Here is a 70,486-nt window from a genome sequence, read left to right as displayed (position 1 = left end):
TTATTTGGTCCTTAGTGAGTGTTAATAGAGTTTTTCCATCTATCTTACGTTTACTAAAATTATCGCAATATGTTGCACAATCATTAACACGAAGGAATTGTGCAACATCAAACACATTCCACTCAGATGGCACTAAATCACCAGATTCAGAACTTTTTTGAACACCATCTGCTAGCCTTGGGATATATTTGCTAGAGGCAGACGTTACCTGTAAAATATCACGTACTTTAACCATTCATGTTTAAAATTCAATATCTAAAACCTACTTTTTCTTATTTTTAATTTCTATAAAGGAGAAAGCAAGTAACAGTTTAATACGGTATAAATTTATAGGTATCATTCACTAATATAAATTTACTATATAAAATATTATAAAACAATATAAAAATATTAAATTGTACTTACATTAATGTACGACGTCGCAGTTCGTTCTTTTGGTGGTGGAGGGCTTTGTATTTCACTTTGAGTATCATTTAATGCTTGACCTTGTCCAGTGGTAGGGCTAGGTAAAGTTTGATCGGGTCCAGCTGGTTCTTCTGCTGGCTCTGGTTCCCTATTTCTTTGTTCTGGTAGGCTTTCCAAGTCACGCTCTCTTTCAATTTTTATTCCTTGGGCTGGCTCTACTTCTCGTTCACGTTCACGAGCCATGCTAATACGTTCACTGTGCCGAGGTAGAATGTTTTTCGCGCAAAATACTTTGCTGCTTTTTTTCAATTTTCTCTTAGTTTTACGTTTAAGGCCTCTTGGTGATTTTACTAAGAAAAGAAATGAATATATGCATTTGTGATGTTTAGAAATGGAAACTGACACACAAGAATAGTAAAAAATATATTAGTAATGCTGAAACAATTTTAGAATGTGAAATTAGGTAGGAATGTGTATTTACCAGTAGGACTAGTGTTTTTATTGAGTGCACGGGGCCCTTCTAATTTATGATCAACCAGATCACACCATCCAACTGGATAAATGTCAGGACTCTGACAATCTAACCACTGATCATATTCGTCCTCCCAACCATCAAAGTGTACTCTTAATAACCTCCCAATCACCCTAGTAATAGTAGCAACACAAACTAATCTAGGATCCATTAAATCAGCAGCTTCAAGTCTCATTCCTTCAATAAATCCATGCTGAGGTATTTCCTGTAATCCAAATTACTATTTGTTGAAAAGTAATGAATAAAGCATATAAATCATATAAAATATAATAAATAATACAAATCCTTCCTTCAGTATTCCTAGAATTTACCATCACTATAAAAAATATCAAAATTATTTCGGTAGTTACCCTATTAAATAACTGCACAGGAGCAGGTGTAGTATTTGTCTCTACTAAATATGTATCCCATGTAAATGTAGTAGGATCATAACCCTTTGGTGGTGTAAGTGGTAAACCATGTTGAGAACAAAATCCAATTGGAAAAATACAAGGTGAACATGAATGATAGCAAAACCAATCAGCACCACTTGCATCTTCATCGTAACTATCAATGCGGATCATTATATAATCCTCTTTTAAAACTTGCATAACTGTTGCTGCACATATGGCAGAGAGATTAAGAGGATCAATGGCTTCTACTTTCATTCCTTCTCGAAATGCGTATCCAATGTGTACATGATGGTTCTTTGGCACATAAAAAAGATCTTCAGTTGCATCGTCTTCGCATAGTTTCGATTTTGATACACGTTCCAAATATTCCGGATACGCATCCAACGTTTGCCCCACTCGTTTAGCCCAGCCAACAGGATGTATCAGAGGAGAATCTTCATGACACCAAAAACCATTGTCTTCCGGCGGCGAATCGTAATATCGTACGTGTAACCGTTTACCCACAATTTTTTGTATCGTTGCTACCTTTACTTGCGAAATTCTATTTTTATCTACAACTTCCAAGTGAAGTCCACATCTAAAACGCGACTTCATACTATCATTAACTTTATTATAAAAATTAGTTGGCAGTGTTCTTGCACCTGTTAATCGTCTCATTAGAAAATCCTTCCAGTCTTTGTACTTGTTAGCAATTGCTGTAAAATATTATTGTGACACCATTGTTAAAAATTTCATACCAGAATAACAAGAGCTATTAAGGAACAACAATGCGTATCATAAATTTTTACTTACTATTAGGTGGAATAAGAGGTTTTCCAATAGTTGCACACCAACCTACGGGGTGTATATCATTCGAGCACAAAGACACCCAAAAATCTTTGTCAGCATTGAGTCCAAAGCCCTCATACCTTAACAAGGCTCTATATCCAGATATACGCAATACTGTAGCGACCCAGAAAGAGTCCGGAAAAGCTTCGCATACTTCATCACAATCAGTATTTTCTACCTCTACTTTCATGCCAACTGTTATATTATCCCAAATTTCTGATATAGGTGCCTGAAGCATTAAAATTTATGTAAAATTGAGAATATAACAGTAAAAGTATTGAAGTATAGATTATATGGAAGACCCACGTGTTTAAAACAAGATACTGGAGCAGCACAAAATCCTGGTTCAATTAATTGCGGTGTCCAATCATAAGAGCCTGCCATTTCAGCAGTTCTTTTTCTTCTTACAGGTAAATCCTCTGGCATTACTGGTTCTGATATAACTTTTTCTTTCTCTACTTCAAAAGGTTTTATGTCTGTTTCTTCTTTCACCGAGATCTAAGGCATTTGCAAAAATATTGTATAATCCTCTTAAACATACATTTTTCAACGAAACTTACATTTTTTATTAATTTGGACTCATTTGGGGAAGTCGAGTTTACAGATGTGGGTGTTTCTATTGAATGTGATGGACTATATGTAGAATCAGCAGTAGGAGCTGTGTGCTCTGAAGATCTTGCACACGCTCTACTGCAAAATCGACGTTCCTTTGTATAAAATGCATGTTTCACACCAATAGCACCACATTTTTCACAAACAGCTGTCAAAAATAAACGTTTGTAATCATGCATTAATAAATTTGTAATTTGTTATTGTGTTCTTAAATTCTGCAGCTTACCTATGCCATCCTTACGAATGGGAATAAAATTTAAATCTGTATGTGGTTGATATGCAATTGGTGTCTTTAAAACTAGTCCAGGATGCTTTATAGGTTTTATTTTTCTATTACGATTGTCCTGAGTAGTTTGCGTTGCTGCATTGTTTACAACTTGCTCTCTTTCCTCATCGCCCATGTAATCTTCTAATGTTAAATATTCAGTCATTTCTTGTCTTTCAGACTGTGAATCGTATTCCTAAAAAAATGCCAATAGTAACAACAAACGTTACTTACAGATTCAATATAAAATGACAATGTGACGATTGAAGAAATAAATTTACCTGTTGCATTTCTTGGGCATCAACAGCTTCCATGGCTTCATCAGGCTCCGAACATTCGTTAGAAAACTGAGGTGGTAAATACCGTACCATAGTTGTAGGTGCAATTTGATGATTTCTAATATCTTCATATGGATTAGAACCATGAGAGAAAAATGGGCTTTCACCTTGACGTGGATCCAACATAAGTTCATGTGTAGGTTCTCCATGTACCATCATATCTCCCATCCATACCATCCCTAGTTCCGGTAATCCAGGGATGGAAGCATACACTGAATTCATACAAATATCCATTCCTACATTCACATAATGATTGAAATATTATTCTTAGACAAATTATGTACGTTAATATCTTTTAGCATCGAATAACAGGATATTTCGATTGTACAAACAATATTCAATAACGAGATAAATCATTTCTAACGAATAGTGCGATTCTGATTAAATTAAAATGCTTAATAGGACGAACGACTCTATGCATGCAAAGAAAATCCATTGGACGAACTATTATGCAGAATGTGATTCGTAACGCGAGAACGGTTTTTCGAATTGATGCTGCTGTATCTGAATTCTATTCTATGTCGTATAAAATGCGCAAAAAAAACTCAATAAAATTTATTTCTCAAAGCGACGCCGAAGCTTTGAAAATCAACATTTATTCAACCTTTTCCACTGGGAAACATATTTCGAATGAAGAAGTTTCTCTTCGATGATACACCATATCCTGCGTGAAATATTCAATTCCAGAATCATAAATTACGATGTAATTTAACGCGCCAACATATCACATAACGTAGGAAAACACGTACGAACCATTAGAAGCTTGCATGTCCATGACAAAGCAGGGCCAGAAACTCCTGTGTATTCAAATAGTGTACAAATTATTACGCCACCTGATATCAATCATTGTTATTACACAAAGTTGGCGGTATATACGAAATTTTAATCCTTCGCTTTCTGTTACATCAGACAATAACAAAAGCCCAAATAACAAATGATTTCTTTTCATAAAATATAATTGTCGTAGACATAACCTCCTTTTGGAAAATAGATAAATAAAAATTTGTGTTCGTTGTTGTCTATTCCTTTTTCTTACACTTTCATTTTCTTGATACAAATTTTATACTTTGTCATTGATAGTCTTACTGTTAAATTAACAATTAATTATTAAAAATTAAAATATAATTAATTTTTACTTATTTTCATTATTAACTATAAATTTATGTAACATCAAATAAAATTGTTAAATAAAAATGTGATATGTATTTGTTTGATATATTTAATGTACAATGCATGAAATTCAATTATAGTAAACAAAGACAACAGTGCTTTTCATAGCAATCAAATTACGATTTTTTACAAATTAAAATTTCTGAATGAGATAATAACTTTTTTCTAAATACGTTACGCCATCTTAGTTTAGTTACTAAATGGTTGCATATAGTAATCGTATATATGTGTATATGTACGTATACATATATACGATTATTTATATATATATATACACATTAATGTTTCAACAAAGTAATTCAACTATACTAATATTGAACTGTGTTGATGACTTGTGAAATTACTTTTTTAATTTTTGAACTTTGAACTTAATATTTTTATTGCAAGCATTCCAAGTAAGTAGCTTTTGAAAATCATTTATTTTACATAAAGTATTTTTTAAATAAGAACTTTTACAGAATGTACAAAAATATAAAGTAACAAGTTGATTGATTATAATATGTCTATTTTAGTGAAATTAACATGAATCAAAAAAGGATGTCAACAGAAGTGAAATTTCCAGTACCATGGGGATACATTACAGGCAAAATATATGGATCGTCAAAAAAAAAAAGAATTCTAATGGTGCATGGTATATTGGACAATGCTGGAGTATTTGACAGATTAATGGAATATCTGCCAGAAGAATACCAATACGTAAATATAGATTTGCCAGGACATGGATTCTCATCTCCAATGCCAGCTGGATTACCACTACATTTTTTTGATTATGTTTATTCAATATTGCTTGTTTTGACTGCATTAAAATGGCAAACTTGTACATATATCGGACACAGCCTTGGAGCTCATATCGGAACATACTTTAGCATTTTATATCCTGGAAAACTTGAAAAGATTGTAGCGATTGATGGACTTCTACCTTTCTTCATTTCAGATACTGTTAGCTTTATTCGTGAGTTGTATAATATAAATATTGATGTCAAACATAGCGAGAGACTTTATACCAAAGAACAAATTTTGTACTCTTTGCAATTTAGACGATATGAAACATTAAACACAGAAGCTGCGGAAGCTGTGTTTAAACGTGCAGTCACTAAAGTCGGCAATCTGTACAAATATAATCGTGATAAAAGATTAGGACTTATTTTAAAACCATATTTTACAATAGAACAACACAGAAATTTTTTCAGTAAATATTCGACTAAAACACTATTAATTATAGCAAATAATTCTAAACGGACATCTATGCTGTCAAAAATAATAGAAGCATTACCAGATGTTATTGATATTAGTCACCTTTTCACTATAATTACTGTAACAGGTAATCATGATGTGCATAATAATTATCCTGAAAGAATAGCACCTCATATATGTAAATTTCTGAACGATAATTTACAAAGTAAATTATAAGATATTATTTTTAATGGGAATTTTCGATGTATAACACTTTATCAAAATGCAATTAATGTTAAATTTATTTTTTTTATTTTACATTGTTTATATGCATAGGTTGTATTTTTTGTACTATTTGTATGAAATTGTATGTACTTAAATTACTGGAATATGTGAAACAAATATATATTTTAAAGTGAATAATAATTATAGAAAACTGTAAAGGATTAATATCACTTGATTTTTACTCGTATTATGTTTTCAGTTTGCTGAACTTTTATACATATTTCATTACCTTGTAAAATGGAATTCTTTAATTCATCTTCTAATAATATTGCCGTATGATTCATAAACGATCCATTTCTTTTTGTGTCATAACTATGATTTAATGTCAATCTGACTTTGTACCAACATACTAAAGCATTTGGCAATAATTTATTATTAGGTGCACTTATTTTTCCAAAATTTATCACACGTTCAGCAACTTCATTCTCTCCCATTTCTATCAATACATTTACATTGGACAAAGGTTCATATAAATACAAACTTGAATTCAAATCGAAAATTTGGTTTATCTGTAATATATATAATAAAGAAAAGTTTATAGTTGTATTATTTTCATTGTAACATCTTATATCTCACCTTAAATTCATTAATGTATTGTGCAATACCATAAGAAGTTGTATTATTAAAAGTATTATGTGTTCCCTATAAAGGAATATAATAATTCAGTATTTTTTTTATACGTGAATGAATTATATAAAAAAAATTATATACCTTTTCAATATTTGATGCATCAAATGCAAATGTCGAAGTATCTTGTAAATTTTTATCTTCTACATAAACCATATTTGGTAAATCATCCGAAAACACAAGCTGACCTACAAAAAATATCTGTTCGGGCAACAAAATGCCATTTGGTTTAAGTAAACATCTGTAAAAGCCTCAAAATTTTTATTGTGTCACGATCAAAACGCAATAACATACTTAATTTATTCTTACCGAAAATATTCGTGATTATGTTCATCACTGCAATCTTTCAATTCTCCTTTAATATCGAAATCATGAATAAATATAGTATCTAAAGAATCATTAATATGATTGTACTTTGATACAATACGTAATTTATCTTCGAAACCATTTTGTTCTACTATTTGTTTGATAAAACGTTGAAACATCACATTTTCATTTTTGTAGTATAAAATCTTGCTATGTTTGTTTTCCTTCAGTAATATTAATCCGTAAATAGGAAACGGGGAAGTATCCAAAATACTGTGTATTTCTCTATTAATGAATGATTTGCTAACTTCAGTAAGTAATTTTATGTACTCTACATCATTTAGAAACGTTATAACTTCTTTTGGTAAACGATATAAAAGCTTATGATTATAATCATCGTATTCAGAATTATTAGATGAGTACGAACATTTAAGTTTACCCTTCAACATTTCTCCCTTAATTGAAATTACATCATCTTTCTTCAATGATTTTGGTGTTGTAGGGAAAATGGCAGCTTGCCAACATGATTTCTTTTCTGAAGTATCTATTGTTATTTCCTCATCGAGATGTAACTTAAACCAAGTTATTAAACCATCTATTGTACCACTGTGTTTACATGTTATATTTATAATATTTTTTATTCCATCTGTGTTAAATTGTTGTAAATCAGACAAATCATTGAAATTAATGGTAAAAAATGCTGTGGGTTCTACTATATAATTAACTTGCACGTTTTTTAAATTTTCTGTATCATAGTATTCCTCGTCCAACAATACAGATATGTTATCAAAATTTAGAGGACAAAAATGTTTTATTTTATCAAACATTACAGCTGATTTATTTCTTATATATTCACACTCAATAGCAGCTATATAAAGTGTAGCTCCCATTGGTACCACTATACCATTCTTATCCAAAACATTTGAATGCACACTTATCATAGAAGGTATCACATGTTCTCCAAATAAACCAGCATCAAAAGTTTCTGTAACTACCAATTTCACTCTAAAACAAGATTTCATAATTGAAATTGTAGTTTATTAATCTAAAGCAAATTTCACTCTGTATAAATTTTTATATTGTTATAAGAGAACTGACCTTTCTGCAATATCTGTAGGAATTACAAGATCTGAAGAGAGTTTGGGTAATAATATTATATCCTTAGCATCATTGGTTTCAAATACCTTTTTTGCAATTTTTAGCATCACTGGTGAACATTCGCATGCATAAATTTTCTTAGCACCTGCATGTTGTGCATATAGGCTTAACAATCCTGTACCAGTTCCTACATCCAACACAGTATTGTATCCTTGAGATATCCTTTTATAAATTACATGTTGGAATGCCATGTTTCTGTGCTTGTCGTTCAACATTGGAAAATGCCATCTATCTACAGCCATACTGTACGCATTCTGCAAATTCCTTTCTGCTGGTAAAAAATTAGGATTTGCTCGCAGGGCTCTCTTTAAGTATTTTATTGCTTCTAGTGGATCATTATTCCTTTAACAATATAGTTTTTTTCCTCATTATAAGGAACTTTAGTGGTCATGATATCTGTCATGTCAAAAAATCAATTTTAAACCCGACTGATAATACTTTTATCCAAGCAGTGAGTTAATTTACCTTAAGAGATGTGCTGCAAAATTATTTAACATACGAGGATTGTTCGGATAGATATCTAATGAACGTTTGTAACACAAAGCAACATCTTCGAACCTGTTCTCACCTGCTAGCTGTATTCCCCATTGACCTGAAAAATAAATATATGTAAGTCTTTGGATCTTAAATGATATTAGTGATGCAAAATAACAACATACAGAGGACATCGACAAACGCTTCTTCGATTTCTGGTCTTTTTCGAGAACATAACTCTGCAACAACTGTATAATACGCATATGCTTTTCCTACGTTCCCAGTTCTATCGTGATCGTAGGCTTTTTGTAATGATTTCTCAATTATTTCGTTTAATTCTTTCTGCATTTTTGACAATGTTGACTTGTATTTATCATGAGGAAGTGTACACTTGTTTATTATTTAAAATTAAGTAAACGTATTTATTTATTTTTATAAACGTATCTGTCTCTATCATAATGCGATACAAAGTTAATACGGATTTTTTTCTAACTTAATTTAAAGTTTTTCATATACATGCTTCATGGTGTAAAAACAAGTTAGTACAATTTATCTTAGAATCAGAGCGGCATTCACCAATAAGTCACGGATAAAGAATTTACATAGATGTTGTTCCCTGATTTGAATTTCAAAAATTTGACCATAGATAAAGTATAGAATATGTCATCTGAGATGAGGTTTCCTTCATTATTTATATATTATTTACTGATTGAAAATAAAATAAGAAGATAGAAAATTTTTTGCAACTAACAGACGTGGGTGGAACAGACGTGATATTACGTGAAATATTGACTTCGAAAAAAACAGAGTGTGTTGCGCGATTTGCTACCGCTAAAATAGGAATTATATTTAGTACAATTATTGAGAACGAAAAAATTTAGAAAAGAAAGTTTTTTCTTTTTTATTTAAAATTACACAATGTAATTTCGTACAAAATGCGCACGTAGCGATCTTAAGTTAGGTAAAGATCACAGCGCCAACGGAGAAATTTCGCAGTTAGTTATTGCGATACTTTCTAATGACATAAATCGATATAATCGATTTATAATGTTAGACCGGAAACGTACAAGTTAGTGCTTACGGAAAGTGCGGCGAGGGAAAACGTGATGCAGGAATTCTTAGGTAAAATTACAGTCAATACCTTTGCATTGTTAGATATTTAAAAGAATTATTACGTACATACATTCGATTTAATCACTTACGTCGATTAGAAGTGGATATTTGTATTCGTATTAAGTGTATATGAAAATACATACAATTATGTTCCACACCAAAAGATTATCATTCTCACTTACATTCTACATCAATTAATTTAATTATTCGAAAAAATTGCGCAAGCAAATATTCATGTATAAATAAATATCTAATTCCAAATAAATCTTCTATGCATTCATTTGAAAGTTTTGGCTTTCTTTTGCAGAGAACATCAATTGACTGCGAGAAAAATTTCGGAGTATTTGAAAGATGATGATAACAAAGGCTAAGTCCAACAGTTTTTCGCACAAGTATGACAATATTTCATTTATTCTAATAAAGGCAAATTTTATTTTATTAAATAACTGATGCATCACTTGGTATTCAATCGATATACATTCTTAGTAATCACGAATGAATTACATATCGTTTGAATACAATTTTAACGGACGAAGTAGCACGCCATGTTTGATTTGTTCAAAGAATATGTATTTGAAATGACAGAATGGCGGACATTTGGATTACTCTTAAATTAATTATGAATAATATTATAATATTATTATAAATATAAATTTTACATTAGAGCTTCAGTTTTTATAGTAACTTCAATTTTTAGAATTTTTAAAAATTTCAATTTTTTTAATTGTTGAAGTTGTTAAATTTTTATAAAGATTTCTTTTTTAATAATTATTTGTACAATTGTTCACATTAATGTATAATTTTCACTGTATCACTTTTAGGAATTATTACTTTTCAACAAATATCATTGTATTTTACAAAATAAATATATTAATTCGTATTTTGTTAAAGATATTTATATTAATTCATATTTTATTAAAGATATTTATATTAATTCATTTTGTTAAAGATATATCTTGTGACTATATTATACTTTATATTAGTAATGATATTGATGATATTAATGATTATATTTACTTTTTTTTTCAACCCACAATTGAAAATAACAAGCGATTTTTAGTAAACAGGCATTGTTTAAAGTTTAACTTACAGCTAGACTACATGAGATTACGTGAGACTACATGAATGTATCTCACTCAGTTAAATTAGATTTATGTTTAGATGGAATATCTAAATTAGCATACAAATGAATATATATTTAATAGGAATCAGATATGTACATATATACTTTAGAATAACTTATAGCATTTTTATAGTCCATCTAGAGTAACTTACAGTTACATCTCAAAAGGTGGCGCCACGAGTTTCAATAAATTTTGTCAATTTAGTAGATACCCAATATTATTTTCAAGCTCTTGTCTAAAATGATTCATTTCCATGAAGTATGTCTTGTCTGACTCATCTCCATGAAGTTTTCAATATGTTAAGACGAGAAGGTCAGTATGACAATTCATTTCTGAACGCAACGAAAATCGAAAACATGTGACGGTGGTGCAATTAATCCATTCGTAAAAATGTCAACAAAAAGATGTAGCTAGTTCAAACGACAATTACCCTGTTCCAAAATTCCAAGTGATGTGCTCAAAATCAAGCGGATTCATGAAGAACAAAATCCTGTGATATTCTGACGTGAAATTTTGAATCAGAAAATGTGATTTCTACGAACGGACACGTTTCACGGCTATACAATTGTCGTCTACATAGTTTCAAATATGAATTCTTTTGCGGACAATCCATTATTTTTCTTCATGGACAATATATCGCCTATAATTTCTATGAAAGCTAACAAAGATATACGGAAAATCGTTGAATTATCGGACACAGGCTGTGACGCCAGATTACCGGCATTCAAAGCTTCGCGAAACACCGATAGCTCTCACTCTCCAAAACTGTCCAGGATGAAACAGAACGAAAATTGGAAATCTCATTACGACGAGAAGATTGAGAAGAAATCTTACGGAGAAAGATCTCGAGCATCAAATGGACTTGATGCAGTGGATACTGAAGAATATTTGTTTACTCTTAAAGAAGATGAAACTAATCAAGTATAGTTGTAATTTTGTATGATTGTATCAGAAATTTTATTGAAATTTTTAGGAATTTCCTTTGTAATGTTACACTAAGAATAACCTTTCCTTTTTGTTTTGATTAATTCTACAGTACTATTGGCAAAGCTATTCTCCACAAGAAGATCTTATGGAGAATATAGAATTTAAAAGGAAACCAAAGTGCAGAGATTTTAGAAGCAAATTAAGAACATCACCGGATAGATCAAGACCAAATTCCTACAAACAAGATAACAGTTTCTGCGAAATGTCAAATACTGTTCGAAATAATCCCAAAATAGTACGTCAGAATCTTTTAAATGATATAAAAAAGGAGACTCTCTCGCAATCCAATCCAACGAGACCAAAAAATGCTGGTGCTAAATTAAAATTTGTTCATTCCAATTGCCCCAGCAAAAGCCTGGATCCTAACATTAATGATCAAATAATTATCAACAGGGAAAGAATAGTTTCCACGAAACAAGATTTTCCTGAAGGCTTCGTATCCAAAGACATTCCACGAAATTCATCGAGAAATCAGAAATCACATTGGCAAAGAGTGAACGATGTCGAAAATCATATCGACGAAATATCGCAAAGAGATCACAGATTTTCCAGATACAATTCGATAAACGAGAATGCAGCGAATTCGAATGAAGTGTCCAGAGACTGGATCGAACCGACTCCCAGCAGAATTCGATCCAGAACATGTTCACCGCCTGTAGAACGACAAAAGAAGACGCGATCTTTCTTGAAGAATCTCTACGAGAATTTAGATCAAACTGAGACTCGGCAGGACAATGAAAATGAAAATGACGAATATTTTAACTTTTCTAGATTAAGAGACGTGAAAGATAATCGTTCTGTGGATAGACAATTTGTTGATCGTGCAGTGGACAAAGACAGTTTGTCCGATTTACAGAATGTTTGTACGTCCGGCGAACAGTTTTCAAAGTTGGCAAATCAGGTTGAGAAGAGCAACGTGAGAGCTAACTTTTGGGAATTTATTCCATTGGACGAAAACGATGAAAAGTATAAAAAAATTACTGAAAATAAAGAGATTACTTGCCCGTATCAACAACAAGTTTCTTTAGACAATAAATCTTATCCGATTATGAAGAGTTCAGCAAAGAATAGCGACATTCGCAGATGGAAAGATCGATTTCTGCACAAGCATTCTAAGAAATCAGGATCCTGTAATGATCCATCCTTAATAAAACCTCAAGTCACATCGGAAATTGATAATAAAGGAAACTTGTTCGCTTATGCTCTCCGTAATGAACAGTCAAACGAAGCAAAAGAAAAATCGAATCCCAATTTCGACAAAGATCGAGCTACGAGTCCGAATGTCCATAAAAATTTTAAAATGGTCGACTCTACGAAGAATCAAAAACAATGCAAGTACGAATCGATGAGTCAGAGTAAACTTGTGAGTAAAATTACTTTTGGATGGACAAACAAGACAAATGGGTATTTAAAGAGATCAGGTAGCGTGTCGAAAGATGAAAATGATGATAAAAAGAAGAGAATAACGAACGCTAGTAACACGTCGAGCGTTACCGACGATCAGAAAGTTAGAACGAATATCGTAGAGAGAACAGCGGCCTGTTTGAAACGAAAATTAGATAGATCGAAAATCAGAGAAGTTTCCGCGTTCAATCAACATTCACCGATAGTTGTGAAAAAGAAAATTCGATCTGAAGAATTTGGTCACTCTAAATTGCCGATAAGAATAGGAAATCGTCTTAGATCGAGCAATCCAATGACGAAAAATCAGTTTAATTTCAAGTACGTCTCCAGAGAGGAAAATAAAGAGATAGAGTCGGAAGAACCGAACGAAGAACCGTGTCGATTCAGGTCGATCTCGGTGAGATCTCGGACAAAACCGAAAATAAAACCGAGCGTGATTGTAGGTGAAGCAATTGACTTTGCCTCAAAAAATTTTCAAAGTGAAGGATTCAATCCAGAAAATAAAATAAAAGTTAAGGATTCTCTGGTAAATGATGCAAAAGCGGACTCGAATTTAATTGAAGATCGTATCGGTAACATAACCGCGAAAGAAAATTTAAAAAATGAGAAGTCAGTGATTAATATCGTGAATGAGGACAATACAAGGAAAATGTTAAACGTTGAAGAAAATGAACGAAAATATATAAATCGTGGGCGAGAAATGGATTATAAAAAAGGTTTGACGAAGGAAATGATTGATGGTACTCCAAGAAGTGGTGTTAAAGACAAGTGTTGTTTTCATTTAAATGCCGAGCAGAATATCATGTATAATAATTATTGCAACAAGGAGCATAAAAATCTGGGTTCTTTTCGGTCGCGAAAACCCACGGAAATCAAAACGCAATTTTAGTTGAAAAATCTTAATCACTAATATTGTCAACTGTGCGTTCAGTAATGGATTTTCTTCTTCTTCACTTTTATAGTCATTCTAATAAAATTATTCTTCATTTCTTAAATTTCTAACGCTATTTGAAACGTATTACATCTTGTACGTAGAAGTTTTATAGTCATTTCTAGCAACGATATTTTTAATAAATTTTTATTCCAACTGGTCTATTTGAATGGTCAAGTTTTCGTTTCAATTTAGGATAAAAATCGGTAGTCTACTGACGTGTCGTGCTGTGACATGTTATCGGTCGACCGTGAAAAAGGCGTAAGGGTAAATAAAGACAATTACATATTTTTCTTTTGATTCTGAGATTGTGCGGATCTCCACAGAGACCAAGGGAGAGGCGAGCAAGGAAAAATAGGAGGGTGGCGCGACTGGCAGGGGTTGACATGCGGGCGTAATCCATGCTATGACAGCGAGCGAATGCAGCCAAGGGGACGTATGGTGAGTTGATGACATAATTGGTATCATTCGGAATCTTCTTTTGAGGTAACCCATGGTGCATCCCCCTAGAACTTTGTAGACACACGCCTAGTCCATCTGTACGGACTTATACGTTTGCGTATATTTCTTTTTCTCTGACTCAGTATTTAAATGAAATGTAGTCTGAGAAGTGTTTACGAGATATTCGTAGAACTATATAAATCATTTTGATAATTTTATTCTACTTATTGAGCTAGTGGATCGGAGGTTCTTTAGTTAATGTAAATTTTGAATGACATTGCTTTTGTGCGTTGGAGAGCTGAAGGGAAATTTTTTGGAACTATATAAATCATTTTGACAATTTTATTCTACTTATTGAGCTAGTGGATCGGAGGTTCTTTAGTTAATGTAAATTTTGAATGACATTGCTTTTGTGCGTTGGAGAGCTGAAGGGAAATTTTTTGGAACTATATAAATCATTTTGACAATTTTATTCTACTTATTGAGCTAGTGGATCGGAGGTTCTTTAGTTAATGTAAATTTTGAATGACATTGCTTTTGTGCGTTGGAGAGCTGAAGGGAAATTTCTTGGAACTACATATATCGTTCCTCGAAAAATTTTAAGAGTTTCACGACACGATTACTGAAACGCCTAGAATAATAAAGGAAGAATCCAAGATTCGAAGGATTGTTGAAACGATAGAGTAAAGGAAGAGGAGAGCAGAAGAAGAGAGGGCCAGTTGGAAGAGGGGAGGGGGGGATAGATAATCAAATAACCTGCACGCACCGTATAAATTATCAATCAGGCGGCGATTGTGCAAGCCTAGCTGAGGGAAAGAGAAAGAGTGAGATAGGAGAGAGAGAGAGAGAGAGAGAAGGTTGGTCGCGTCGGTAAGGGTTGTTACACGTCGCCGTTCCAACAGGGTGGAGAGGAAGATTGTGCGAGAGAACACCGTGTCGAGTGACCCCGCAACCGTTATCTTCCCCTCGTGCGTGGGCGTGCGTGAACGTGAGTTCACGCCCTTAGTCTCCGGGATGACACGTGCAAAGGGGGTTAGATGTGTCTGACATTAAAGGCGACTTTCCTCCTCTCCCCTCTTTGTGTGTGTGTGTATATTGGAAAATTACATGTGACGGATTTGGAATTCCTGAAAGGGAGCCATCGTCTATTGGTATTGAACAGATATCTCATGGAAGTATAGTTTTTGCACATTTAATTCGAGGAAACGAAGAATACTTCGCTTTTTAACTCTTTAACTCTTAAATTCTGGACCAGTTACCAGAATTTCATAGTAACGTCCAAGTGTTGATAAAATGAATTCATAAAAATTAATCAGGCGTGAACAGAATCGATATTGTCGAGATAATATTTTTGTTAGCTACTGCATAAACTATTACACTCCGACGATTTTCATTGTATAGAGAGTACAGTGTGCACAACGGTGTTAATTAAGGAGGCGCCGCTGTTAGATTCTTCTTCGTGAAACATATACGTAAATTTACGCCCTAGATTCTAGCGAGACACGTGCAATGGGTTAGATAGAACCTACCCCGAAACATTCTAAGCGACATCCGGAGCGTGCAAGGTGGATAAGGGACGCGTATCCACGTATACGTGTACGTGGCACAATAAGCTGGAATCAGATTCATTTACGGCTAATGTGGCATTGAATTTTTAGCAGCACAATTAAATGGATTCGCGAAACACTGAGAATCAAAAAGAAAATTCTAAATATTTCGAAAAGGATTCAAAGTAATAACCAAGTCTCGGATTGTGGTTCATCTTCGAAGGAAAAATTCTCGCTGAATGATTTTATGATACATCAATGATACGTCAATATTCTGTCAGTTTCTGTCGTTGTTCAGTATCGCAAAATTATTCAGTATCGCGGTTTGAAAATTTGGGATGGCGGAAGATCCTGCACGTCGAAGCAACGCTGAATAGAGAACACGCCGAATATGTACACACGGGATGCGGCGTGTAGATCACGCACGAAAGGAGTGAGAGACTGTACACACGTAGCCACGTACGCGTGCAATCCAATTAGACTCCGAAAGGGTACGCCCTAAGGCCCTTCGCTGTATCGAAATTAATCCGCGCGTAATTCCCGAAAAGGAAACTCATTGAGACGTTCTCAACACAGTATTCAGACAATATTGCACTGAACAATTTACTTTTGAAATCTTTGAAACGCGCCTCAAACTTTCGAGCGGCTGTTTTGTTAAGAAACAGACACGTTGCGTTTTATGAATTCCATGCAATTTAAAAAGTTGACGACGTTCGCTGCATCGTACAAAGCAATCGAGAAAATAGAAAGCAGTGGAAATAAATAAAGGTTAAAATCCGTAGCGCGCGTTCCTCTGCTTGGCCAAGCGGAAGTGCATCCATTAAACGATGCAGCCACGCGCCAAAATAAAGGATCATAGGGGAGACTATCCAAATAAGTTTCGTATAGCCGCAGGCAGTGCACGATTGTGCATCGAACTGTCGCAGGACACGTGGATGTAGATCGTTCTCACGTTTTTGACATGGTCCGGTTCGAAACGTCACTTTTGACACGCGTCCTGTTCAATGAACTCTCGAACCCACTGAACGACGTACGTTTCAACCGTCTGATCTCTTTTCGGGTCACTGAAGAAAATTATTCTTTGAGATACTCGAGTGAAAATTTTGTCGCTTTGATTTTTAAGAAACCTTTGAAATTACCATACTGCATTTCGTTGAACTCGGTGATCTCGAAAATTTTTTATCCAAGAATCTGTTATTTAATCCACGGCACGTAATTGGCTCCGTATAAATTGAAAAGTAGACGATTTAAATTGAGAAATCACTTCAGTTTCGGAAGAAGGTTCAGATTTAAATGGTATTCTACAAAAAAGTGTTTATTCAATACTCATTTCCAGACTTGCGTCGCGAATTTTTAGACTAAACGAACTCTTATTATATGAAGTCCAACTGTACTAGTTATTTCTCCACCAACAAGTTCATATGAACGAAGTTTATGTAATTCTTCGCGCGCATAATTCTTTACGTATAAACGTTATATATAAATCCACAACGAAACGGAGTGGATCGAACTAAGAAACAAGATCTGGCGATCTCGATCCGGATACTTTATTTATCGAGACGGATAAGACGCTGCGAGTGGTTACACTGCGCGCGCGCGTAAATGGCCGCGAGCCTTTATTTAATAAGTTGTTATAAATTAAAGGGCTACCGCATATTAAACCACCCTCGGCATATTTATAGTGATTCTTAAGAGAGTACGCCGAGCGGTACGGATATGTAAATCAGTCGGACCGCCGCGCCGGTTCGAACTCCGCCACATTTCCATCCTTATTCGACTCACGATCACCTCACCAACACGCGTCTTCTTCTTTCTACATGCACACACACATATATATATATACAAAAACTCTTTCACTCGTTTTCAGTACCAGTCAAATTTTATATGTTGTTTATAGAGTTGTACAGTGTGTTCTAGTAATCGTGGTGTTTATATAATTTCTAAAGAATTAATCAAAAGCAAAGAGTACATTATTCTAATTATTAATTACAGAGATGAAATCACAATGTTTCGATGAAATTGTCGAGAATCTTTACTCATTCCCATTTCCATTTTTGCAGTCTTCTTTAAAATCTATTGCGTTCGATTCAGGATTAATTTCAATTTTTTTTTTTTTTTTTTTTTGAAGAATGAAACGCCGCACGACCAAAATTTCATATCTTGGAACATTCTGCTACCCAGTCCAGAGTCTGGCAAATTTTCAAACTCGATTCTCCAGCGTACGAGCAGATTTTATTTCCACATTTTCAATTCATTCTTGCTGTATCGATTTGCTGTATCGCGATTGCTAAGACACCGTGTATGTATCTACGTGCTCGTGTGCCCCGAATGTACGTGCAGGCACAGACACGTTTATGAATTTATCTTCGGCGATGAAACGACAAACGGTTTTAATTGCCGCCGCGGGCTACGCGAGAGATCGCCGCAAGTCTCGCGGGATCCTCCGTTTCTTCTCTGCCTCGTTATCTCGTACCGAAGACGGCGCCGATAAGCATTTAAGCTTTAACCCTTGTACATCCATTGCTTGACCGATTAACGTGACTACTTTTTGCTGTACTGAGGTGTTTCACGCGGAAATTTTCACTATCGGCGTGGAAATGTAGATTTTGTAAATTTATTGAACTCGGGATCACACTCGTCGGTCGTCCATTCTTATTCGTGTTGCTTCATCATCGATCTTGGTATTAATCTTGATATCAATCAACGGGGAATGAAATCGCCCTCGTGTCATTTCGTATAATCAGAGATTTCAGGATAGGGCTGGAAGGTATGAAACGAGAAGGTAACAGACAGAGTACTCTGACTAGAAATCTCGAGGGCACTCGAAGGCGAAAATGGCAAAGAAGTCGCAAACGGCAATCACGGACTAAGTGCTAACCCAATCAAGCAACCTTCTCTCTGCTCCTCCACTGTCTTCCAGTGTTCGAGACTCCACTGCTCAAAGAAGGGAAAGAGAATTCGCTACCCTCGAATTATCCTTTCCGTTACAGTTCCTCCGGTGAAACGAAGTTTAATAACTTTAATGCGTGGGCAATTTAAATTTGCGATCCTTTGTACTTTATTTATTGTAGTGTTTCAGCGTTCTATCTTTTCTTACAATTTGAATAGGCGTACAACTCGTATTCACCAGCTCGAGAAGCGCAAAAATTTATCGTAAATTTACGATTTACGTATTATTTATAATAATAAAGTTCAAAGTCGCGAAAATTACGAATTTTGTTATCGTAACTTCATGTCCATTCGGAATACTGATTCGCAAAAGGACACACCTAATTCATTCCAGCTTTCCCCCAAAAGTACGACTAAAGTTAAAAAGTCAGACCGAGTTCCTCTTTTTGTTTGGCGTATCGTTAAACATCCTATTTGCTCGTGGCGCGATCGTCCATCTTTCAAATGCCGTTCGCGGTCTTCTCTTTTCGCCACTTTTCTCCGCGGGCACCGCTGCCCCATACATCGTTCCCTCGGTTCTCCAGATGTCTCTGTCTTTCTTCGTCTTTCCACCCCTTCTCGCCGAGTCACGAATATCGTTCCTTCATAGTTCATATATCAAACGCTTAGGCAAGGCGGCGACACATAAATACCCCGTACACGGTATATAAAAGCCAGCACCTCCGGAGGATATATCCCACCAGGTAAAATATATTAACCGGACCGTGGTCCGCGTGGGTTTCACGTGTTTTCGGGGACACTTTGTCTCTTCCCGTTTCGCTGTCCCTCTTCGATAAACGGCAGCATTCGAAACGCCAGTGTCACGCGAATGACTTATGGCCGAGCGGTGTTTCTTTCAGCTCGTACGCGTCGCTGTCGCGGGATTATACCGAAGCCACGCAACTATAATCGTTCGAGTGGCGATTTTCTCTCTCTCTCTCTCTCTCTCTTTTCATTCTTTTTTTTTCAACGAATAACAGTCGATGAGAGCTTGGAATATTAGAGCGAATATCAATTTAAAAAAGGATCGCTTGCTAGCAATCTCATCTACGCTCGAGGAACAAACAATTCACGCGTAACAAAGCAATCACAAGTAAGGAGAAACGAATCGCAAATCACGAAGAGGCGAACGAGGGCAGCGAATCCAAACAGAAGGCATTAGCCGACTAAGCAGCGTGTTTCGCGAGAGCATCCGAGAGCGCGGCAGCGAAATGAACTTAACTTAACTGAAAGGAGGGATACTAGTTTGTGCTAACAGCGTTTGATCTCGGTTTGTCCCCCGGGATGCTAACAATGCCTTATGTCAGTTCTGCTGCCTGCTTACGAGCTGCTCGCCCGTTGCTTGGCACGTAGCACCAAGTTGCTCTCTGCCCAAGAACTTTCCAGGATAATCCGATCATTGGCCTACTCTGCTCTGTAGCCGAACCAGCCTACACCATCTCATTGTCGTGTTTATAATGGCGAACGCCGGGCATTTGTCGACGTTACGGTTGCAAACGATACAAACGATCCAATTTTCCTTTGCGCTACGGGGGAGGGAGAGCCCCAGCAATTTTCCCGATGCGCGGAAATTTCCCTGCAGCGATGTCTCTCCCTCCCCCGTGGACCCGATGGGAATCGTTGCTGCATCAATTTGCATTAATTGAGACACCAGGCCGTAGGGAAGAGACGTTGAACTTGTTGACACGTGTTCTTAGGACGTATCGACGGACGTGTTGACAGAAAGAATATCCGCAAGCCATATTGTATTTATCGCGGCGTTTGTGTAGCAATTAACCCTTAAAATCACCGTTGCCAATTTTTCCTTCATCTTGTGACTGTGTAAACACGATCGAAGCCAGATAGCTCGAGTGCCACGGTTATCATTAGCGATCGTAAAGCAAGCTGCGAACTGTGTACCTATACAGATAGAAATTGCAAAGTTACGAAGTGAATCAAAGTACGAAGTGAAATACCATTATCCACTTCTTGCAGCTGCGAGCTGCTACGGGTACTGCTATTTATTTAGCGACGTTTCCAACCTGTTGTTATTACCGCGTATTTCACTGGAAACGTTTACGAGCAAGAACTCTTAGCGTCAGTATAGACACCGCCATTTTTATCGCGCCAAGGATCGTTTGCATAGTTGATTGCATAACTGCGAACCGACTCGCACTGAGCGTCATATTATTTAGAAACTATACGCAACAATGAACAATGGATCTTCAACAATTACTGAGTTTTGAGGATCAACGACGTGAAATTGAAATTGAATGATGCGTGAAAGATGAATTTAGGAGTTGCAGTTGTAAAACCCGCAAGAATTTCCAAGGATAATTTCCGTGAACAGGGGTGTCCACAAAACGAAAATGAAGTTCCGTTTCACGTTATATTTCAATATTTACGATTCCAGAGATTTCGGAGTGGCGGATTCTTGGCCGAGGGCGGAGCCCGCCGTTAAAAAATGCCTTATTAATATTGTAATTCTCTTCTAATACGCGTAAATCTAAAACCCAGACAAGACCACCTCGGAGACTGTTTTATGGCATCTCGGTTTCTATGGATTTCTTCTATTGATGCATTACTCCCTGGAGGATCAGTCATCCTATTGATCCCTGTGACGAAAACTCTTAGCAAACGCAGGGATTATATTTGTTCAACTATTCAACACGTTTTGTGTAACACTTGCAGAGAAAGATCTTTCATGAAACGTACGTCAAACATTCAAATAGTACTTCTTACTTACCTTTTATTTTCTCTTGCAAAGAAGTAGAAACACTCATCGCTTTAAATCGAAATTCCATCCAGTAGCATTAACGTCATAAACCCGAGAAAGAGATTCCTCTGTCGGTTCTCCTTTCTAAGACGATGAGCGTACAAAATTAGAAAAGTAAAAGAATGAAAAAAGAAAAAAAAAAAAAAAAGAGAAAAAGAAAAATCCTTCGTTTAAAAATCGGACTTTTATAGACAAACGATCTACGAAGGTTTATTAGGGAAGCCATTACGAGCGTGACATTTCAGATTTTAATACGGCAATTAAAATATGTTAAACAGCTACTTAACACTGTACTAACGTCCGTGTGCGTACAGTGCGATGGACGCGTGTGCGTGAGCATTCTCAGGAGGTGGATAGCAGTATTTCATATTTAACGCGAAACCGTAACTCGCCGCGGTTGCCGCTTCTTGTTGCCGTTGTTCCTTCTTTTTTCCCCATTGATAATTTATTACCGGCCGGCCATTGTCGGGCCACCTCGGCACCGAACTGTGCCCCTCTTCGAACTCGCCACCGATACTCGAAAGCTCCAGATACACGCGTATAAATATAAGCGCCTGAAGAGCAAAGATTTTATATAGCCACGGGTTACACGCGGCGCTCGTTCGCTTCGGGGATATTTATCGATGTGCTTGATTTTACGCCGCTTAATGCCTGTTGCGTCATTCGTTCAGCTTATTTCAATCTTCATTACCTGGACTGTAGGAATTTGGCATGCTAGCAATTCACAAATTGGGACAAAAATCCCAATTCAAACCTCGGCGAAGAATAATTTTTATAATAACTTGAAGATATCTTCGAACAATTCTCGTTCCTCCTTCCCATTCTCACTTTTTGAAATTACTCGGCAAAAAGGTACAGGTCACGACTACAATAAATAGAGAAACGAAATATCTAACCATTCAAAAGCAGAGACTGAAACCCGAAATATTTTGAGATTTAGGTATTATACCCAGAGACTGAAACCGAAATATTGTAAGGTAATTTTCTACGTACAGTGACTCTTATTAATATTCGGACATCATGCTATTCAAAATATTGTTGTGGATTTCGATTATAATATTTATAACAGTAAATTTGGATTAATTTTTTAATAATATAATAAAACATTCGTTATAGTTTATAGTAACATAAATTTTATTTATTTATTGCACGTACTTTTCTCAATATCAAACAATAAACTGAACTATGTCGAAATGTAGCGTGGCAAAAATATTCGGACATTTGAAGGAGTACAGTATTTGAACCTGAAAATTGTTCACATAAACAATAATTAATATTTTGTTAGGTAGCCCTTAACTTCAATAATACATCGCAGACGCTTAGGCATATTTCCAGTAATTTTTTTTAAGTAATCTAGCGAAATATTCTTCCATTCTACGATCAATCGTTGTTTTAACTCCTCTTTCGAGTTATCGACGTACGACAATTTTTCACCGAGAAGAAGGAAAAACGTATCGAGAAATCGGTCATCTTTTAAAATTAAATAAGAGTATCGTGGCTGATATTGTATGGAGATACAACGATGAATTGGTATTAGAAATAATAAAGGATACGCGTCATCAAATTTACTATCGGCAGCTTTATGAAAACATTTAATCATTGTCTCCTTTTCCTCTTCTAATATATTAATATTTTATTTACCGGTATTATACCGGTATTATACCGAAATACATCTACCGACCTAACATCGTTTTGATAACATGATACCGGCATTCGCACCATTTCATCAATCGAATAGTAATCTAAAAATATCGGTATTTCACCGGTATCCGTAATACCGATTCGGTCTCTGCTCGAAAGAAAAGAAAAAGAATCTCATCTGTATCAACGACAAACACCTCGGTGTGTACCTCGTTTTTACACAGAGACCCAGCGCCGCGAATGCAAAAGCCGCTGGGCCCCTCCGCCTCGGGACAGGGCCCACCTCTCGGCTAACAAACGGACACAGATATCTGGTATCACCGAAGAGCCGCGCGCGGATCGGTTAGGGTTAGGCGGTCGTGCCGGCGCGAAGTCAGTCACTTGATGGTGCGGCTATGACGTGGTAAATTATTTATTCACCGGCGACTGCGGGTGAATAATGGATCCTTCCTTCGCCGCGAATGGCACCGAGAAACGGTTATTGATCACCGAAATATCAAAAGTAGGCGTATCCATCACCGATGGACCACCATACGCTGCGCGTGAACGTGTGCAACTATACCCAACATACGTGCACACGTGAGGAGAGACGGACGGACGGACAGACGGACGGACGGACGGACGGATGGAATTCCCGGCGTGCATCTCAGCGATGCCGGGGCCCTGTTCTCCGACAATAAAATCGATTTTTCATACCGGGCATTTATCATACACCCGCGATAATGGGCGTGTATGGAGATACCGTATAAATATTTCGAGGTAAATAATCGTTAGCTTTCGAGTACCGGATTGCGTGGCGAGAGCATTAATAATATCGGGTGTCCTTTTCACGCGTTCGAGGGAATTGACAGCACGGTAGAATCCTTCGTTACGAATGAGCGCGAACGGACGTGTAGACTGTTGTGTAGTTGAGGCGAGTGCCTCGGCGGCGGCGGTTCCGTGATTGGTAATAAGCGTCGAGATGCTTGTCCGTCGTCGTTTCTCTTCTCTTCAACGTTCTTCGACCCGTTCGCGCGTAGAACGTTTCTCCATCGTCGGATAATCTCGGCTCGGATTGAAAAATTCTTCCGTGTTGGAGAGATGAGCTGTCCCCGGCCAAATTTTGTCAGATCTTGTCAGGAATTTATTGAAAGATTCATTAGAAGAAAAAAAAAAGAACAAATACACAAAAATATAAACTACAACCGATCTTTGAATGAAACACTCTCGTGATACATGAGAAAATACTTCCAATTAACGTCCCCTGCAAATCTCGACAGAAACGCATAAATCTTGATCCTGATCCCAATTGAACGAGATTTGTAAAGAAGAGAGAGAAAGAGAGAGAATGATTAAGGAAGAAAAGCCAAGGCTGGCTAGATTCTAGGGAAGATAGCTATTTAATATATGGGTAACCCAAATGGACGTTTTTTACCGAGATAAGAGCGTCCGTTTGCGAATAGGTTGCCATTGTATCGGTTGAACGACGATCGCTCGACCGTGGGACACTTGTCGTTGATAATTCGCCCCTCGATCTCGACAAGCCATCCGAAAAATTTCGTCGATTGATTGGACAAAGGGGCCACGAAGCGCCTAACAGTGTCCACAAGTGCGTACTTGTCAAGTGAATAGCAACACCCTCCTTTGAAAATCAGCGGGATGCTAATTGCGCCCGCGACCACGTGAAAACCAGAATTCGGTAGCGTTTTAAACGGTAGCGAGCGAGAGATGCGGACCGTGCGTTTCTGAGGACTTTCAGCTCTTTCAAGAGTATGAAGTTTAACATACTACATATGTAGACAAATGGCAGAAATTTTATCGTGCGATCTTACAATTTCTCTTTGATTTTCTGTAATTTTGTTGCAGGAATTTTGCGAGTAAAATAGTAAATATTCAATCATAAATAGTTGAGGGTGAATAATGGAAAGTATCGTCTATTAACCTAACTTACTACATTAACCTAACTTACTTCGTGTCCCATACATTTTCCAAATAGAAAGATTTTCTGTTTATAAAGCGAGTATCGACTTGAAACGACTTCTCTAATAAATCAATTTCATTCTGAAAGATACACTTCACAATAGTTCAAAACAATCATAAAAGCTTCTTCGAAAGATTCTTCTTCTTAGCGATAATGTCAGCATTTCAACAAAACTAGACATCGACTTAATTGCCGAATGCATTACGCTGTAACACTACGCTCGTCAAGCGTTGTTCACCAGCGGGGAACTGCAATAAATCAGTGAGGAACGAGCAATCCGAAGTACCGGAAATAATTCGAACCAGAATAGTTCCCCATCGCCTGTCTATCTACACGCGTACAGAGTTGCGCAAAAGTCTCAGACCTTCTACACTTCTACCTTAATAATTTCTATAAATTCATGCTAACCAATCGTTTCTTTACATGCAGAAAAAACTCTCATTTACTCTTAATAGAACTCTCTAGCTCTTCTAGAAACATTTACCTTGCTCGATTAGCTGTTAAAATTCTTTTTTGCACGGTGCTGTATAGACTGGCGGACTGACTATTACGAAACGTCGAGAGCTCTCGTCGAGATCACGAGAGCTGAGATAGAAGGAAGGCAGAGGAGGCGCTGGTAACAACGTCCGTGACAAATCCGCGTCGATTAATCTCTTTCTCGGCGGACGCGAGCGTGTCCGTTTCTGTTTATTAGCATCGGTAGACACCGGACCGTTTACAAGGTGTAACTATGTGGCCAGGTGGTCGATCGTGAAACGCGACCACTGAAAACCCCCTTGCACCGGCAATGACCCCCAGCTGAGAATTCTCCTGGCTTCTTACTTTTTATTTCTCGCCTCCTACGGCGTTACCTCTTCATCTTGGCGTTGTGCGCCACGCCGACTCTACTTTGGCCCCTCAACCAACATGGATAGAACGAGAGAGAGAGAGAGAGAGAGAGTTATGTTCGAAGATAATTACACGATCGATATGCTAAATATCTCTCGCCTCAATCACGTGAATAAACGGAGGCACGTGGTAAATTGGATTAATCGAGAGATTAGGGTGTCCGCAGGTCTGTTTGTGGAGATCGCGAGTCGGTTTTTGGGAAATCTCGGCACGAGGGTGATTTTAGCGTGATGAGACGATTTTCTTGTTAAATTTGTAGAATAGAAGACTGTAAGAGATCAAATTTTCTACTAAGAATTTTATATTTGCGAATAGTATTGTAACTTTCGCTCGATTTTCTGGCAATTTTTAATTTTTCTAATATTTTTATCTTAGCAGAAATAGCCAGACACCCGTTAAATCGTCTCAGATTAAATCTGATACAGATTTATTGTGCAATTTAAATTGTGATGCATATGGGTTAACGCAATTGGAATTGATAAATACAATGATGTTCAACTTGTCTACGATAAGTGAGCTGAAGTATTTTTCTGTTACAGTGTGAACGTACTGCGAACTTAGATGCAGACATGCGAGAAGTGTGAGTTTAATCTACTAACCCATAAGTCTGGACAGACGGTGCCGACCTAAAGGGGATCGAGGATGAGATACAAACCATGCGAACCCCTCCACCTCGTCCAGAGGTGGACTTAAAGACTTCGGATTCTTATTTCCCCATAAATAATTTTAATGACGCGCCGCGGCAGTTTAGGTATAGGGTGAAGTTATGCCCGGAGCCGTGTGTCTGTAGTCTCAGTCCTCCGTATTGTTATTTATTTATGTTCGTCGCATCTGAGTTACTATCTACGCGCCACATACCGACACTCGCGATCGTGAAAATGCGAAAATGTTACTACATTCGCGATGAACAAGTTCCTTTTCAAGTATCTTTCATATCGACAAAGGTTCTTGATATTTCGTAACTTTCTTTCGAGATGTTTACATTTTTGTACTTGCGTAAATTGTTCGAGATAGGTACTTTGATGGCTTTTAATTGGAAATTTCTTTATGAATATTTAAAAATACAAAAATGCATGCTAGAAGAATATAGATATATAGAATATCTAAAATATCTAAAATAGAACGCAATAGAACTCACAGTTTGTCTGAGCCGTGTTCATTGAAGTAAAATTATAGTTAATGCCCAATTAATCGAGCTTCTTCCTGGTTGAATGTGCTTGTCCTACCACGCAAATGAATATTTTTATCAATTTTTCAAATGTCCTTGTAATAATGGAAAAAATTGGCGAGCACCTACTAAATCAACTTCATTTATATAAACTCTCTATCTACCCCCTGAAGAGGGGATATATAAATGAAATTTTACTATAGATCAGTTGTGTAAAAAGTTCGTTTCTCGGTTTCATCCTTTTTGTTTCACTCAATCTTCGAAACTCCACTTTTCAAAAATCTTTCCTTTCCAGATTCCAGAAAACTTGTCTGTCATGCCAACCAAAGCTGCCTCTCGTCGTAACCTATCGCCAACACGCCAAACAATTATGCTACCCTCTACGAGCCGTCTTCAGAAAAAGATCTTCGAGAATGATCCTTCTTCCTACCACGCTAACCATTCCGCCAATCGAAAAACCCGTAGCATCCCGGGTTCCCGGTGGTAGGGAGAAACTTGTGTGCGTTTGTGCGCGTGGTGTCGGCGCACTTTCATCTCGTTGGGCGGGTTGTGGCTCCGCCAATCGAATTTATCGTAGCAACCGTGCTCAGTGGGATATCAAAGCCACGCCTATATTTTAGCGATACGATAGCACGCAGCAAGTCGCCGCGGAGCCGCCGTAGCTCAGCCGGGACTTGCGTTGTTACACGTCGGGCGCATCGAGTCACGGGCCATGCTGCGCTCCTCGGGCGTAGCTATCGCTTGCTTGCGCGTCGCGTGAACGCGTTTCAACTATCGTGACGTGCTGCGCGATGCATCTGAGATCGCGGAACACGCTCCAGTGATCGATCATCCGAGCTGAGATCGAAGGTGTTCAAGATCAAAAAAGTGCCCGGATCTGTTTCAAGAGACAGCTATGAAGGTACGTCGAAGGGTATTTTGGGGGTGAAACGAAGTTTCAGTGGCGAATCTTGGGAGCATAATCAGTCACAGACACAACTGTAGACTTGCCTACGTGCTGTAGAACGTTTCAGTCTAAGATCTTTGACTGGTTCGTTAGAGAATTCAAAGTTTCTTGACCTATATTGTCAGAGGGCTAGAGTAGAAGTCTAGCATAGAAGCTTAAAAAAGAAAATCAAGCAGCGTACAAAGCTCCCAGTTTGGCGTGATTCACCCACGGCGGGACCATAAAATCCTTAGATTCGTCGCGGCCTGATGAGGTTGATGAGCGTTGGTGGACAGCAGAAAGAAATGAAACGGTGTGAACGTATGGGGAATCCTCGAGCCGGATCAAGCCGGCCACCGTGAGCTTGCTTCCGTCGTGTGGCGAGGCGCGGTCGTCCGGAGTTGCAGGCAGCAAACGAAATAGAGGTGGCGGATTACGGTCGATCGGTCGACGCGATTGTCTTGTCGCGATGTCGATCGCGTGTCACTGCTGCTAACTCGCAGCCGTACGCCGAGTATCGCTGGATCGACTGCACGCGAGCTTTCTACCGATGCATATTCGATGCGCTTTTCCCCCCGTTGTCGTCGGCGCATTCACGCGTGTCGAGGCACGAATCAGAAGCCTGCAGTTGCGAGCGATCGTAAATACCTCGTCTTGAGTCTTGAGATTCAATGAGATTGAACTTTGCACCGAATAATTGTACGAGACGTTATTATTATTGCAAGTTTTTAATCGTTGGCTGGTATCACCAAGTCATAGATAGCTGAGAATAATTCCTACTTGAATCAAGTTGCTACTCTTGAAGGTTTACTCAGAATTCAGGAGTACTTTGGATTTAAAAAAGTATCAGGCAATTCAGTCCAAATCCAAAAGAATTAGCTCAATTTAGCACAGCTGCCAAATGCGCTTTCTGCATCTTTAATCTCCAGTAGAACCGTATCTAGCCGAAACGAATTGTCACATAGTTCCTGATTGAACAGATCTAATGAATATCTAAACAAAAAGTTCTGCTATAAAAATCATAGGAAACGACCAGAATAATCGAACTCCAATTGTGTAAACTGTAAATGCAAAGGCATCCACACACTGTACAATTCGCTGAAAGAACTCTCGGGAACGACAAAGCTGAAGGTAAAAATATGGATGATAGATCACGATTCTAGGAACAGGAACAGGTCGCGATGTCACGGATGCATTGAAGCAAAAAACCACGTGCGCGTTCTTACCGTGTCGCTTACTGTCGTGATTCGTACTGTTCGTCCCCCTGAAAACGCAGCCATATAACTTGGGATCAGGCTGATGCGCCATTTTGCGCCTTACGCCGACAATTTACTGGACCACACACGTACTCACGATGCACGGATCTTGAAAGGTCCGTTTCGCGTACGATCCTTCGCGTGGGACGTGGTCTCATCTCACTGGTATTTACGATTTCACCCCGTGTCTGCGTAGGCATACTTTATAGATATCCATCCGGTAAATACTCGGCGGACGTCGCATTCGTTCTGTATTTCCCTTTCCTCCTCCTCAGTTTTCGGGTAGTCGTGCTCGTCGTAGTAATTAGAAGAATTCTCCTTCCTCGGAGATGTCATTTTTCCACAATTTTAAATAAAGGTTGGACGCTTGAGCAACATTGAGTATTTTTCAAGAAATAGAACAGAGATTTCGATCTAAAGAATGATGTTTTATATTAATCTCTCCCGGAGGAGAAGAAGCGTTTAACGAACGTGCTCGTAGCAATCCATTGTAGATAATTTTCAATAGCATATACATATTTCATTGTTGGTCTAGCTGTGGTTCTACTCGTCTCCATTTTTTGCTGTCTGATTTCTGTAATTAATGTGATCTTGTCGTTAGTTTACCAGCTTTTTTAAAACACGTTATGCGTAAAATGTACTGCTCAAAATGTAAAACGAGATAGAAGAGGATTGAGAAAGATAATAAAACATTCCTAAAAAAGGTTGTTAGAATTTCGAAACACGACAAAGTCTGGCTTCCAAATCACTGGAAGGTGTCGTCGATCCCGTAGATCGTAATTCCGGATGATCCGTTTCGCGAAAGACACTGGTAAAACCGCGTGCCTCTTCTTGTCATTAATCTTGCTTGATCTTCTCAAATCTGCGTTAATTCTGTTTTATCGATCCGGTTCATTCGACGGGTGTTTCGCTATCTATCGTCGATTTGAAACATTTGGTTTTTGTCGTATAGAGTCAGACTTTCATTTTTTAAAAATCGAGTGAAATTGATTCACTGGATTTATTACAAAAAATTTATTTATCTACGTTGGAAAAAAGACTGAACAGATGTTGCTGGCAAAGATACGTCGTTGTTAAGTATAATTATCACAGAGGTATAAAATAGTATTATAAATCACGATGAGAATGTCATAAATCAAACGAGAAAATAGCTACTAGACAAAGTGCTTAGTTTTTGCTAAAAATATTTGTTGGTCGATTAACTTGTTGCAGTTTTGTTCTTCGTTAATGTAGCATAAGGATATTGAAGGCTATTTTAAGCTTTGAAAGAAAGTATCGAAATAATCGTGCTACCGCGTTGACAATCAACTCGTGACTATTTTTCAGAAATCTTAGAAGTGTATTATACAGGAAGGTACATTAATCTTGCGAGAATAAAATTCTTGATTATAAAGAATTGTACAGTTAGAATCCATTACCGTTTGAGGAACTACCAACGGTACCATGTAGAAGAGACTTCAACAGGAAATGTTTACAGACCAGATCGCGGTTGTTTATGCAAATTCATATATTTCGTAATAAAAAATTTCCAAACGAGAAATCTGTCTCGCCGATACTTCATATTTACAGTCATATGTGAAGTCTTAAAATTTCTTTCTCTTACTAAAGTTGAATTATTGTTATTATTATTATTTGGAATGAACTTGGACTAAATTTAGGCTTAAAAAAAAAAAAACGGAGTGAAATAAAGGAAGAGATTGTATAAGAAAAATTCTCTAGAAAAGTAAAAAGAAGTGCGCACATAATTCCCATGGTCAATGTGCTCGTCGAAATCGAAAGAAAGAAAGAAAGAAAGAAAGAAAGAAAGAAGGAAGGAACGAAGCGAAGGGAACCGACACGGCGAACTCTGGATCGAGATAATAAATTGATTCGACGTGGCCAAGGAAACGCGTCACATTAACATACGTTTGCGTTTTATTAATAGAGTGCCAGAAGTGTGGCTCGATTCGTTTTGCTTCTACAACGCTATCGCGATATATTATCGGCCCTATTTCTCACGTCGATTTTTTTCCCTCTTAATTCCACGGAATACACACTTTGTCATCGACCGGCCGACGTTTCTTTCGCGCGGTCGTGGCGAAATAAAATCGTTCCCTCGATTAGCATAACCATTACACGTACCAGCGTACGACAGAACACACACTCCACGAAAAGATATCTTAAGAGTCTTAGATCGGCGACCTACAGTTTTCACTTACAAAGCGAAATTTTACAATCCATGTACTACACTCCAGTAATCTTTCTCTTCTAGTTATTATCCAGTAAATGACTCCAGCTAATCGCGACTAAACTAACCGTTCCCTCGTTCGTTCACAATCGCGTTGTACACGTAGAATAGGCAGAGAAAAGGCGAGGGAAATGGTGAAAAGCCGACGTGTACTACATTGTGATCGCGCGAGGACGAGGAATCGGATGGCGATTTAAATAGATTTCGAGTGGCTTCCATGGAAGACGTATTATACCTGCGGGGGATCGTTTCACCCTCTGGGTCACGGTGTCTTTACGGTGGGGAGGACGATATTTTTTTTTTTCTACAAAGGCGTGAAGAGGCTCGTGCCTTTTGGACGCCACTCGAGAAACCGCTGGAAACACACAAAAACCCCCGGTCGTCCATTATTTTCCGTGGAAAACGTTCTTTCTCTTCTCCTCTCTCTTTTTCCCTCTTCTCACGCGTGTGTACGTTTGTCTCGTTCTACTTCGAGCGGGTAGAGAGTATATATATCGTTTGAAAGAGCGAGCCGAAAGAAGGATGCTCCGTAGTCGGCCACTTTGTCAACTTGTCACCTGGACGACGCGAGAGAAAACGAACCGAGAAACCCCTCTCGGGGTATCCGAAGGGAACGACGATCGTTCTTGTTCGCACCAGGAAGTCTTCGCATCTTTTCCTCTTCCTCGAGATCTTTCTTTCTTCTTATTCTTTTTTTTTTTCCTTTTTTAGTTTTTCGATTGGTCGGAAAGGATGCGGCTGTTTGATTTTAAAAGTTGCAACGTTGCTCTTTGATTTTTGGATTGGTTTGATGCTTGATTAATTGGGTTAATCGAGATGGGTCATTTTCGGAGAGGGTGGTAATAATAATTATCGGAGCTCGAGTAACTCAAAGAGTTGTTATCTTCGATAGTGTCAACCTCAAAAGTTCAGAATACAAATCTTAACAAGCTACCAATTAATTACCAAGTCGGGAATTAAAGAGTTACTATCAAGTCGAGAGTCAGAGAAATCCAAGTCCATCGAAAGTCGACTCTTCATTCAGCGACAAAAAGAAATATCAAAAAAAGAAAAGAAAAAGAAGAAAAAGGCTCCTCAGAGTCTCTCCATTGTTGGCCACGGGGGAACGAGTATTATCGTTATTACCTATGTCGAGTGACATTGGCCAGGAGACATCGAGCCAGACAGGCCGGTCGCAAGGGAAACGAGAAGAAGAAGTATCGATTTCAATGGACCACGGTGTCGCGGTGCCCGAAAAGTGACACGAAGCCGCGAATACCGTAGGAAACGACGCGTAGCCGGACCCCCGTAGGACCTCCCGTCGACAGGCTTTCAAAGTTTGAAAGTCATACCCTCCGATGGTGTGTGCCTTCCTCGTCGTCGACAAGAGGGGACCGAAAGCGAAACCACTCGAGAGAGGCAAGAATGGGGGCCCCATGGCCATTCTCAATAGAGGCGTGTACAAACGCCGATGTGCGATGCCTCGCTGCGAAACCGTTCACCGATCTACCTTTGTGTAAATAAGGCAATAAGGCGAACCAAACGGGATTATTCTTTGCTTAAGTCTACAGATCGGATTACGAAAGATTGAGAGAGAGAGAGAGAGAGAGAAAGAGAGAGAGAGAAAGAGAGAGCGAGAAAGAGAGAGCCTTTTTTGACTGTATGTATGTATGTATGTATGTATCGGATATTGAGTCTCTTTGGATAATCGAAAATATTTGATTGTCGTTTTTAGATAGGGAGGAAAGAGTTGTTGGGGATTTTTGACAGTTTCTAGATTAGGAGGTCAGCTGAAACAGAGTTCTAGAGAGATGATTTCCAAGTTAGGATTGAGCTAGAGTATTCTAAGGAATATTTCAACTGATTTACTTAAAAATGTGCAAAAAGTTAAGTTAAAAAGCTAAGAAGAACCGCGTATCCACGGGCAGAAACGCCGAAAGGAGAGAAAAATTGAAATTTAAAGAGCAACGATCGTCGGATTGTTGCCCCTTAGTAGAAAGGCCAGCTTCAAAAGTATCATTCTCATAATAAACCCCGAAAATCACGCCCCTGACAGGCCGTGCGACCGCAGAAAGCAAGATTCAGAATAGTCGTGCCGGGTTAGGTACAAATGGGAGGGTATGTCGGTTCACCGTGGCTCATGGGGTTGGCCCTATGCCTCTCCATGATGGGCACCACATGCGGAAACCTTACAACACGCGTGTTCTCTCGAGCGTTAGGTGTTATATAGGTGTAGAGGTAGCACCTACGAGGCTTGCAGGTATTACGTTACAATGGCATTATGTAACTCCCATACGCCGGCATTGTGCAGCCCGTTGTGACGTATGGTTAACCACCAACCATAACCAACCAAATGTTCGCACGTTCTAACTGTGGAAAGATCTTGGTGTGTGTGTGATTCTGTGTATTGTGCGTGAAAGTATCGATGATGTTCTGGAAGCTGAAGATATATAGAAGTGATGTTTGAGAGAACAGGAAGACTATAGTTTGAAAAATCGTAGATAAATAGAGAAGCTCTGATAATTACAAATTGGAAAAATTTAAAAAAAAAATCCAGTATTTTTAATAGTTCCTGCAAAGAATATAAATTTAATTATTCTTATGCAAAAATTCAAAGTAAAATTTTGGAAGAGGTTGAATTTCAATGAGCATGAAGCTTTTACGCCTTTGAATCCGCCGCGCCACGAAGCCTTCGCGAGCTTTTTGATATTGTGACGCATATATTAGACTAATAGCCGAAAGGAGTCTAATCCTCCGTTTTACGATCCCGCCTCGCATGCAACCGTGGCTCGTTATTGTCACCTATAACTCTCTCTTTGCCGGGCCAACCGCTAACTTGTGGGTGTGGGAGTCGTCGTGACACACGAATGAACCAGTCGAAACGATACGGCCAGTAATATTTTAGCCGCGGATTTATTACGACGGAAGAAAAAGGCCTAAAGCTGAAAGATTAACGAGCCACTCGCCATCAGGTTTGCTCTTAAGTTGCGCTTATGCGAGCAAACCTGTAACTCTAACGTTGCCAAAACCATTGTTTCGGCGCACGATCTGCGAACGAACGACGCAGATAATCGTATTTACATGCGACTTTTCCCAAAACGCTTTCAAGAATCACTTTACGAAATACACTAAACGCGCAGCTCAAACCCTCCACGACCCCTCGTACGTAAGTTTATTTACACGGCACGCCCCGCTCGTTGAAAAATCATTTAGCTCGTAGCATTTTGTATCGCGGATAGAATCGTGAGTACGACACGAGCAGTCGTAACAAGACCGTCGACACAATGAGAGAGAGACGCTGGAAGGCGGCTGGACGCCGCCACGGTTTGCCCATTTAAGAGCGTCCCTAAGTATTCCAGCCCCTGCAGAACCATCACGGGGATGTTATACCGGAGTGGGCTGGCCACATATATTACACCGGTGCTCGTAGAACTTGCGTGTACCACACAATAACCGATCTGTACACGCACGAGGGCACGTCGCCACGTTGAAAGGGAACGTCGAGACTTCACGAGGGCAGAGGGTTCGTGATCACCTTCCGAAGATCGGTGGTTATGTTGGCAACGGTGTAACGCTTCGCTGCAGGGTGCACCTTTTCGCTTGACCAGCTGCCGAGCCAAACTGCGCGAGAGTTTGGTAAACGGAGAATTGGCGAAATTATCGACGATTAAAGCGTATCGCGTATATTTTTAATGACAAGTAGCAGAGTTTGTTTGCTTGTACCTAGGATCATCACGCGTTTTATCGTAAGTTTTGTCCATTTTTGAAAGAAAGAACGAACCGTCGGTTAGCCTTCACGCCTCGCGCGATCGTTCGACACGTAGGAAAAAAAGATTAGCAATGCCGTAACGAAGTCAACTATTCCCCTGTTAACTTTTATACCGCGAACGGTATATTGTGTCACCCTACCCCGTACGAAATTCAACTATCCACAAACCGAACTATCGGATGTTCTTGTCACGAAAGCTATGGCGCGTTTGATGGATGCGTGTGCCTCGATCAATCTGTTTCAATGCAGTTTGCTGCGACCCCCCTCTGTTCGTGTATCCTTTCCTCCCTTCCACGCTTCAGAATCTTTCGCGTTGAAAACATTTTATATATTCCGATTGTGACACTTGGTCTCCTCACCCCTTGAATTAACAATCCTTGTCTACAGAGTTTCTATTTCTTAACGTAACAAATATTTTTCTTTCCATTTAAATTTAATTTCAAACTTATTTTCGTTTCCATTGAGATCTATACAACATTTTCGATGATGAAATGATTGCAGACAGAAGTGGAAGATATGGCGAGCAACGGCGTGTGCGAGGGCACTGGTCCGAATCTCGCGGCAGGCGAAAACACCAGCGGTCTGATAGGGCCGGAAATGTCGCCAAGCGTGATGGAGTGCGGCGGCTGTGGAGAACGCGTCCGCGAGCGCACTGTCCTCTGCGTCGGCGGTCGAACTTGGCACTCGCGGTGCTTGAGGTGTTGTGCTTGTGCCAGGCCTCTACACGACCAGCATTCCTGCTTCCTCAAAGGCATGAGACTTTACTGCAGGCACGACTACGCTCTGTAAGTTGAGAAATTAATTCACTCGGCCAGTTCCGTACTTCAACAAATGCCTAATTTAACACACAGACTGCGGAGGTTCGTGCACTTTTTCAGGAAATTAAACGTCTCTTTCAATCACTGTGTTCAGAAGAATTAAAAATTATTGCACAAACATCCGCAGTCTGATAATAATTTACCTTTTTAATAAAACAACGATCATTTCTAACGCGAGGCAAGAGTAAATATAGCGTTCAATCTTGGCATAGAATACACCATCTCTGCGGAGTGGAGTTCTGATAAAACTCTCGTAGACAGACAGAGATAGTTAGATATGACAGACTACAAACGAATTCCAGTAGCCAGAAACGCTCTCACGTTCGAAAAAAACAAAAATTCTGTCGCGCGTTCGATTGGACAATAAAGATATCAAATTTTATCAGGCGAATAGCTACAACACTTTGGTACGTGGCTGCCGTGGAAGCAAAACGACATACCACGAAACGATAAATCGCGGCTCGTAATTGCCACCTCGTCGTCAAAGATCTACGTTTCCGTGTAGCCGCAATTTAGCGGATCGAGGGAGATTCAATTATTGCGATAACGGGCAAACGAGAAAGTAAACGGGCGGTCTGTTATGTGTAACATTCAAATGCGTGTTGATCTATCGGTAGAATAATAAACCGTGGTGGAAAAATTGGCGTGCCGTGTTTGCATTATCAGTGCAATAAATAACAATTGCAACGTTGGCAGCGTTGAGGAGAGTTCTCAATCGATCCCCCGGCTAGAAGTCTCGCCTTCGCGACAATCGCGAAAATGACTTTACCGATCGATCGCTGATTGCAAGTCAACGTTAACGTTTCTATACATTAGCTGAGATTTTATTGGGTGTGAATTAAGTTGTTGCGCCGATTGCTAAGTTGGAATTTATCGACGGTTCGCTGCGAATTTTTTACCGTGCTTTCATTGAAATTTACTACGTTTCGGTTCTGCGATATGAAAAATTCTGTCGTATCTCATTCAGTTGGAAAGTAACAGAGAAAGTAACAGGAAATTCTTTGAAAATCCTTAGAAAAGAGCGGTACCTGTCGCACGGTTTCGTTCAAGAAAAATTCAATTAGTCTCCCCCTATTTACTTACACAGCGTAAAGACACGTTGTAGCGGTATCGAGGGCGGTTTGTTTCGAATATTTTCGTAGGATGGCCAAGAAACGAAAAAGAAGCTCGGCAGTGACTGGCCGATTGTTCGCGAAAGAATTCGAATCGAACGCTTTCTTCAACGTGTTTATCCACGTGTCAATCAACTGGCTGGCTTCGGTCACCTGGCTATTGCACCGTGGCCTGTCTAAACCACAGTGGGTACATATCGTGATATCCGATCGTGACGAGCGACCGGTATCGCTGTCTATATTATCGAACGCGGAAATCAATGTAAATCCTCCGAAGAAAGGAAATGAGAAACGATAAAGTGAATCCATTGCGCGTCGTTTATTACCGTACTGCGATTCTTTTTTTTTTTTTTCTTCAATTCTCATTCTCCTACAATTATTAGAAGAGAAGAGTTGTCAGTAACTAGACTTTAGACTAGTATCGTTAGATATTTTCTATAATTCTACAAAGTTGTGATCTGTCCAATAATCGTTTGCTCTGAAATTATTTACTGATCGATGCAACACCTATTTATGGAAAGACCAGCGATCGCGTATTATATCAATGGAGTATTAATTAGGTCACATTGTATCAACACTTGAATGACGAATCGTGAACGAAGGGATCTCGAAGGCAGAGACGGTGTCCTCGATTGTCGAAGGAGCCGCGGTACAGTTTCCGATCATTTATCACGGCGTGCGGAGCGTAAATCGAAAATAGTGGCTTGGTCTCTTCCCGCGTCGGTTGTCGACGTGTCTACGGGTCGTGGATCCTGCCGACTGGGTCATCGTAAGCCAGCATTACGAGGCGAAAAGCGTCAGTCGAAAAAAATTACGCGGCAGATTCCTCGGGACCTCCCGCATACACGCGCGACTTTGACCCTCGGAAAGACAGACGCGCCACGAAAAACGTCCAACAACTGTTCATCACAAGGGAATGCCGACTCTTTCTTGCCGAAACTCTTTACCATTTTTCTCGTTTCTTTCTTTTTCATTCATTCATTCATTCATTTATTTCTCGTCTCTACTTTGAATATTTCAAGTATTTTTTCTTTTTTTGTATTTTTTTTTTTTTTTTTTTATTTTTTTTTTTTTTTTTTTTTTTTTTTTTTTTTTTTTTTTGATAATGGAATTTAATCCTCGACGAAGAGAAAAAACAACGGGTGATTCTGTAAGAAGGGATTAATTTACGGTGTTTCCGAGTGGAATGCATCTCGTCAGGATAGGATCTGCATCGGTTTATCACAAAAGAAAACTGACAATCGCCCGCTCAAAATTCAAATCCCTTCCTAGAGAGATGGGCGTGGGCGAGACGAGTTGCTGTTACAAAGCACGAACGAATTAGTGCTTCGCCGAGAGACAATAGGATTAAAGCGCCTTCTTTCTCTCGTCTTTCAGATGTTCGTCGTTGTGCATTGCAAATGCACGTTCTTCTTCTTCTTCTTTCCTATTAAATCGCAGGAGCTGACGAGACGACGTTACGTTAGAAAGTCGTACGTGTGGATTTTGAAGAATTCAAAGGGAAGACTTTTTGATTCAAGCATGATCACGCTGATTCGTATTCAATAGCTCGTCCGTCACGTATGGAGAAATTGTCAGATGCGTTGATCCGTTTAAAACAGAAACCGTTGTTACGAAAAATATCCGTAGTAAGACGATAATTTAAACGAAGCGGAGCGAATATTTTTTTCTTTTCTCTCTTCTAATTTCTTCAGCTTCACGAAACTTCGCAAACTTCCACGGTCCGCTAATTAAACTCCAACAGCCTAGCCACCCTTTCACTAGTCACCATCTCTCCGGCCGTTCGCCGGATATATACAATCCTAAAAACGAAACGGTGCAGCGAATGTCGACAACGAAATCCTCACGCGAGTTCGTGTTGCTCGTTTTTCCCCGTTCGCCGTTCAACATCCTCTCTCTCGAAAGGCCGCTGGTACCACGTAGCCAACTAGCTACGAGGCGGAGCGAGGCAGAGGGGACTTTTTCTCAACCACAGGGGAAGAAGCTAGGCCCCGTGGTGTAAACGGTAGCCGTGTAGCGTGCAAGACACGAGCATGCGACACGACACACGCACGCACGGCCCCGGATGAATGGCTGGAAAGGTGGGTGTTACGGGTGCACCGGGTGAGCCAACAACCCGCCGGAACGTCCTCGGGGCTTAACGACAAGCAGCAAGCGGGGTCCGGTGTGTCCGGTGTGGTCGCTAGTGTGCGCCACGACCGGTAATTAAACAACGACTAGCGGCCATTAGCCCATTATCATATTCATGAACACGGAAAGTGCATCCCGATTCCTCGTCCGGTTCCTCCGGAGCGGAGCCTAGGCCCTGTTTATACGGTCTGTGTTCGCGGTGCAGTCGCTTCTCGGTCCCTCTTCTCGCGGGGATATCTTATGGGGCCACGCGACTACCCCGGTGGCCCCACCACCTTATTTCGTTACAGAGAAAGTAACGAGTAAGTGTAGTGAATGCCGGACGAGACCAACTGGTAGGCTACGAGTGTGTGTGCGCGTGTGTGTGTGTCGAACGATGTTGCTATTCGTGGGATTAAGAGAGCGAGAGCGAGCAGATATTTGCACGCTTAGGCTCCACGAGTGTAGAGATGCTAATGGAGATGAATTACGAATGGTAGCGAGTACGCGAAGAGACGGAAATGTAGCGGAGGTGTTTGTCCGGTTGGTAATTTTAAAGAAACTTTTCCGGAATAGAAATGGATCCGGCGAGAAACGATGGTCGATCGAGTTTGGTAGCCACGGAGGAGTATGAATGTGCAATAATGGCAATTCGTTATAAATGAAACCAGCACAGTGATGTTTCTTTCTTCTACTTCTGGCACATTCGTTTCTCCAATAGCAAGTTATATACTTCGAATTAAAATGAAAGACGATGAATGAAGATGACCATTGTAGGAAGAAATCGTAAAAGTAAGAGAGTATTTGGACATGAGTGGAAGAGTCGAGAGATGCACACCATAAAAGATTGCTTTCCAAGAAGAGAGATTTCTCTTCTCTCGACCGCTTTCTTCTGTTGTTCCGTGCCTTTCTTCGCAACGCGCTTTCTACAATTTTCTTCCATCTTTTTCACATTTACCTTACGCCTTTACTTGTTACGCCTTTCACTCGTGTCTGTCTCTTCTTGAACACCGCATCAATCTATTTTTCGATAGTCGCTTGCAAAACGGAACTAGCAGCGATCCGATTCAATTAACTAAGTCCACCTCAAACTACGCCCTACGTTAAAACATTCCGTCCGAACGAAATAATTTCAAGCGGATCGCGCGTGTTTACCATTATCGAACATTCCAACAAGACGCGAAATTATCATACGCGAAGCGTAAGATCGGTCGTGGAGAGTTGGCAAAAAAAAAAAAAAAATAAATAAATAAATAAAAAAAATCGTCGAGCGGCGTACGATTTCGCACGGTTGCGAGTCGGGATTATCAATGGTTCGCGGGCATCGGCAATGGCCGCTCCGCAGAAATAATTCGTACATGGAAGAGCGGCGGAGCACTCGGCAGGAACGGTCTTAGATAACGCGTCGCGCACGAACGCACGTTTACCTGGAACAAGCCAGCCTGGAGTACCGGTCGGCCCGGTGACAAATAAATGACTACGCCGTGCACCCCGAAGCGCGAGCTCCGACCATCCGGGAGTATGTTTGCGTGTATGTAAACTCGCGCGCGCTCGCCGCGTCGCAGCGCGCACCGTGCTGAAAAAAGGAGTAATAAATAAAGGGAGGAAGCGTAAAAAGGAGAAACGAGAGAGCCGCGCGAGATAAGAACGAAGGGCCGGAGAACAGATAGAGAACGAGAGAAGAGGTGTGGATCGAGGAGCGAGCAGGGGGTGGAATTTTTGCCGAATGGCAAATGGACGTAATAATTGAAAACACTGTTAATTCAAACGTTTCTTCCTTGTGTTAGTTCGCAGTCTGTTCGAGTTTGTAATTTGAACGCAGAATATTGCATTAATTTGATTGCAGAAGAACATATGAAATATCAAACGCGAAACAATTTCACACGATACTTTTACTTGTAAAATGTAACGATATTTTTATCACTGGAATGATAAAAGTTTTATCTAGCGTAAAAATCCATGGCAACATTGACAGTGATATTAATGAACGTTATAATTCTTCCCTCAACTCTTCTCTGGACGAAGTTGATCGTTCAGGAAATTCAGGACTAGCGATTTTTCCGACGAAGAGCGCATTATCGACAGCTGAACGTTGGAACACGCGAGCTGGAACACCAGAGGTGGAGGTATCATTGACGGGAAATGTTTTCTTTAGCGGTTGGCAGGGAACGCGTTCGTTAGAATCGGAGGAAGTTAAATCGCTGAGAAGCGGAGCTACCCATCGTTGAATTTATTGGCGCCATTGCCGCAGGTGGCCGCGTGCTGCGTGCCTGCGAATTCTTTACGACCGCTTCGCATTTCCCGGCATGCCACCGCCTCGTTATTCACCTCGATCTCTCTCTCTCTCTCTCTCTCTTTTCTCATAGAAAAATTCCACGTTCTTCGCTTATTCTTCTCGAGCTGCGTTATATAAATAAATTTAATAGAGAAGAAGGAACTTTTCTCGGATCGATTTTTATTTAAAATACAAAGTTGAAAAGCGCGGAGCTTTACTTATTATCGTAGAATTGGAATAAGGAATACAATTAACCGAAGTAATCCTTATCTAGGACTTTCGGAGCGAAATGTGCCAAGTGTGGCCGAAGCGTGGGTGCTGGTGATTGGGTAAGAAGAGCCAGAGAGAGGGTGTATCACCTGGCCTGTTTCGCCTGTGACGCCTGTTCTCGTCAACTTTCCACTGGCGAACAATTCGCTCTCTTAGACGCCAGACTGCTCTGCAAAGCTCACTACTTGGACGTCGTCGAAGGCAACAACACTTCTTCCGATGGTGAGACTATGCAGACATTTCATTATATTACCACGACCAATACATGGTGGTTGCCAAAATGAAATTCTTCCTATACATACAGTGATAGATATTTTAGATATTTGTAGTCTACAAAATGATTACGTATTTGTAATTTTAGTTACTCCGTAGCTCAATAATTTTGGCAGTCACTATGCAACTTCATACTCTGAAATATTAGGGAAACAAAGTCTCGAAATGCAAAGATGAAGGGAAAGATTGAGAGCGCGAGGAAAGGTGGAATAGCGTCTAATTGGTACTTTCGCAGAAGGCGGTGACTCGGAGAGCGGGCACAAGAGCGGTAACAAGGCGAAGAGAGTGCGAACCACGTTCACGGAGGAACAGCTCTCCGTTCTCCAAGCGAATTTCCAACTGGACAGCAATCCCGATGGCCAAGACCTCGAGAGGATAGCGCATGTAACCGGACTCAGCAAAAGAGTTACGCAGGTTTGGTTCCAGAATTCTAGGGCAAGGCAGAAGAAGCATCTGCACACGGGCAAAATGAAAGGGCAACATGGTACTTCTTGCGTTTGTCTTTCTTTCACCGATATCTGTCCGGTTTAGAGCTCTTTAGTCACAAAGCGAAATTTCTATTCTTTTCTTTTTCCTTTCTCCATTTTCTTTTTTTTTTTTTTCTTTCTTTCTTGCGTTTATTTCGTTGGTGCCGTATCATTTGGGGAACAAACAAATTCGAAATTTTAGAGACGTATTTGGAATTGTATCGAATCGCAAGTTTATATTCTAAAATCTCTCGTCTCAACTTCGTTTCTGTTCTGTAGTACATTTATAAAAATATTAATTTAGTCTATTGTTCCAGAACAATTCTAGTATTTCGTTCTGTTATTTTAGTCAGTGCCAAATATCTTCATAAAATGAAAAAAAAAAAAAATAAAAAAATAAAAAGACAGGCTCGGAAGTTCTGCTTTTAAAAGTTAAATATCTTTATACACGATCGTACGTGGATCACCATATTCAGAATACCAAAAGATCATCGTAGTCTAAAGTGAAAGAAACGTCGTTTGCTGTTGCAGTTCATCAATCACCACCGAATTCTACCGCGTCCACGGGCGATTTCAGTCGACACATCAATTTACATCTGACGTATTCGTTTCAACAGCAACATCATCATGGCCAACAACCGCCGCAACTAAGTCCGGCTACGTGCAAGAGTCCAACGCCATCCCTTTATCATAATCATGGTGAGAATTTCAGAAATTTGGTCTGCATGTTTAGAAAATCTGTCGCATGAATCGTTGGTTCTCTTTCAGTATAGCAATCTTCACAGAGTATTTTCAATATTTTTTTTAATCGAATTATTAAAATCATAGTAAAAGTATAGAAGATTCTTTTTGGGAATGTTTTAATAATAAAAAAACTGGTTAACTCTTTGCTGTTCAAATTTTTGAATTATTAGCGAAATTTGTCAAGCTTTCAAGATTGAATTCAGGATTAACATTCGACGTTTGATATTTAAATTTGAAAATGATAAATTTCAGTCAGAGTTACTTAAATTTTAATATTAATTTCGTTATCCAACTATTTTTAACATTCAAATCCAGCAGTAAATTATTCGATGATGAGTTCAAATTTCAAAATAAATTTTCACTCGATATTATCAAACGTAGAACAAACGGCAACGGGTTAATACATTTCCTAATTCACTATGAAATAATCTTTAAAATTCAAAACTTAACGCAAGTGATTGAAATTTTTGCCACATGCCAATGGACGATACAAAGTTTTGCTTTGAAAAGGTCTACTCTCTATCGCAACACCGTCCACTCTGTCTTCAGGCTCGGAACAATCGATGGACGAACTCTCGCAAGACTCGATGATGTTGTCGATGCCGAACGAGGTTTAATCGCCGCTGGATTTAGCCGTACATTGTAAATAATTCTTTATTTAATCTTAAGATCTTTCCTTTCTCTTTCTTTCTACGCGTCGTTCCTTTCCGACAGTTTACTCGCGTTGCTGAAACGTATTATTATTATTATATATAGGTATATATGTGTACCGAATGTTTTCTATGATTTAATACAAAATCCGCCCACGAAATCGTTGTTAACCTAATAAGATTACCGGCAGAAAAAGAAAAAAAGAAAAAAAAAAAGAAAAAAATATCGTAGAGACGACAACTTTTTAAGACTGGATGGCAGCACAGCTCTCTCGCACTGGATGTTAAGCTTATTAAAAATAAGTGGCTACACTCGATGTTCCATGTTGCGCATCTGACGTGGAAACAAGTTGCGAATATTTCCGTAGAGTGATAGGTGAACGAATATCCTTCACGGTCCTAAAAGAAGCGATAAATGTAATTTTTCCTTCTTTTTTTGGAGAGAACAGAATGTGAGAAGTAGTTGTCCTCGGTTAGATTGTTCCGTGGAATCACCTGATGTAATCAGGCTAGGCGTTTTAACACGAAACGTATAAGATCGAATATAGATATGATTAGTATAAAGGAGAAATTCGAGTCGTCCGGTGTCCCCGGGACCTTGTGGAGACACGAGTTGTCTGATACCTCGGGGAACATCAGAAAGCAATGTTCCGAATGAAAGTATCTTTTACAGTGTTTAGGTAATTAATTGTGTAATTGTAAGAGGATTATTATTTAATATACATGTACTGTGATGTAAATATTGTAAACTAAGTGTATATATACATATATATACACACACAGACACAATATAAAATGTTGCACATATTTATTCGTTTCCATCGTCAATTTCCCGCTTTGTGAGAGTGTGTGTTTGAAAGTGTCATTAGTTTGGATCACAGAAGTCTGTTGGAAATGAGGAATTTTTAGAGATTGAGGAATTTGGTAATTCAGTATTTTCAGAACTCCAAATTTTCAAATTTCGAGGCTTTGGCATTTTTCTAGATCTTTTAATTTCTTAGATTCTTGGGTTTTTAGGTCCTAAGTTCTCGAGTTCTTTTTGTTACTTTCGCATTAATTGTTTTGGAAATTTAGTCGTTCAGTAATTTTGGGACTTTAGAATCTCCGGATTCTGAAATTTTAGAACTCCAATTTTTTTGAGTTTCCTTGGATCCTTTTAGGCTCTTTTGAACTTTGAGACTCTAGATCTTTGTGGTGAAAATTATCACTTTTCAGTAGAAAAAAGAAGGGAGAAAAAAATATTAGGGTTGAAAGTAATAATGCGTGTTTAACAGTAAAAGACATTTTTATTATTAACAGTACGGTTTACAATATTGCAGTAATGTGTGTACAGCATAGGGGAAAGGGACAATATCAAATATTCATGCACGATTTCCTTCAGATTTATGTACAAAAGCTACAGGATACGTCTATATACAATTTTATTTTCAAAATTAAATACTTCGTAGGAAATATTTTGAAATATTTCAAAAGCTATCATGTGCACAATAAAATTCATAAAATAATTATTAATTGTGTGAAATGAGATTTTTTTCAAAATTGTAATTCTTCTTCTCGATTGCACTTTTGCCAGGTATAGTGTTTGATCAATTAAAATAATTGCAAAACGCAAATATAAATTATCATTGAAATAAATAATCGTCATTTCGTCTATTCGTATTACACTATAGAATCCTAATCTATTCGTAGTATCACCTTTACCTGTCGCGTTGCTTTAAACAATTTCGTTTTTGGTATCTACAAGAAAGTCTCAATTATTGAAGATTTTCTTTCATTTAGAATTCAAAGAGAGTCCATCTTTTCTCATACATACATCTTCTTCAGAATTGAAATTCTAAATTCTTCAAATAATTGAAACTATATTGACGAAGAGACTAAATTGAAATTCGAAAGTAATAACCACCGTTTTCACGAATACCTTCGGTACAGAGGTTCTTCGACAAAGTTACCCTGTTTGATGACAGAATTGAGCTTGAAGATGATTGGGTGTGGTTGGTGTTAGAGGAGTGAGAGGTGTTAGTGGACTGCCAGGACTTTCGCTTCCTGCACTGCCACCCTGATATCCTCCTAAATAGGCACCTACCATATTTACGCTGGTAGAATACAAGTCTCCGGGATGATGTTGTATCGGTGGCGAATGATGCACTAAATAAAAAAAATCAATTCCTCCTTTTACGAATGAGAATACAAAGGATAATTAAAAAGACAATTTTCGTCTTCTTCAATCCCAGTAATATTGTAACTGGAGCGCGGATTTTTATACACTTAAAAACTTGGACGAATGCGTGTGTAAAAATATATAAAAGATGGAAAGATATAATACATTCAAAAAAATAAATAAATGAGCAGTTTAATAAATATAAGACATCCAAAGAATAAACGGAACAAATGAGTTTCATTTTTCTTAACCGCACAAAAATCCGCACTCAAATTATAATATCATAAACTAGCTAGACAGCCCCATTGATATACGAATCTAAATCTCTCAAATAGCGAAACGTTTCAATTATTCTTTTCTGTTAATTAATCTCATCATCCTCTGATAATGAACCGTCTGTATGATATTCAAATTTACGTTTTCTCTTTCTACTCACTTTGCGTTTTGATCTTTCCACTGTGCTTCTTCTGTCTGGCCCTCGAGTTTTGAAACCAGACCTGCGTCACCCGTTTGCTTAGACCGGTGACATGAGCAATTCTTTCGAGATCCTGGCCATCGGGATTGCTGTCTATTTGAAAGTTCGCCTGCAAAACCGACAGTTGCTCCTCCGTGAACGTCGTCCTCACCCTTTTCGTCTTGCTACCCTTGCCGCCGTGTTCCGAGTCGCAATCCTCCGAGGACGAGGTATTGTTTCCCTCCACCACGTCGAGATAGTGAGCCTTGCAGAGTAATCTGGCGTCTAACAGAGCGAATTGTTCGCCAGTGGAAAGTTGACGAGAACAGGCGTCACAGGCGAAACAGGCCAGGTGATACACCCTCTCTCGGGCTCTTCTTACCCAGTCGCCAGCACCCACGCTTCGGCCGCACTTGGCACATTTCGCTCCAAACGTTCTGAAATTGAGAGAAAGATAGAAAAAGAGATTAAATTATTGAAATTCTTTCGTTTCATTCATTATCAATGCAAATTCAGTTAATGATTAATAATTGACAATCGACTGCTATACGAGTTTTATTCATTTTATCGTAATATTTGAAATTTCGTTAAACTTTTATGTTATTAATTTTTATCTAACTCGCTTTCGTATCGTCGACGATTTAAAGGAAAAAGCAGTCTCTCAAACCTCGCGAAAAGCAAGAATTTAAAGAGAAGGAGGACGAAAGTGCTATTTTGGTCGAAGCTGCAGGTTCATTCAGGACCTCCGTGTACGAGAATCCGATGGTCCTGTCCTCATTAACATACTACTCGGCCACTGCGTGTCCCTTGAAGCGCGTCCGCGAAGCGGTTTAAGGGTCGCTCAACCTCTCGCGATTCGTCCGCTAGATTACGTCCAGATTATCTGGACGTCTCAGTCCCGCGGCTTCCCTCGCCCTACAAATGACTCGAACCCTTTGAATTTTAGCCGACCGAGACCAGCGAACCGGCCGCGCTGTTGTCTTTTAGCCGACTGCGTTTAAGAGGGAACGCTCGCTAAAGAGGAAACGATATAGGACGCTCATCTTTTAATGAGATTGATATTCACGATCACGATACGAATACGTTACTACATACATATGTCTCGAGGTAGAAGTGAAAAGGAAGGATCGTGGATCGAACGAAGGGTTGGTTATTGTATGGAAAAATATGGTAAGCTACAGAAGGATTAGTCGGTTCACGAATTGCATCGTCACTCTCGCGTCCAAGATATTTTTGGGTATTATTGGCTACGGTGATCGCTCACGAGGCACGCCTAGAAGCGAGACCTTATTATTATTCTATACAGTTTCTTCAACCCCTTAAAAAATTCGACTCTTCTTCTGGATATTGTTACTTAATTTTTCGACTCTCTCTCGTCCTCTTTTTTACGCTCAAGTACTTCCAAGCTATCGATCTTTGAAATTCTCCACTCCAATCGGAGTTTCAGATTTTATCTCAATTACAAGCCAACGCCAGCAAAGTGTAAAAGGTGAACTCGGAGCACCGATAAACATTGGAGGCGCGATTAGCATATAGTGGCGCCACCCCTTTCCTTTTCCGGCGCGTTTACGTCGAAAGATCGGGACGAAAGTCGGCGAGTCGGTGCAGAAGCAGCGTGCAACCAGACCAGAGGAACTGGTATTGGGTATCAATAAATCTTCAGGGCCGTACATCGGCTACCAAACGACCCCGCCCTAATTTATTCATTTGTTCTTCCACATAGGCGGGCCCTATAAGTCAACGGGGGATTAAGTCGGCCGACTATCCGACCTCTGCACGGTAGAAAATTCATAGGGTCTCCCCCTTATAACGTTCGATCCGCCGCGTTCGATTCTCGCGCAGCCACAGATCGCGATCTTCGATATCTTTTCAGATATAAATCCACCGTGTGATAAATTATTATGTTCGCGGTATTTTACTCTTGAATTATTGTTTTTGAGGCGATGGTATGGCCGTATACAGTTGAGTTTATTGAGCACATTTATGATGATAACTCAGCACTTTCTCTTTTTTTCTTGAATTTAGGCAAATTAGTTTTATTTATGGATAGATATGACTTTCTTCATTGAAACTTTTCTTTATTATATATTATATATTATATATTAAATTATTATTTGAATGTATATTGTATTTCTTTATTATATATTTTTTAATACGTATCATGGGAATTTTCGTTTTGACCCTTGATCAAATTTCTTTATATAAACGAACTTTTAGATTCAAATCATACTATCAAATTCTATATTTTCAGGTTGTGAAAATTCGAAGGCAGACATGTGCGTGGTTTGTTGAGTCGCGAGCAAAAGGCTGCCAGTGTTCCAAACGATAGTCGAAGGAATTCGCCTCGTAAGGCAGCTAGCTGTGATTCCTTCTCTTTGGTCCACCCTCGTGTGTCGGTGTTTCTCAAGCACAAGGCCGATGTCTTTTAAATTAATAAATATTCGCCGGCGTTTATTCTCCTTCCGTCGCGTCGTTTCTCAGACAAGAGTCGAAAGAGGAGAAAGAAAATGAACAAAAAACCTAGCAGAATGAGGCAGAAATCGCTCTATTAGCGATGCCAGCGTCGAAATTCCGGTTCTCTTAATTCAGTGTGGCCAATGTACCGCGACAGGGAATCGGTCGCCCGGCTTTAATCACCGAGCTTATCTGTTTCTACCTTAATGGCACTTAAATGCGAATGCCTACGCCCTTCTGGAGAAAGATTCGAAGAGGCGAATTCGGGGGTAATCTACGTTTCTGCTACTGCGGTTCCGAACGATTTCCTAAACATTCGCCGGTGGGCGACGATAATTCTCGTACAATCTCGCAACGAGATTGCCTTTTGCTCCATTTCGCGTGTCCCCTTTCAAATTTCTTGTTTATGGTTCCTCCTTTGAGTTTTTAAGAATTTCTATATTATCAGGAGAAGAATAGAAATAAAATTTAGAAATCTAGGAATCTTGCAATTTAAAATATAGGAATATGGGAATGTAGGAATCTATGAATTTGGAAATTTATGAATTTAAGAACCCCTGAATTCAGGAATTTAGGAGTTTGAGAATTAAAAAATTTAGGGACTTAGAGAAATTTGGGGATCAAAAAATTTAGAAAATTTGGGCCTTTAGGAATTTAGTCCTACTAAGCAAATATTCCTTCACACACTCGATCGGAGGTGTTCGCCGTCGCGAATATTGTAGCGATCGGGTTAAAACCGGCGTCGCTTCTTTTCGTCTCCGGGGACTTGTAACCGCGAGAAAACGTCAGATGAGATGTCCTTTATTCGTAGCGAGCATCGAGTCAGAGCTTCAACGTCAGAACGTGACTCGCAGCTCGCGTGCAAGCATGCATGGTACACGTATGTGACGTGAATAGCTGACTGTACGCGTGAGGTCCAAAGAAGAAGAAGAAGAAGAAGAAGAAGAAGAAGAAGAAGAAGAAAGTAAAAGAAAAGAGAAGCAAGAAGAAGAAGAAGAGGAGGAGGAGGAAGAAGAAGGTTACATCGGAAGACATTAATCACCCACTGGCGAATCTCTTTCGACCCTACGTCGAATACTCGCGTAAAGATATCTGTTCATCTGCGGGAATATCTGCACCCACGTGACAACCACATGACTCCAAAGACAGACAGTTTTTAGCCAGATCAATGTAAGTACTTCATTTTTCTCATTTTTCCCTAAACTTTAAACAGTATACCTGCCTATCGTTGGACTGTAGATAACTGTAGCAATTTATGTTACTATTAAAATAATTCACTTTATTTTAATTCCTCTGTCATGGAAATTAATAATAAACTTATATCAAATAACTTAACCCTGTAGAAGGGTTAATTTGATTAACAAAGTTTTTAAGACACTTCGTTCATTCTATATTCTGTGTCAACAAAGTCGAACGTTTCTCTTCCTCTTTCTCTCGCTATTGGTATCTCATTCATCAAACGAAAGCGTTCCATCATTCAGTCGCGATCTACGATCGACCAAAGGGGACAGTTATCCCTCGATCCAGAAGCAACACGAGGGATTATCGATGAATCCAATAATATTCCAGCTGATCGAACGAACGGACACCCCACTGATACAAAACCGGTGAGCGGAGCAAAAGCTTAAGAGGACGTTTCTCGACTACCACTGGCGTGCTCCTGGAAGAGAAGCGTCGTTTGTTCGACTTGCGGGGCACCTCTCGCGGAATACGCTGACATTCGTATAACAGACTATCTCGGGCACCCTGTCGAGCAGCTACTTTCAAAGGATTTTATGAACAAATCCCTTGAGATAGATTTCGGAGGGTATCATTCTGGATTATGAATGACTCGCTAAAATGCTGCCAGTGGTTTTTCGATCCCTTTGTGCTTGCGCCAGGGACCAGTTAGTCACTTTGTTTTCACGATTCTTGAAATCGAGATACAGCGTTGCTTAACATGCTCGCTTAACTTGATTGGAATTAACGCAAATCTAGTGAAATGTTTCAACAATCTGAACTGCTCACAGTCACTTACGCCCCAACGATACTATTTAGGAGTTCAAATTCACGACAGGCAGCGAGATCTAGAAGTAGAAACGAGTTTTACTTACAAGGCATAGTCGTGCCTGCAGTAGAGTCTCATTCCTCGAAGGAAACAGGAGTGTTGATCGTGCAAAGGTCTCGCACAGGCGTAACATTTTAGACATCTGGAATGCCAGGTACGACCCCCTACACAGAGGACAGTGCGCTCGCGGACGCTTTCCCCGCAACCACCGCACTCCATTTCCATGCCATCGTGGTTGTCGTTGTTGGTGATATTGCCACCAGCTTTTTTTATGCTGGCCACGTTGTTGTTATTGGCGTTGACGTTGTTGTTGTTGTTGTTCGAACAGAGGATGCTGTCCCCACAATCTGTCTCCGTCTCGATCTCCGACTGCAATTTCACGAGAATTCAGGCGAGATTAACCTTTAATTTATTGACGAGGATCACTTTACGGAAACTTTTACTCGCGAATGGGTTTATCAGGAGAAAGAAAGGTTAAGGAAAAATTAATTTGTGATTGAATCTTCATTTCCTCAACAAATCTTATCCAATCCCAATTTCCTATTCTAAAGTCGAATCGTCTTGCACGATCCATAATCAATGAATATTCGAAATCTACTTGAAGCCATTGCTAAACATATAGCAGAGGATGATCGTTTCCGGGTGTGGAGGTACGGAAAGGCTGGCTGGGGGCTCCAAATCTCAATTAATACTCGCGCAAAGTGAAATAATAAACGAGCGGACGGCCGCCGGCTGATAAATGATGCCGCTGTTGGGCATGATCCCTTCGGTTCCTCGACCACTGAGGCACGATTCGCATGACTACGCACACATCGTATCTCAAGCATCCATGCACGCGAAACCACCTTCGGGCAGCTGCAAATTTGCTCATTGTGGGATGGTGGGATTTAAGCGGAACGCGCACACCTCCTTCGTCTATCTGCGTAGCTTCCTTTTAATTGAACGCGTAACGCAGAAGATTTTGCGAATTTTCAAGCTATCTCTTCGCGTTGAAGACTCGGAAAACATCTTCGATCTATCTAGCAGATAGCTGGTGCGTGCTTCGTCGAATCCTCTTACAATTCAACTTAAGTTAATTTAATAATCTAACAATCCAGACAAGTATCTTTCTTCGGCGATTAGTTTCGATGACATTACTGTGGCGTCGTGTGATTTTTCTTTTTTTTTTTTTTTTTTCATTCAACAAACTAATTGATTGTACGCACGAGAGATATCTTGGACCTCTCGTTCGATTAATTAGCGCGTGAGAGTGATCGAGGGATCGGCAACTATAAAGAGGTTCCCCGTGAGATTAGCCGTACGAAAAACGCGAGTGTCGTCCACAGAATTTACTACGGGCGATATATTAATTTACATTGGCATAACATTCGACGATTTATCGTTCGACGATCCGAACTATTAAATTCGAAAGCTCTGCTAACAATCCCAAAACCTTAATGGGAGAATCTTCTAAGAGAGGTAGCAAGTCTTCGTATCCTCTATCGTTCCGCTAATAAAATCTCGAAATAACGCAATTAGAAAAATGGTAGAAGTAAGATTATCCGGTTAAAGTGCATTCGTTTTCTTCAACAAGTCGTTGTTCATTAGTCAAAAACCGCTTGAAACAAACCTGTACTGGAAGGGAGTTCCGAGCGCGATTAATTGACAATCGAACGACACGATGCAGCTGATTCGTTCTTCTTTTCGTCCTCTTTCCTCTCAGTCGTTGGAGGTTAATAGAGAGAGAGAGAGAGAGAGAGAGAAAGAGAGATAAATACGTACAACCAAGAGGGAGAAAAGAATGTCATTGTGAGTGCGTAGAGAGATAAACGCAAAGATAAACGCGTATCTGATCTGTATGTAATTTTTTTCTTATCTCTGTCACGGCACACGTGCTCGTGCTACACACCTGTGCCTTCACACACCAACGTGTGTATTATACGTGCGTACGTGCAAGTACACTGGAACAGCGAGTCCTGGCTTGGTTATATTAATTGGTACACGAGTAATGCACAAAGGTTATTGTTCCCCGTAGCGTGCAATCAATGAGTTAATTACCATTATGTCCTTCGAGTCACAGTCTTTTTTTCTGACCGTTGATTTATTTCTGTCTCGATATGCAAAGACTCTTCCGTTAGCCTTCTCTTGTTAGTTTTTACACCACTTTCTTCTGTGAATTTAGTATTTCTTTATAGATTAGAAGATCTTTTGTATGTTGCGAAATACTTGCTCTTTTGAACGTCAGATTTTTTTTCTTGCCGCGTATCTCAGTTTCTCGAATGTTTCTTCTGTTTCGATATAAACGTATAAACTTATCGCAACTGAGCTACTGAAATAACTGCCAAAGAAAAATTATTCCAGTGTATTTCCGATTCAAACGATTATCAAATGCAATTCGCACGAATAAGAAAAAGAGAAATAATTATAGAGAAAAAAAAGGAGCAGCACAGCCGGACAGCCGAAGAAAGACAACATCGACGACAGCCAATTTCGAAGATACTACACGGGACGTTCGTCTCTTTCGTTTCATCTTCCTCATTCTGTCCTTTCCCTTCGTCGGCCAGTAATCATTTCAGGTTTAACTGGACGGTCATTGATTTATGATCTGCCGAAGGCAAAGTTGAACTTCCCACCTGTGATTTATACCTTCTGGCATTTCGATCTTCTCTCGGAAAGCAAGCCACGTTTCTCTTCCGACGTAACATCGCGTCGATTAATACGCCGTGTCGCGCGGGATTCCTGCTTCCACTGACGCGATCCTCGTTTCGATGAAACAAGCGGAAGATCGCTTTGTCAAATAGGAAGAATAACTCTTCAAATCCAATCGAAAAGATACCTTTGTTTCAATTCGAATTTTTTACAGAAGAAATCTACGAGCATTTAATTTTAAATTTATTATTATCTTCGACTTGAAGTATTCCTCTAGCTTTCTCAAATTTTTTTTTTCTTTTGAAAACGATCGGGGAAAGAAAGTTGTGTTTTCTACCAATTATTTTTCAAGCCGCTGAACACAGTCAAATACAGTTTCGTGGGAATGGTCCCTTGAGAAGTTTTCTCTTGAGAGAATTTTAACCTGTTTGTAAACTGCCCCCTCGAGCCTCGTGGGGTTGCTTTTCTTGTGAATTCCTGTGATCCAGAGGCGCCATGGTAAAATCCATTGTGAAACGGTCACCGAAATACGAGAATGTGACCTCTCTATTCTGTAGTTTCGCTCTCCTTTTTCGTGTGTAACTTGCGTAACCAGCAAAGATATTAGAAAATTTTTAACTAGCTCACTGGAATTAAAAATGCATGACACTGCCATTTCGACTTATCGTTATTGATACAAACACAGAGACAAAAGTAAAATTTGCGTTTGAAACCACGAGACAGTGCAAAGCGACGAGCAATATTTTATGAGAAATCAACGGGAAAGAAAATTAAATAAATATTTGTATAATCTTTATTACTATTGCACATCGTGCACTTTCGAGATTTAATTTGATAGGCGAGGCGTGAAAATGTCTCGTTTCCAAACAATGGAATTAATGAGCTGCAATTACGTAACATGACGATCAATGGGGGGTTTATACAATGAATTCATCGTGCCGCGTTTATTACGCGATAATAGATATTTATGATTAAACGCGATCGAGGCTTGATAGTTGCAAATGAGCGACTTGTGACAGCGTAATATCTCAGCGTTGCAAATTATCACTAGATATACGCGTAGCTATTTTCTAGCGAATATCAATTTGAAAAGATACAAACAGGAACGTGGAATTCAGTCAGGTTAGAGTTTAATATTTTATCGCAACGTGGTAAATTCTCAACACCGTAAAAATGGTGTTCCTAAAAAGAAGAAAGCTTACATTGCCCAATAAAGTAATCTCATCAGAATCGAGTTGATTTATCTACGTTTCCATAGCAAAAAGATCAATTCCCCGAAATTCTTCGCCAATCTTTTAACTCAATTATCACACAAAAGGGATTCGCAAATTTTTGATTCGCAAACGGAACACAGAGAAGGGATCTCTGTTTGTCTTTCTCGTCTCAAAATTCGTCAATTTGATTATCACACAAGGGGCATGAAATTTTCGTCGAGAAAGTGAGAAAGAAAGAGGGAAGGAATTTTTCAATCATTCGCGGCGTAGATGCTGGAGAGAATGCAATCAGCGAGTGGTTAAGAAGAATAATAGGATTCATTTTTTATTGGTCAGCACTCGGGGGCGACGGAGATGAGCTGACAAAGTGAGAAATGCCAGGGTGAAGAGGTCAAACGGGCCTCACTACCGACTACCAGACGTCCAATATCCTCGTGCACATTCGATTCGTCATTTTCGCTACGCGAGATGGACGTTTAATGGCACGAGCGAGTACCATTCCTCGAGTGATTTATCGGCTTTATACTCTTCGTCGGCGATTGTAAATAATTTTTTGCGATATTTCAAAATTATCGCGACCGTCGCGTCGCGTCGTTCGCTCCGGGAATTTTTTTAAAAGGAAACTTTTTCTGGTCAGGCGTTCGTGGGACATTGTGTGTTCAGCGTGACGTTTATGAGTTTGACGCATAAGATGTAGAAACAGTGACAGGGACGTGATGTCGTTGAAGCGTTCAAATGAATTCATTTCACAATGAATCAGGAAGAATATGTTTGAACATTTTTTTGAAGACCACGATACGTCCAAAATACGTGAATAAATAATGATTAATTTCGATAGATTGACGGAGCAAGTTTCGCATTGAGGTTGTAAATATATATTGAAATTTTATTTAGGAAACCAAGGTAAAATACTTCAATTAGAGGGAATTTTGTATTTTATATTAGAGTTTGAAGAATTAAAAGAAGAATGCAAGAATTTTCAAATGAATATTTTTTGATATATCAGTTATTAATATTCTATTTCAATATTATTGAAAAATTTATTACGCAGTAGTTACTTACAATTTTCAATGTAAATGTTTCACCTGATATGTTTAATTAACGTACATAATTACAATGAAATACATCTGTAAGTCTGTAATTGACTATTTATATATAAATTACTTCAACTTGACGTAGTAGAAAGGCGAATATAATACTGCAATCTCCGAAACGTTTCAATTAAAGCACCCCAATTGAAAAGTCACAACCCCCAATCCACACCCCGTCGACATCTTCATCAAATCCTCGTCTACTCACCTTCATCTTCTTTAGAAATCGCTCCAAATCTTCCTCTCGACTCACAAACTCCGTCTCTTCATCCCGAGCAACCGAAAAGAAGTCACCAAATGTACCAATAATACCACATGCATGTGCTAAACTGTCAGTGGTTCATCTCTACAGTCCACAAGGTCCACAACACTTGAAAACCAAAAATTCCGCAACGCAATGGCAATGATCCGAACAGGTCCTCTTTGAAATTAATCTCAATAAGTCAGAACGCCGATCGAGGAGTCGGAAATCGAGTGAGGATCGACGTAGGATCGAGAAGGATCGCAGAAAGTGCGCTGTCCGGATCCGTAGCCCGGGAAAGACTGACATCCTCGATCCTGCCCCTTCCACGCTTTGCAATCGTCGCTACGCTCTCTCACTCGCGCATTCTCCACTCTTTCCGCTCCTGGTTCCGTGTACGTACACGCGTACGCGCATGTATCAGTGTCTGAAAGGCCAGGTGGAGGGGAATGGAGTTGCCTGACTCGGCTCGGGGTTGTTGCCGGCAGAGGAACGACGTACTTCGGGGTGAAGAACCCTGGAACGACAACCAAAGCTCCGCCTATTTTGTCACGCCCATGTTCCATCCGCGAGAACGCACCACTCACACTCGCAATGTCGTACACCAAGTGGGGGAATCACATCCCGAACGAAATTTCTGCGAGCAACGTGTTCCTCGCAGAAGGGTTGTTGCTTTCTTTTGCTCTTCGCCGCGATCGCGTCTCTCACTTTCTGTTTCTCTCCACGTACCACCTTTGTCGCCGCTAGCTTCTTCGTTTCGGGCTCTTCTCGCGAGAAGTTCTCGTAGAATGATTTCTTGAATGTTTTTCTTCTATCGCCGGGTTGGTACTTAGAGAGGGTTGTTTCTTCTTCGACACTGTGGTTTCGTTCTTCGAGCTTGTGCGTGGGAGATTGGGGTTGTTTCTTGGACCTTCGTGGAACAAATGTATCGAGTATTGGTTGAGCGTAAATTTCACACGTTTCAAAATAAATATTCTATACAAGAACGCGTAGAAAAAGAATATTAGATTCTTGGAATTTTGGAGCCTTGAGTGTTGAGAATTTTCGAGTGTTAGAATTTCGAAAACTTTGGAGTTTTGGAGTACACTGGAATCTTAAAATTTTGGAAAGTTACAATATTAGAATTTTGCAATCTCGATATCTTGGAACATTAGATCGTTCTTCCCTCTCAAATCCTCCAACTTAAAACAAACACCCAAAAATCTCGTTATCACAGTTGTTTGACCACAGTCGAAAAATATATCAAGCACTCGTCCCTCTGCCTCCAACCACGCACATAATTCAAGAAACACTCGATTTCACGGATGCGTGAATACGCGCGCCACGGCAATAAAAACTAGAGAAGAAAGGGAAATGGAACGAGGGATAGGATCGAAGACCCGTTTGACAGTTTCCCTAGGTCCCGAAACCGAAAAATTCATGTTCATTGTAGAACGTGGGCGTATACGGGTCGCTCGACTAGAAACCAACACACGCTTGCGCTACACGCAGAAGAATATGCTTTCGATAGAGGAGAGAGGAAGAGAGAGAGAGAGAGAGAGAGAGAGAGAGAGAGAGAGAAGAGTTGGAGAGGAATAGCAGTGATAAAAGGCGTTAGTCCATTCCCGGGATGATTTATGTGTCGGCGGAGCAGAAATACAAACAGGTGCTCGAACCTCCTCGAGAACCCAAACTCGTCGAAAATAAAAAGAGGAAACGAAGAAATATAAAATATGTGTCCACGCGTGTATGTATAAATATATGGCGGAAGGGGATGAGGGGACGTACGTCTGGGGGTGAAGCGTAACTAAATGGTCAACTCGCTCTTTCACCTTATTTTAAGATCGGTGGACTGGAAGACTGCGGGTCTCTGTGGAGGGAAAATTTAAGGATGCAAAAATTTAGAGAATGCACGTCAAATATCTGTTAATTGGTGAATTTTAGCAGACTTTCTCGTTTATTCGCCATTGGTTCGCTAGTATAGGATAGAAAGTAGAAAGAATTTTAAGAATTTTTTAATTATTGATAGAGTTTAATGAAAAACGGAACAACGAAGTAACAGCTACTCGAGATCTGAACACTAACGGTTTGATCTTTTGTAGAGTTTTGCCAAAAATATGACATAGAAATCGTTATTGTATTATTACCGATGGCCACGGATGAATGGTTAGAGTAATTTAGGCAGTATGCCTGTTTCAATATTGGAATTTCAATACAGTATAAATTTTTGTAAAATTTCTACTTGTAAATGAATACTGAACAAGAGAGGGAGATAACTAGGAATTCTTTTAATATCGTGATGGTATCAAAAGCTCAGTGAAAGGGCATGTATCATTTGGAATTTCATCCGTGGCACACGGGTTGTTACCTGAGTGAAAAAGCCCGCGTCTCGAACGTGACTTCGCGGTAAAGACGACAAAACCCATTGCATCCCCGTGGATGATAGAAATTTCCTCGAGTGTGAAGTACGATTCAAAGCAGAAAAGGAAAGGTGGAACACCTGCTGCGAAACCGCATGCAGATGTATTCCGGTGTTTCATATTCAAAATGAAATCCTCGGGCCGATTTGACGACGATGTTAAACAATGGAGACGCGAGAGAGAACTCTCGTAGGTTTACGTGCGACTCGAAGCATTTCTCGAAACAGAAAATACTGCTGCTCGAAATTAACAGTAGTTTAAGGCTCGTTGGATAGAATTTTACGAGGTAAACATAGAGGAACTTGTATTTTGATTGTAGAGACATTCGAGTCTAAAATTATATTTTAAATTTAGAGATTTTGCTCGTTTACAAAGGAAAAAAACGAGAAAGTCTCGAATTCTCTGAATTTATCGCGACGCCTTCACAGCCGACCTAACATTTTCGAGACAAATGCGCGTTATACGTTCCCGATGCGGTGCGATACTCCCTATTTGTTAAGATCATCGTAGGCGCGTGTTCGCACAGGTTCGCGAAACGCGCGCGTGCAGCCGCTACAAAGACTCATGTGGGTACACTATCGTTCAGAAGTATACCAACCCTTCGAATCCGGCCGAATTAATACAATAGTATCTTCGATTATGAACCTTGGATATTCGAAAAATTAGAATCTTGGACTCTTGGAATTTCAACATATTGGAACGCAAGTCTATCTTAGGGGTTTTAAAATTTGAGAGTGTGACAATTGGACAATTTAGAAACTTGGGAACTTCGAAATTTGGGAGCTTTGCAATTCGAGAATTCAAACATTTGAGGATCATCTTCGAACTTTCAAATATCAGCATCTCAGAACACTCTGATCTACGTTTGAATAGTGGAATCCCGTTTGTTCCCAGTTCTTTAATTGGGATCTCGCTTTATCGACTGTGACCAGGTATATTCGGTATACTTTTGAACGGTAGTGTAAGAGTGCGTAAAACGCGTTTACGCGTGCAAGAACCGGCAACGGACTGTCCCAAGGGTCTTGGCGATCGGCAGGGAACAGGGCCATTAGTAACGCTTATCCGGTATAAAGCGAGAAAAATGGCGGTCGAATTATTTCGCTAGTGGGAGCGAGGCTGGACAAAGGTCCTACCTTGCGAGGACACGCGGTGGATCCTTGGAAAAAGGAGCCACGGGGTTCCAGCGATGCCGATCCTGGCAAAAGGGGACAAGCGGGCCGTATGCGTCGTGGCGGCACTCTTCTGTCGCATTAATCGATACCATCGAGAATCCCGTTCGCGATCGATGTTCCCTTTCTCCTTCGGAATCGTGTATGTATCGACGATCATGGTCCTTGGATTTTTAGCGTGTGTGCGACATTGTTGCTCAGTTGTCTTCGATTAGGCAATTTAATACATTACAAAACACGTTACACGTAAATTTACGAAAGGATCTAACAATGAACACTGTTTAGCAATAGCAAGTTCCATAAAAATGGTAAATGTCCAATTTATTTACTTTTGAATGATGGTGTTTATTAGGGGTGTTCTGCACAATTTTAGTTTAAGGATTATTTCCTTTCCAATATCAAACCTATAGTAAATATCTTCTTCCACTAAATCAGATATCTTTCTAATAAAAAATTCATCAACTGTACCTGCTTACTTCCAACTCAGCGAATGTAACCTGAAAAAAAGAAAAAAATGCTACGATCTTGTGGAATACGTGACCAGGTCGAGGCCAGGTTTATCAGCGTTCCATTTAACGTCAAGTGTTTCGTATAACGTAACCGTGAAAGAAAGTCGGCTGCCGTGTCGCTGGATTTTTTAACAGGAGTTTGCATGTTTGCACAGCAGGTGGTTTGCCGCGAGTGACACGTCAGGCTGCTCACTCGAATTTGTATTCTTTTATGGAGTATCGAGGGCTACGCGACAATAGTCGCTTTCAAATTCGAACAGGTCCCTTTGGATCACTTTTATTATGATAATCTCGTTTGGACGTCGGGAAATTCCTGGGAAAATATTCGGTGAGAAACCGCGAGCCTCTTTTTTCCGTTCTCGGGAAATGTAGTTGACGTTGTTAATTATTTACGCCTAGGTAGAGCGAGAGAGTGAGATTTCAAGTGTATTTGAAACGAAGAATAGAAATTTGGTGAAAAAGAATGGAATTTTGGAGTATTGGAATATTGAAAAATTAGTATCGTAGAATCTTGGAATATTAAAAACAGATTTCATTTTATTTTAAACATTGGAAGAAAATTTCTGAAAATTCCTTAAATATCCTCCACCTCGATTCCACAGCTTTCCAATTTTAATTCTCGAAACTTTTAAAAATATTCTAATATGGCGTCTGGATGCAATTATCTTCGCCCCGAAAAACATTTCAAAACCAGAAAACACTCTGTCTTCGCAACATCTTCAACTTTCACGTCACTTCCACTCGAATCAACCGTCAGAAACCGAAATTTTGCTTCTCCGTTATTAGTGATTGAATTGCTCGACGTAAGAACATAGCTAAAGAAGAAGAAGAGCAGTAAGAAGGGAGACTTTCGAACTCTCTCGATCAAGGAGAAAAATTTCGCGAAAGCAGGGAATCTCTTTACTCTCTGAAAGTACTTACTTACTTCGTCGCGTCAAAGGAACGACAGGATGATACAGCTCGCGTAGAAGCGGAACGAGGCAGGAGAGACAGACAGGCGGGAGAGAACGAGAGAGAACGTTGCGCGCGTCGAGGGGGTGGGTTTCGTTAGGTCGGGCGCAGTTTTGATGATAACGAGCGGATTTGCAATCACGACTACATTGTGCAGGATCCTGCTGTTAGCTAACTTGAAGAGGGATGAAACTCAGACGGGCTGAGATCACAGAGCAGGAAGCTGAGAGCGTGACGTAGACGAAGGATGAGAGATACGCGTTGGGGAGGCTGTCGCGCGTACTCTTTCCCTCTACCTCAGTGTCTCCCAACCTTTTGTCGCTTATCACTGTCGAATAACCTGACACTTTGTCAGCCTGTACATTGGTCATCTCATTCGAATGATAATTCCAATGATTCTGAGATTGGTACAGGACAAATGATCGTCGTTCCATTCTATAATTTCTAGGGGTTGAGTCTTGTAGATGATTATTTGGCAAAATTTAACGCGATATTCAAGAACGTTAATAACGTAATGTTTAAATACAATTTTAACTTCTATTCAGTGATATTTAATTAATATTAATGTCAGTATTATTGATATGCTTTTATTATCACCCGTCGTTACACTCTCTTTCGCTTTTTGGAATCTATCTGATTCAGTCTCGGATTCTCTTGAAACGAAACGACCCTTAAAGGGGTGGCAAGCGACAGGTTGGGAACCGTGTCTCTGTATCGTTGCCGATGAACGCCTGGAAAGTGGAAATCCCGAAATTACAGGACTATACGGTAGACAGTTGCATCCCTCCGGCTCCGGTACATAAATATCTGGCGAAATTTCCGGCTGTAAGGCAATTCCTCGAATCCGCGCGGAACATACCGCGCCGCGATCGCTACGCTAACGAAGGTTAACGATACCTCTGGCTAATGAACCCGACTGCTATTCCAACGTACTCATTTTACCAAATCTGTATTTACGAGTCGGTATAGCACTTTTTACATGATGGTTTTTAGAAAGGGTGGTTGGTGTAAGCAATTGCTACATTGGGATTATCTTGAATCATTCGCAAATCATTTTCCTTTTCCTTTTTTCTTTTTTTTTTTTTTTTTTTTGTATGAAGAAATATTGAACGATGTGTGAAATCGTTCGAAAATGATTAAAAACCTTTGTCACTCGCCGATAATGCTGATATTTAGCGCCAGAAGAATCGAACAAACTCTGTTTCATTTAATTACGATTAAAGCCAAAAAATCTGTCTTTATCGATGATGATCGTTCGGTGTTAGAGATTAAGAACTTTCGTGAGGAACGTTCGTTTCATTGTCCCAATGAAAGATTCAAGGTGAACGTGGCACAATGCGTCAATTGTTCGGAACAAGGTCGATGGACCGTCAGAATCGGAGGTCCAGCAAATGATTGATCTTCACTTGAGAAGAAAAACCATAGTACAATGAGGGAACGGTTTTGATAGCGGATGCCGATGATTCTTACTCACCTGCAATAGCACAGGTCATTCCGTCATCGGGTGGGAATGTCATGACGTTTTCTTAGAGTATCCTGCGAGATCTGTCACGTTCGAACATGACGTAAAAAAAGTCTGTAATGTTTTCATAGCTCTGGCAACTTCCTTCGACGCACAATAGCTTGTGAAAGAGTGATTTCTCACTAGATGGAGAGAATCTAACAGTGGACAGACCATTTCGAATTACTTTGATTCGTCGATGAATTAACAAAATGATTATATTTTAGTTCATTGGTAGAAATGTGTAGCATTTATTGATATCAAGTTTTTGGAATTTTACTTTATATCTTTCAAAAGTCAAATAAATTTCACCGTGGCCCTTTAATTCGAATCAATTTGGTTCTTTTTACATCGTTAGTTGTCGAAATCATAACTCTCTCCAAATCCAGCGAAAAAGAAATGCCATAACTTTTTGAAAACCAAATTTTTCTGAAGAAAAGATTTCCTTCTCTCCGTCGCTGTATAAATAAACCTAGACTATTATCAAAAGAGCGGAGGAAAATAGCCAATCCTTTCCCCATTCGTCCAGCTCACCTATCGATCGTTCTCACCGATCATGCGATACGCAAACCTTAGCTCATGGTATATAACGGCGGTGCACCGATCGTTGCCCCGACAAAGGAGATCACTGCTAATCCGGAACGTAGTCGCCTCTGAATGCGAGCACAAACCTAAGCGCGTTAACCGTACGCGTATCTCGTTTCGAATTCGTGGGATCGCTGCGATTATACGCGCTGAGGCCTTAGACCGCATGCATATACACACACATGCACCGACTGCGTTGCCTATTCGCACGATTCGCTTGGGAACAGGTCGTTTTCCTCGCGGCCAGAGGGTTCAGGTGCGTCCACGCGGATGATTCAGCTGAAATTGCCGCAACGCGCTGATAATGTTGGCGATAATTAGTCGCCAGAGAGAGAAAGAGAAAGAGAAAGAGAGAGAGAGAGAGAGAGAGAGAGAAATCGATAGCCATCTACTATATCTTGCACCGTTATCCAGCCGACATCGAATCTTTCTTTCTCGTCGGTAATCGACAGATTGACACTTTTCAACCCAGAGGGGGCCCACTCACCTTTCAATGCCCACCTGCAAAAGTTTCATTCGCGTAAAAATTAAACGCCGATTGTCGTTTCGTTATTTGGCCTTTGTCTCTCCCTTTGTGCGCTTGCGCTGCGAGTAATCAGGTGAATAATGAGGTAATTGAGAAGGAGCGTAATTAAGAATTATTACAAGGACGATCGTAGGTGTAGGAGCTATATTTTAGGACAGTCTACTGTGAAAATGTGGAGAGGGATGTTACGATTACACTCCTTAGGTATTAGTATTCAATATTTAACAGAGTTAAATCTCTGATGTTTAAATTAATAAACGAGCTGTGGAAAATACCCCTTCATCTCAATCAATCGCAACTTGGAATATTCACGATTTCTATATATTTTCAATATTCTAAAACAATATCATCGGTCAACGATTGAAGGAATACGAACGCGATGTGTCTCTCCCCGTGATTCTCTCCCCTTCTAAATCAGAAAAAAGAGAAACCACCGTCTCCCTCGCGAGTCCACCACCGCGACCATCATCGTCGACGGCATCACACTCGAGATGATCGCGTGGGACTGCGATTTCATTCCAGTGGAATCGCCAAGGTTGTTGCACGCTCTCACCGACGTCCTAATAAGAGGGTATGAGGGGGTGTAAGTCTAATATTATGTAATAGGGGCCACGTGGCCTGGGCGTTCGGCCCCACGGAATCGAATTCGGTCAGACCTGGAAGCGTCGATTGTCGTAGGAGAAAGGAACCGCCCGTATTCCGCATAGCTACGTTCGGTTTCATCCCTCTCGAGTCAACGTTCACAATGAACTGCGCACCCCGGCGCGGCGGCAGCCAGTATTCAGCCTTTAATCCGATTATTCCTTTCGAATCAACGAGCACACCGCGCGCGCGTTTCACTTCACGTGCACGCTTTATACGAACGAACGCGACGAGACCGACCTGCGCGTGTAATACGGGCGAGAGCGGAAAAATCGGCCCGTGTAATCGGTTACAACGCCATGAGAGAATATTCGCCCGTGTGTTTACATTTCGTTGGTTATGAGGGTAGAAATTTCGGTGAGCGGGGGACGAAAGTATGTACATCGGGAGTAGGTGTGTTTCGAAATTTTATTGACAAGCTTGGGTATATTGTGATGGTGAAACGGTGAAATGTGAAAGAAAAAGAGAACCTAGAAATATGTTTGTACGAAGAACTCCGTCTATTGGAACGAAATTTTGATTAATGCATGATCAATCTGAATGCAAACTCCCAATTGTTCGTTGTTAGATTATTTGTCGTTTAACAATTTCGGATAGACGGGAAATCTCTCTTTAAAGTGCAATTTTGTGTCTTCAAATTTGAGAATCTTTGAACTTCCGAGTCCTCGTATCTTTAAATTGTTGGTCAAGAGTCTCAGTCATCTTCGAATCTTGAAACTTCTAGACTCTCGAATCCTAGTGTCATTCCACACTGCATCCTAGAAGAACAGCAGAGGATCAACTTGCATTCGAAATAAAACGGCAACATTGTCACGATGTTGGTGGACTCCAAGCGATTAACCCTCGAATTAATGAACGTTAACGCGCGATCTTCGTCTCCCGGCTGTTTTTTCCACCTTCTTCTCCTCGTTTTGCCCCGGGGAATCGGTTGGTCGGTCGGGGACGAGTGGTCGGTAGGTACGCGAAACCGGCTTATAGGCTCGTATATCTCTTTATAGGGCCTTATCATATTTATGGGAGCCGTTGGAAGCGTGCGACATGGAAACCGCATCTGTCGGCGCGCATATTTTTAAATACCAATTTCTGCACCGCTTGCATGCTTCCACCGACCGGCACCGATTTCTTTCCTCTTCAACGCCATTACGCCGCTCGTTTATTTATTTCGCTAAGACCAACAGAGGCCAAGGGAGGAAGAGACGCTGCGAAACATTGACGTCTCAATTGGAAAAACACGAGCCTGGTTGATTTGATCGTACGCCTGCCAAATTATTCCTTCGGGGAATCTTATTGAAAGCAAGCGTCGCTGTTTGGATTGGGGTATCGGTATCAGTATCTGCCCCTTCGATTCGAAAGGAAGAAGAGATAAAGCGCGAAGGTTAGACCGGAGCAAGGACAGTTGCACGGGTGTAGTCGTGGTTAAAATTTTTGAGTATGGATCGTGACAGAATTTGACAAATTCTATGGCACAAACGAACTCCAAGATTTCAGGCTCGTAAATCCCAAGAGATTCCAAGATACTTCGGAGATTTGCAAGACGCCAAATATTCCAAAATATTCGTTCTCCAGTCGATATTTGTCCTCGCGAAGTTACGGCAGTCTGAAACGTTTGGATATCGCAACGAACAATGGACATCAACTTGCGAACAAGTTTTTCCAAGTTTCGCGAAGAAGAGGTTCGCGGGGGTGGGAGGAGGGGAGGGGGGATGCGAAAGAGAAACGTAGAACGGTGGAACCGTGGCAGATTATTTCGAACGAAAGACGGGGAAGAGAAGAAGAGAGGAGCGAAGAGAGCGAGGCAGAGTTTGTTAACAGAAGGCCCGGGCCTTTTTGTAGGTGCGCCGGTTTGTCGAACGACACGGGTAAACTTTGCGAGAGAGTTTCGCGGCGATTCGCGGGGCGTTGCGGAGGCGGCTTGCACAGCGACGGACACGCCCAGCGTCGCGACGCTTTTATCGATCAACCGCCGTACGCACGCCAACGGCCATTTTACTTTTCCGCCGATGGGTACGTGGAAAATTCGCCGGGACCTCTCTCTGTTTCCCATTGAAAACCGCGCACCGAGGGAGAGGTACGCGAGCAACGCGAACGCGAGCAACGCGCGACCTTCTCGCTCGATTTTCCCCTCAAGCATTCATGTTTTTGCGAAGTTCTTGAATTTTTACACGATGCTCTCGGGAGGCCCTTAAGGGTTGCAGGAGAATCACCTAATTCTTGCAATACGATATATATAACGTTTTAATTGAAATCTTTAATCGTTGAATAGTGCATTTTTTTTTTATCTCAAAATATTGTCCAGTCAGTTGTGATCTGTTCAAGTTCTCGTATCTCTTATTTTTCTTCCTGAGTCTATTAAAACTCCTCGAAAGGCTGAAATCTCTATATTTTCAAAACTCTCTCAAGTTGGTCGCCAAGTTGCTGAACTTTTAAATTTCAAAATTCTCGAGATCCGCTCGCCAAAAAATATAGAATTGGAGTACAATGCACATCTTTCTTCTCACGTGTCGTATCGATCGTTCCTCGTTTCGAGTGAAAAGTTAAACGAGCACTGGCACACCAGTCCCGATTCGTCCCAGAGACGACGACGGCCGAGTCGTTTTTCCTTTTCTTCCCGGTGATTTTCTTTATTCCGCCCGAGGTACGTAGTCGTCCGCGGAGACGACGGAAACAGCCACAGACGAAGGAACATAAACGGATTAGGAGGGTCCTGCCGGATGACTAAGTTTTAGTCGGGCCAGCGCCGGCGCCAAATCCAATTTGATCTTAACGTTAACTCGATCCCGCGTACGGTTACACGGTGAATTAAACGTCGTTGACAACGACAAAAGTAAGCCAGGTCGAAAAAATTGCCCTCCTCTCCCCCCGCGAACGTTGATATGTCCAGCCAACAAGTGGCGATCATGTTTTTCACGTGTCAAGGGGAGCATATTTACAGAGTATCCATTGACTTTCCTTAAGTCAGAGATTTGGAAATTCTGAAGGATTCTGTAAGAATTCCTGTACTTCGAAGTTTCAAAATTCCAAACTTTTAACAATGTAGATATTTTAATGTGTCAGAATCCTAAGGGATTCGGAATTTCAAATTTTTCGAACTCCAGAACTCTAAAATTTAAAAGTTTCTACATTCTGACGATTCGGTGATTATCCTAGATTCGTCCCAAAATTCTCAGATTCCTTAATTTCTGAGCTTCTGAACTTCGAAAATTCCCAAGTTCTTCAGATTTCTTAATTTTCAAGCGAAAACGCCCAAATCATCCTCAGCAAATCCCCTCGTATTAGAATTTACCACAGTTCGCCATAACGAGATACAAATATTTATTACCATCTATACGAAGCAAGTTCCGTTAAGTCATCCGCATTCTCCTCTCCTTCCCTCCGTGTAACATCAAAGCTCCAGGTATCGTCCTCCTGATCATCCTCAAAGGATGAAGAGAAGCTCCGGTGGCGTATATACGGAAGCCCCGACGTAATCGTGGCGAATCCGATTACACGTTAAAGATCCTTGGCGCTGACTTCGCGATTTCAGCAGGATCGACCTGGCGTTTGAACGTCGAGGCGAGGAGGAGATGCTCTAGCCTGAACCGTGATAAGTTAAAAAAGGCTGGAATCTCCTCACTGGCTGGTTTTCGCGGGAGAGGACAGAAGAAACTCGCCACCGAAAGATGATTACGCTGCGGAGGGTGGACCGAGGGGTAAAATTGGGGAGGGCAAGGTGAAATTCGGGTGGCTTCGAGTCCGGTTTATCGAGCTGGAACAACAAGCGGCAATCAGGCATAACTCGATCATTTCATTCTTCTACGTCCGTGCTCCGCCCTCGATCTTCCTGGCCCTTTCTCTGTCGCTACACACCCTGGACTGCTTGCGATACACACGCGTACAGGACGATTCAAAAATCTGACATTTATCACAGAACTGACTAAAGAATTTTTCTTTAATTCTTTGAGTGGTCTAAGCAGTCTCCTTGTGCTCGTTTGCTAATTATTTGAACTCTGAGCTTCAAGTAGTATTGGTCGATGAATCGACGTCCGATAAGCTGTAGATTGCGATTCCTTTGATTAATTATTTTATTGAATTGATTTCAATGAGATGCGATTGATTTGTAATATTCTTCTCTCTACCTGGCTAATATAATTATCCGAGCGTCTGAAATTAATTCTTTTCTGTTACTTTTCCTTGGCGATGCGTGTTTGAAACTGTCTGTACACTCTGTTGCACTATATATGTATAGGACAAGGAGAAACAACGACGATTGTGCGAGTTATATACTACCTTTACGGAGAATCTTTCTTTCTCTCGCTCTCTCCCTGTTTTATCTCGGCGAAATCGCGAAATCCTAAAATCCCAAGCTTCCTCGGCAAACTGAGTCTATAGCTTCGGTTCGCACGTGTTTCGAATACACGTAGCCAACTTATATATCAGAGCAGAGGGAATATTAGCTACGTGTAAACAGGGAATATCTTTCTACGAAAGAATCAGAAATATAGAAAAATTGCATCGATATTCGCAGTCGTGCGCTTCCATTGATATATTGAAATTTCAAGAAACGTAATAACTTGCTTAAACGAATAAACATCTTACTTGCAATGTTACTATTTTAAAGTATTGACAATTCTAATTGATTCTACTTGGAATTGACAATCAGAGATTTTTCGTCAGGAAAATAATCGTTCTATCCAAAGGTGATGGCTGTTCCAAACTTCTAAGCAACAGTGTGCATGTGCCTGTGTCATTAAATAATTTCGGCAAAAGCGCAAAATGAAATCCAATCCATGGGAAGTGTTACGATATCTACGAAATAAAAGCTAGAAAGTTGTACAGAGTCCTAGTGGAAAATCTGTACGCAGGTACGTATTACGTACGGGGTACAGAGAGTTGCACTAGCTAAATATTATGCACCCCCGTGGTTGGCTGCTCATTGGTCGATTCGGTGGCTACATACCGCGCAGGCGGGTTATCAAGAGGTGAAGCAAGGGGCGAGAAGAAGTGGGGAGAGGGGAGGAAGGGCTGCAAACCCCTAATTTCTGGAACAATAATTTTAGTGATCGGCAGCGGCGGTCGATTTGCGAATCGCATTACGCCACGCTCAAAGGGCCAACGAGACTCGATTCTGTTAGTAAATTCTCTCGGTCGATTATTACTGACTGCAAAACGGACCGGCATATGTACTGTGCATCTAGCATTATTCTATATCTGTGCGAAGGGATCGAGTAGGCGGTCTGTTTTCATTGAAAAATTCTCACTTTTATTTCCACAAAGGTCCCGTTTAATGTCCATAATCGACGATTCAACGTGTCAACGATTGCGAAGATGTTCAACATTCGCATCGTTCGAGCGTTTCTTCCTCGTCGCGAAGAATGATCAATAAAAGCGTGAAACACAGGATGAGAATTATTCGAATCGACCATCGGTAATTTTTGATATTGATAATAAAAAAAAAACAGACGAGGAAAGAGCGCGACTCAGGTGGTAAAACGGAGAAGGATAATTAAAATTAATAGGATAAATTAAAATTAATAGAACGACGAAATAATTTAAACAGTCTACCATTTCTTGCAATCAAAGTCTCTTATCTTTTTCGACGAATAAAAGTTACT

At 40.0% G+C, this 70,486-nt stretch overlaps 6 protein-coding genes across 15 annotated transcripts in view; 3 read left to right on the top strand and 3 right to left on the bottom strand.

Annotated features, from left to right (window-relative positions):
* Positions 1 to 4,240, bottom strand: part of LOC122537322 (polycomb protein Sfmbt-like) — a 4,692-nt gene extending 452 nt beyond the window's left edge. The window contains exons 1-10 of one of the 3 annotated variants that reach the window (XM_043670406.1): positions 4,126 to 4,240; positions 3,316 to 3,584; positions 2,996 to 3,230; positions 2,718 to 2,917; positions 2,464 to 2,655; positions 2,122 to 2,386; positions 1,288 to 2,024; positions 887 to 1,142; positions 406 to 755; positions 1 to 208 (exon numbers count right to left, since the gene is read on the bottom strand). The exon at positions 1 to 208 is cut by the window's left edge and continues 452 nt beyond it. In XM_043670406.1, coding sequence (XP_043526341.1) covers positions 1 to 208; positions 406 to 755; positions 887 to 1,142; positions 1,288 to 2,024; positions 2,122 to 2,386; positions 2,464 to 2,655; positions 2,718 to 2,917; positions 2,996 to 3,230; positions 3,316 to 3,584; positions 4,126 to 4,147 — 2,734 coding nt within the window. In that variant the 5' untranslated portion in view covers positions 4,148 to 4,240. The other 2 variants (XM_043670405.1, XM_043670408.1) reach the window with 2 other exon arrangements.
* A 522-nt stretch (positions 4,241 to 4,762) lies between these two features.
* On the top strand, positions 4,763 to 5,963 carry LOC122537324 (serine hydrolase-like protein). Of its 3 annotated transcripts, none has more exons than XM_043670412.1 (2): positions 4,763 to 4,934; positions 5,050 to 5,963. In XM_043670412.1, the coding sequence occupies exon 2, from the start codon at positions 5,065 to 5,067 to the stop codon at positions 5,950 to 5,952; it is 888 nt and encodes a 295-aa protein (XP_043526347.1). In that variant the 5' UTR covers positions 4,763 to 4,934; positions 5,050 to 5,064; the 3' UTR covers positions 5,953 to 5,963. The 3 variants fall into 3 exon arrangements, with proteins under 3 accessions (XP_043526347.1, XP_043526346.1, XP_043526348.1); XM_043670411.1 differs by having other exon boundaries at positions 4,765 to 4,937; positions 5,055 to 5,963; XM_043670413.1 differs by lacking the exon at positions 4,763 to 4,934 and adding an exon at positions 4,953 to 4,973 and having other exon boundaries at positions 5,055 to 5,963.
* A 204-nt stretch (positions 5,964 to 6,167) lies between these two features.
* Positions 6,168 to 9,165, bottom strand: LOC122537323 (protein arginine N-methyltransferase 9-like). Of its 2 annotated transcripts, none has more exons than XM_043670409.1 (7): positions 8,751 to 9,165; positions 8,557 to 8,683; positions 8,032 to 8,433; positions 6,937 to 7,938; positions 6,712 to 6,868; positions 6,577 to 6,642; positions 6,168 to 6,509 (listed from the first exon to the last, which is right to left on the bottom strand). In XM_043670409.1, the coding sequence occupies exons 1-7, from the start codon at positions 8,911 to 8,913 to the stop codon at positions 6,168 to 6,170; spliced, it is 2,259 nt and encodes a 752-aa protein (XP_043526344.1). In that variant the 5' UTR covers positions 8,914 to 9,165. The 2 variants fall into 2 exon arrangements, with proteins under 2 accessions (XP_043526344.1, XP_043526345.1); XM_043670410.1 differs by having other exon boundaries at positions 8,032 to 8,487; positions 8,751 to 8,766.
* A 2,119-nt stretch (positions 9,166 to 11,284) lies between these two features.
* On the top strand, positions 11,285 to 14,251 carry LOC122537321. The gene is made up of 2 exons (XM_043670404.1): positions 11,285 to 11,723; positions 11,839 to 14,251. The coding sequence occupies exons 1-2, from the start codon at positions 11,391 to 11,393 to the stop codon at positions 14,080 to 14,082; spliced, it is 2,577 nt and encodes an 858-aa protein (XP_043526339.1). The 5' UTR covers positions 11,285 to 11,390; the 3' UTR covers positions 14,083 to 14,251.
* A 13,810-nt stretch (positions 14,252 to 28,061) lies between these two features.
* LOC122537318 (LIM/homeobox protein Awh-like) lies at positions 28,062 to 45,063 on the top strand. Of its 4 annotated transcripts, none has more exons than XM_043670399.1 (6): positions 28,062 to 28,353; positions 36,110 to 36,393; positions 42,197 to 42,414; positions 42,704 to 42,949; positions 43,464 to 43,631; positions 44,187 to 45,063. In XM_043670399.1, exons 1-6 carry the CDS (start codon positions 28,348 to 28,350, stop codon positions 44,291 to 44,293), a joined length of 1,029 nt encoding a protein of 342 aa, XP_043526334.1. In that variant the 5' UTR covers positions 28,062 to 28,347; the 3' UTR covers positions 44,294 to 45,063. The 4 variants fall into 4 exon arrangements, with proteins under 4 accessions (XP_043526334.1, XP_043526335.1, XP_043526333.1 ...); XM_043670400.1 differs by having other exon boundaries at positions 42,701 to 42,949; positions 44,226 to 45,063; XM_043670398.1 differs by having other exon boundaries at positions 42,701 to 42,949.
* A 777-nt stretch (positions 45,064 to 45,840) lies between these two features.
* LOC122537319 (LIM/homeobox protein Awh-like) lies at positions 45,841 to 56,900 on the bottom strand. Of its 2 annotated transcripts, XM_043670403.1 has the most exons (5): positions 56,581 to 56,900; positions 51,486 to 51,808; positions 46,921 to 47,375; positions 46,410 to 46,471; positions 45,841 to 46,063 (listed from the first exon to the last, which is right to left on the bottom strand). In XM_043670403.1, the coding sequence occupies exons 1-5, from the start codon at positions 56,584 to 56,586 to the stop codon at positions 46,001 to 46,003; spliced, it is 909 nt and encodes a 302-aa protein (XP_043526338.1). In that variant the 5' UTR covers positions 56,587 to 56,900; the 3' UTR covers positions 45,841 to 46,000. The 2 variants fall into 2 exon arrangements, with proteins under 2 accessions (XP_043526338.1, XP_043526337.1); XM_043670402.1 differs by having other exon boundaries at positions 45,993 to 46,471.
* Positions 56,901 to 70,486: the final 13,586 nt, after the last annotated feature.

Source organism: Frieseomelitta varia, unplaced genomic scaffold (genome assembly GCF_011392965.1).
Source record: "Frieseomelitta varia isolate USP_RPSP 00005682 unplaced genomic scaffold, Fvar_1.2 scaffold_902, whole genome shotgun sequence".
NCBI classification, from domain to species: Eukaryota; Metazoa; Arthropoda; class Insecta; order Hymenoptera; family Apidae; genus Frieseomelitta; species Frieseomelitta varia.
This window is presented reverse-complemented; position numbering and strand designations above follow the sequence as displayed.

What these genes read in the sequence shown, in the direction of transcription:
- LOC122537324 (XM_043670412.1), top strand. Translation starts at nt 5,065, where the DNA reads ATGAATCAAAAAAGGATGTCAACAGAAGTGAAATTTCCAGTACCATGG.
- LOC122537323 (XM_043670409.1), bottom strand. Translation starts at nt 8,913, where the DNA reads ATGCAGAAAGAATTAAACGAAATAATTGAGAAATCATTACAAAAAGCC. An exon ending in AGCGTTTGTCGATGTCCTCT is followed by an intron (nt 8,684 to 8,750) that starts GTATGTTGTTAT and finishes TTTATTTTTCAG; the next exon opens with GTCAATGGGGAATACAGCTA. An exon ending in ATGCATCAAATATTGAAAAG is followed by an intron (nt 6,643 to 6,711) that starts GTATATAATTTT and finishes ATTCCTTTATAG; the next exon opens with GGAACACATAATACTTTTAA.
- LOC122537321 (XM_043670404.1), top strand. Translation starts at nt 11,391, where the DNA reads ATGAATTCTTTTGCGGACAATCCATTATTTTTCTTCATGGACAATATA. An exon ending in AAGAAGATGAAACTAATCAA is followed by an intron (nt 11,724 to 11,838) that starts GTATAGTTGTAA and finishes TTAATTCTACAG; the next exon opens with TACTATTGGCAAAGCTATTC.
- LOC122537318 (XM_043670398.1), top strand. An exon ending in TGCAGGCACGACTACGCTCT is followed by an intron (nt 36,394 to 42,196) that starts GTAAGTTGAGAA and finishes ATCCTTATCTAG; the next exon opens with GACTTTCGGAGCGAAATGTG. An exon ending in CAAAATGAAAGGGCAACATG is followed by an intron (nt 42,950 to 43,463) that starts GTACTTCTTGCG and finishes TTGCTGTTGCAG; the next exon opens with TTCATCAATCACCACCGAAT.
- LOC122537319 (XM_043670402.1), bottom strand. An exon ending in TGCAGGCACGACTATGCCTT is followed by an intron (nt 47,376 to 51,485) that starts GTAAGTAAAACT and finishes TCTCAATTTCAG; the next exon opens with AACGTTTGGAGCGAAATGTG. An exon ending in TGGAAAGATCAAAACGCAAA is followed by an intron (nt 46,472 to 46,920) that starts GTGAGTAGAAAG and finishes TTTTTTATTTAG; the next exon opens with TGCATCATTCGCCACCGATA.